General features: G+C 36.7%; 1 long non-coding RNA gene across 1 annotated transcript; it reads left to right on the top strand.

Moving 5' to 3' along the window:
* The first annotated feature begins 30,068 nt into the window (after positions 1-30,068).
* Positions 30,069-40,466, top strand: LOC116668078. The gene is made up of 2 exons (XR_004325158.1): positions 30,069-30,237; positions 40,066-40,466. It is a non-coding gene; the product is annotated as an uncharacterized LOC116668078 (long non-coding RNA).
* The last annotated feature ends 31,623 nt before the right edge of the window (positions 40,467-72,089 follow it).

The raw sequence follows: 72,089 nt of genomic DNA on the forward strand, positions 1-72,089 counted from the left end.
CTGATGCAGCTATTACCTAGTTGTGAAATAAAAGGGAAGAAATATTTTCAGTTGTAAACATTTAAAGTTCCCTTGTGCTCTGGAGCGGAGGACTGGTGTTTTTTAATCTCTTTTTTTATCAGGCAATTTTGTATAAGAATAATCATATTCTGAACTAGAAAAAGACATGAAAATCCAGCCCAGTAATCTCTTAGCAAAAGTAGAGAAAATGAGGCACTTTGCCTCTATTAAACACAGTGCATGTTTTGATACGTTTACTCACATGGCTTATGACTTTATACATTGAACAACCAAACCACAGTATCCCACACGGTTAAGGAAAATTTCCCTGTCCCTCATACTTCTCTCCATTTTGCCTGGCTTTCCCAGGTGACTAAAGAAAAAGCAGACAGTCTCTGCTGTCTTATATCCCAAGATAATTGAAATCTCTTCATTTACTTTATTAGGATAAAGTTCCTACATGTATGATTCCAATAAAATTTTAGTAATGATTTGAGTGGTGAATGGCAGATCATACTCAAGCCACTTAGCAATTTGCCACCAGTATATGCCACAAAAATATATTCCTAATGTGTAAAACCCTTGGTGGAGATGCTCTGCCCACCCTAAAATAAATTTTAGCCGCAATTATTCCCTGTAGCCAAAATGTTAAGGTGTTCTTACTATTAGATATAGTAGAATTAGTAGTGATCCATTTGAACAATACTGACTAAATGACTAAGTTATTTTTCCAAAAATAGAAATAAAGATGACAACTGTGATCATGAGATACTATCCATCCATCCATCTATCATTCAGTTCACTGTGTTCCTCGGCTCATTTCTAAAAAATGATTTAAGGATGTATTTTGTAAGTACGTATTTTGGGCTTCAAGTTATACTACTCAGTTTCAAATGAAGGCTTTGTTTTGATTCTGGGATTCACCTAACATTAGGATGCCAGATAGCAAGTACACGTGGAGATTTCTAAATTAGATTGAGTTTAAAAAAGTCTCTTTTATTCCATTAGCCAGAAGTAATGTAATATGTATTTGTAAAATAATGTACTTACTGCATTTTAAAAATGAAAATGAACTTTCTAATTAATTACTTTCCTCTAATTTTTGACTTCTAGGATATAGTGAGGAATATTTCTACTTAGCTAAAAATTCAGTTTAAAAATCAGTATCCAGTCCATAGAGTAGTGAAAGATTTTCATTTGTAAAAATATCCTCATAAAGTATTCTTAAAGATGTGTAGGTTCTGCGCATGTGGGAAGCCCAGTGGAAAGCAACTGGGGAGGTAGTGGGGTAAATATCCAGGATAACAGCAAGAGATCAAGAGATAGGAAAATGTTGGCATTTTGCCTAGAACTTATCCTGAGGTGTTTACAGAAAATGTAGCCGACTCGCATGATTGGTCATGGATTATGGAGTAATACCAAGAGGTTGGCTGGGGATTGTGTAGTGACCAGCACTTTGGTGACAATATCAGCTTCATATTTGGGGAAATCCAGAGTTTCCAAATGAATCGACTCATCTGGGGACTTGAGAACACCCAAGTAAATTCCACGTGGGTCTGGGCATTTGTGTTGGGGTCACTTTTCTAAACCTGGTTCAGAACTGCTCATAGTGTTGGCACAGATGAGAAGAATGTAGATAAGATTTAGTACTTCTCTTATTCCCTCCATGATTGTCATTTGACACTTTAAGCCATTCCAAATAAGCACCCCTCCCAAGTAAAACTAGTATCTTTGCCAAACAAACGTATCTTCAAGATGGTCCTTTAAACCTAAGTTTCTACAACAATTTCACTTTCTGGTATATCTGAAGGCAATAAAGTCAGTATCCTGAAGAGATAACTGCACCTCCGTGTTCATAGCAGCATTTTTACAATAACCCAGGCATGGAAGCAACCTAAGTTGACTGCAGAAAGAAAATGTGTTGTAAATGTAGACATACATGGAATACTATTCATCCATTAAAATAAAAGTAGGAAATCCTGCCATTTGCAGCAACATGGATGGACCTTGAGGGCATTATGCCAAGTGAAATATGTCAGACAGGGAAAGACAAATACTATATGATCTCACTTATATATGGAATCTACAAAAAATAGGCTCATGGAAACAGATCAGATGAGTGGTTGCCAGAGGTGGTGAGCAGTGTGGAAATTATGAAAACAGTCTAAAAGTACAAACTTCCAGTTATAAGATAAATAAGATCTGGGGATGTAATGTACAGCATGATGACTATAGTTAATAATACTGTGTTGTATATTTGAAAGTTGCTAACAGAGTAAATCTTAACCATTTTCATCACAAGGAAAAAATTTAACTATGTGAGGTGACAGATATTAACTGATTGTAGTAATCATATATATCTATAATAAAATTATATGTATAGATATATATATAAATCATTGTGTTGTATACCTTAAATGTTCACAGCATATGTCAATTATATCTCAGTAATCCTGGGGAAAAAATAAACCTATGTTGCTCCTTCATAGAAATTCTGAAGCTTTCAACAATGGTACAAAATAGGTGCTCAAGAAATATTTGTTGACCGAATAAAAGTGTTAATGAATGGGTGAAATGACTGTGGAGATACTGGGCCAAACTATAGGTCTCTAATTTACAATGATCCTCTTTTAAGTCTTAGAATTTTTCCTGGTGTTACGGTGAAAGTGTGAAGATAGAGCAGGAATGTGCTTATAAATGTTTTAACCAACAGCTGGCAAACCTGAGAGTTGATCAACCCAGCCATTTGAGCTGAATTCAGTTATGTGAGTCTTTTTTATATAGTGGTTAAGTTGATTTAGTCAACATAACATGCTTGACAATATTCAGAATTTGTTTTCAGGTGTCTAGCATCAGCAAAATTAAATCAGGAGTTTCCTAAAGAATTTCCAAAAGCTTTGAATAAGACCTTACATTGTTGCCTAAGAATAGATAAACAATGGCATTATTTCCTTCCTCAGGTACAGGAAAGAGAATTACTGAGTTTAGGATTAGAACAAGGGATACTGATATATAAAAATGGAAGGCAACACTACTTCATAGGAGGTAAGCCAAGTGACTGAGAAATCCTTAGTATTTCTGTTAATTGTAGTCTGCACAGCAAGAAGATTCGACAAGTATAATAGAGATTCTAGAACTAAGTCTTCCATAGATTCCACAAGCTTTGTAGTTGCTACTATAGCTCTTAAAATAGGAGAATATGCCTCATTTGTTAGACCATCAAAGCACCGTTAGTGTCTGATCAGAATATAAATGATCGAAAAGGAAAGGCTATGTGGTAATTAGGCAATCCTAAAGTTGGGCATTGCTGACCATTGAACTAATTTAACTTGTCCTTGCTAAAAGCTTCTCTCCCTTAAAAAAAGTTCAAGACCTGGAGATCAATTACATAAATGAGGTGAAATCTTAGAAAAATTTGACACACAATACCTTCAATAACCTTGCTAACTAATGATAAAAATTTCTGGAATTGATTTCAGAATTAAACTAGAAAAATTATAGACATGTACAATCCCTTAGAGGTTAGCAGTTTACCTTCTGGGGATATATTATATTCTCAATAGTGAGCTTTCGCTGGTAGAATTGCAATTTCTTTGAAGGCTTTATATCTCCTCTGAAGTAATGACTTAAATAAATAAATGCAAACAATTTTATAACTTTCTCTTTTGGGCTTCACCAAAGAACAGCCATATATTGCAAAAGAGGGAAGTCACAGGAAATTTTATAACCTTTAGGTCTTGATTGAGAGAAGCAGAAGAAGGCTTCTGTAAATCACTGATGTATAATAGACCCGGCACGTTGTTGATTTTCCCATGACAAGGCAGATAAATATTGACTGTTGTGATCTAGAGGGATAGTAGGGAGAAATAGCACAAGTATATAATGCTAAAGTAGATGTGTTTAGGTAGCACTGAGAATAAAATAATATTTGCTTTGGGGACCAGTGAGAAATAGATCACATTTTATTTACGGCACTAAGGTCTTGCACAAATCTATGTCCATGCATATTAGGTGTTTTTTTCTTTTTTTTCCCTACAAGCAATGTGGGAATATTACAAGCACTAGTATTAAGAGTGAAAGGGTCTCTTTGTGAGAAATATTCCATAACAGAACCAGTCCTTCCCTTGCTTTGGACTTCAATGGATATTGGGTACGATTGGGCAAAGGCTCGGATAAGTTATTTATTACTTGAATGGGATCAGCCTCTAATATTTTTAAGATATCAGTGACTCTTGGCCCAAGGGTACCAGGGTCCTCAAGTAATTCCTCAAGTCGGGATGGGTTAAGTACATAGGATTGAAGAACAGACATCCACTTGAACTATCAGTGTGTGTTGCATATAGAAGATGTCAGGTATTTCAGGAAACAGTCCACCTGAAAAACACTTGATTTGATAGTTTTAAAAAGAACCTCTCAGTAATAAATTTGTGTTCCTACAAAGAAGGAACGCAAGCTGGCTCACAAGAGGGCTGAGTTATTGTGGCACGATGGGTGAGGGGGAGAGTCTGAGTGGTATTTGAAAAATCTACGACTTCAGTAGTCTGAAGATTCTGAAGAGAGGTATAAAAATAGTCGTAGAATTTACAGTTGACAGAACAGCACCTGTGCCATTTAGAAAGTCTTGCTTCTGTCCTTCCATTTTGAGAGATGGTTCCCCTTGTTGGTTTAACAAGATCATTGGAAATTGGTGACTAGTCTCCCTTGGAGCCTCTTCCTGACCCTCGGGGACTGCTAGTTCTCTTCTGTTTTTTGTTAAGATGGAAAAAATTCATTATCCAAAGTCCCTTTTGTTTACAAAACTAGCAGAGGTCTTGTTAAACAGATGAGTTTTATTGTTTCTTAAGAGTGTGTCTTCTCTGTTCATCTGCTTATTTTTAAATTCATAAAAATTTTAGTTTGATTTTTTTTTTCCTATCTGAATATTCGTCAGTGCATTCTGCCAAAGGCTGAAGTTTGTGTAATGGAGTTGTCTGCCACCTAGTCTTTTCTTTACATACCAGATCAGCAATTTCTGGTTTTAAGCCATCTACAAAAATGTTGGAAAGGTAGTGGAAATGTCAGTATCCAAGCCTAATGCTGAACATTATCCAAAGGCACTAATTAATTTGTTTCTGAATTCTCCTATAGATTCACTATGCTGTTATTTGTGAGATTGGAAAAAAAAAATAAAAAAAGGTCTAATTTACTTTAGAAGCCCTGAGATATGGTTTCTAAAATACATTGTCCTAACTTATGTACCCTGAGTTATTCCATTTCAGTAAAGCTTGTTTCCTTATCTTCAAGTCCTTCTCAGATCCTGCATTTAGCCTTTTCCAAACAAGTTATTGTATTCCCTGGCCTTGTGAAAAGATGCAGTAGTTGACAGAGGTCAGGGAAGCCTCAAGTATATGTGCCCAAGATGACTCTGAATATTTTTAAAGAAATTTTTCCTTTTGTCCTGGGATACAGGAAGTCCTTAATAGTGTCACAGAGAGATGCACATGATTGGGGTTTGAATTTCATGTACCAGGAATCTCCTTCAGGGGTAGCTTAAATTTTTCATGGAATTTACAGGAAAAAGAGAGGAATTAAGATTAAAAAGTCCATGAGATTGAATTAAATTTGTGGTTGGAGGAGTTGGAGATACGGGAAAGGTGGGCTAGAAATAGGAAAGGTACAGCTGAATTTACCTCTTTTTTTGTCCCTTTCCAGGGACTCTTTCAGGGAAGCAATATCTCAGTTCAGGTCATATTTGAAAGCCTCCTCATACTGTGTAAGGAAGGCAGATGGCTGAATAGTCAGGATTGTATTCCTTTCTGTTCTAAGGCTCTTCTCAAATGAACATTTCTGTTCAATATTTAAGTTTCAAAAATTGTCCACTATAATTTGAAATTATCCCTCACCAAAGTGAAATTACTCCTACTTAGTGAGAGGGATGCACATATTGGCAAAACAGGACTCAGAGTAGTTCTAATGGACACAAAGACAAGATTGAGGAAAGATTCTTACGAGATCATGAAAAGATGAGACAAGGGCTAAGCTTGCCTGAAGTACAGCTGCCTCATGAGATCTGCTGAACTTGGAGCTGATTCTAGGGTGAACCTTACCGGTCTTGTGTTTGTTCTCTCACTACTGACTTTCTTTTATAGACAGACAAAACTTGAGACACTGTACAAGCAGATAGACAGTAGGAAGAGTGTTAAAAGTCAAATTTTACAAGGTAAAAATTATAATCTGAGCAGGATTCAAAATGGCAAGAAATCAAAAATAAACAAGTTATAGGGCTGAATGAAACATTAAGAGATCAGTTTTAGTACAAACCTATTTTGTATCTTAGACAATTTTGCCTTGAACAGGTGGAGTCTAAGGCAGTGTTCGACGTGCCCACTATTCTTGCGTTAGATGTCCTAGTCTTCAGCGACCGGTTCCTTAGCTGAATTTTGGTGGAATTTCCAGTTTTGTGGAAGCCCAACAGCCAAAGACTACCAGAATCACACTTGTATTCAAACAAAATCAGCTGCAGCAGGAGGGGATGCACCCCAGGAACCTTGGAAGCCTCTCAGGTTGGGGCAGGGAATAGCCTCATAACTTTGGGCTTGTATCGTGTTCTGAGTATTGTTCATGTTCTGTTGGAAATATTATCTGATTGTCAACAAGGGTAGTAGTCTTCACATGCTCCGATTGTCAGCAGGGGTATATTTTTTAATTCTCACACTAATGCAATCCTTCGAAGTATGCTGTGGAACTGTATGATAAGCGAAGGCAATGCTTTATCCAGCCCCAATTTTCATTAACATAAGCCCTTATGTAGCATCTGGTAGGAGTTCATGTAACAGCAAATTTCTTATTATTTTTTAACTCCTTTATTTATTCTTATGATGTGCCAAGCACTGTTCTAACCTTTAGACATATAATAGCGTTTAAAACAAACAAAAATTCTCGCTCTTTCTAATGGAACCTCTATTTTAGTGTTCTAGTGGAAGAGATAGAAAACAAGGAATTAATAGCTAAATATATTAGAGGCAATACTAAGTGTTATGGGGCAAATAAAGAAAGGTGATAGAGAGCTCCAGAGTGGGATTTGGTAGTGATGTGTTATTTTAAAGAATCAGCAGGATGGCTTCTGTGAAGTGGTGACTTGGAATAAATATCTGAGTGAAGGAAAGGAGTGAGCCTTTTGAAGATCTAAGGGAATAAGCAGTGTTGCAAGCAGAGAGAACAGAGTAGAGGCCAGTGTGGCTGCCGCAGAATAAGATGGAGAGTGTTATGAGATGAGGTCAGGGAGATAAGCAGTAACTAGATCACACGGGGTCTTGCAGAGTGTGATAAAGGGTTTGGATTTCCTCCTCAGTCATGAGAGATTAGGAAAGGTCATGGGAGTTTTTGAGCAGGAGATTGACATAATCTGATATTTTTTTGTAGTAATCTCGTGGCTGTGTATAAAATCGGCAGTGGGGGTTATGAGTGAAAGCCAGGGATAGAAGTCGGCTGGGACAAACATGAGAGATGGCAGTGACTTGACCAGGATGATGAGAGTTACCAGGTGTGCTTGTGGTCCGGGTATGACTTGAAGCCAGAGTCAAAAGTACTTGCAGGGGGCTTAGACATAGTGGTGATAGAGAAGAATAAAGACTGATCCCAAATAAACTCAGTGAATAGCAGAGCTGTTTCAGAATGGAGGAAACAGGGAGATGAATGGAGGGGTTGGGAGAGAAATCAAGAGTTATATGTTTCAGAAGTGCTATGCCTGACATGACTCTTGGGCATCCATAAGTCACTGTCAAATCGACTCAAGGTAGAGGAAGGAACTGGGGATGTGCTGGGAGCCATCAGTGTGTAGACAGGCATTAAAGCTGTGAACACAGGAGGTCAACTGGGGATAAGTGTAAACAGACGTAAAGAGGGGGCTGAGTTCTGGAACACTCCAAAATATAGAATTCAGGAAGTGGAAAATGTTCCAGCAAGAGACACAAAATGGAGCAGATAGTGAGGTAAAAGATAATCCAGGGTACATGATTACCTGAGAGGAAACTAAAGACAGTGGTTCCAACCAAGGGAATAATCAAATGAGACTCCAGTATGCTTTTCTGAGCTGTTGTAGGGCAGCTTGTAGAGGCTTTCAAAATAAGTCTCTCAGTGCAAGCAAAAGAATTCAGATTATATTACTGACTGATTTTATATGCATATATCATAAATATTCTTTTTCAAATCAATTCCCTTTGAATTTAATGACACAAAATTAAAAATATTTTATACTTTCTCACTATTAGAGATGTGGTAGGTAAATAAGATTGGTCAGTTAAGTTAGGGAATTATGCTTCAATATTAAGGAGAGCTCAAAAAGTGAGATCTGCTTAAATCTTCTCCATCTTATCCTTATCCATCCCTTAAAGACTAGCTCTATCATGCCAGGTAGATCGAGTTAAACAACTGAAATCTAAGTGTACACAGTACTAGCAAATTTTCAAAATACTATTTATAGTTTTCTGAAACCCTTTATTAAAAGAATATTTTTATTTAGGTTAATTCCAACACTTTGCTTCCTTTGCTTTTCCCAGTTAGTCCTAGATTTCTCCCTGAAGTGAAACAGAATAGGTTAAATTCTTATTTATTATACCAATCCTTCAAAAATTATACTCAAATTAAGTCTTCTATAAACAGTATGTGACATGCTTTTAAGTATTATGGTAACCAAACTTTGGTCGTCATCCATTTTCCCTAAATTTTTCTTCTAAACCTCACAACCAGAATGGACAGTCGAGGTAATTAGGACTAACATCTCCCCTCCCTTTTTTGACGTGATATACTTTTTTTTTTAATAATTCATTTCCCTTTTATTTTTTATTTTATTTTTTTAACGTTTTTTATTCATTTATAATCATTTTACAATGTTGTGTCAAATTCCAGTGTTCAGCACAATTTTTCAGTTATTCATGGACATATACACACTCATTGTCACATTTTTTTCTCTGTGAGTTACCATAACATTTTGTGTATATTTCCCTGTGCTATACAGTGTAGTCTATTCTACAATTTTGAAATCCCAGTCTATCCCTTCCCACCCTCCACCCCCCTGGTAACCACAAGTCTGTATTCTCTGTCTGTGAGTCTATTTCTGTCCTTTATTTACGCTTTGTTTTTGTTTGTTTGTTTGTTTTTGTTTTTGTTTTTTTAGATTCCACATATGAGCGATCTCATATGGTATTTTTCTTTCTCTTTCTGGCTTACTTCACTTAGAATGACATTCTCCAGGAGCATCCATGTTGCTGCAAATGGCATTATGTTGTCGGTTTTTATGGCTGAGTAGTATTCCATTGTATACATACAACCTCTTCTTTATCCAGTCACCTGTTGATGGACATTTAGGCTGTTTCCATGTTTTGGCTATTGTAAATAGTGCTGCTATGAACATTGGGGTGCAGGTGTCATCCTGAAGTAGATTTCCTTCTGGATACAAGCCCAGGAGTGGGATTCCTGGGTCATATGGTAAGTCTATTCCTAGTCTTTTGAGGAATCTCCACACTGTTTTCCATAGTGGCTGCACCAAACTGCATTCTCACCAGCAGTGTAGGAGGGTTCCTCTTTCTCCACAGCCTCTCCAGCATTTGTCATTTGTGGATTTTTGAATGACGGCCATTCTGACTGGTGTGAGGTGATACCTCATTGTAGTTTTGATTTGCATTTCTCTGATAATTAGTGATATTGAGCATTTTTTTCATGTGCTTTTTGATCATTTGTATGTCTTCCTTGGAGAATTGCTTGTTTAGGTCTTCTGCCCATTTTTGGATTGGGTTGTTTATTTTTTTCTCATTGAGTCGTACGAGCTGCTTATGTATTCTGGAGATCACGCCTTTGTCGGTTTCACTTGCAAAAATTTTCTCCCATTCCGTAGGTTTTCTTCTTGTTTTATTTCTGGTTTCCTTTGCTGTGCAGAAGCTTGTAAGTTTCATTAGGTCCCATTTGTTTATTCTTGCTTCTATTTCTTCTAGGAGAAAATTTTTTAAATGTATGTCAGATAATGTTTTGCCTATGTTTTCTTCTAGGAGGTTTATTGTATCTTGTCTTATGTTTAAGTCTTTAAACCATTTTGAGTTATTTTTGTATATGGTGTAAGGGAGTGCTCTAGCTTCATTGTTTTACATGCTGCTGTCCAGTTTTCCCAACACCATTTGCTGAAGAGACTGTCTTTATTCCAATGTATATTCTTGCCTCCTTTGTCGAAGATGAGTTGACCAAAAGTTTGTGGGTTCATTTCTGGGCTCTCTATTCTGTTCCATTGGTCTGTATGTCTGTTTTGGTACCAATACCATGCTGTCTTGATGACTGTAGCTCTATAGTATTGTCTGAAGTCTGGGAGAGTTATTCCTCCAGCCTCTTTCTTTCTCTTCAGTAATGCTTTGGCAATTCTAGGTCTTTGATGGTTCCATATAAATTTTATTATGATTTTTTCTAGTTCTGTGAAATATGTCCTGGGTAATTGGATAGGGATTGCATTAAATCTGTAGATTGCCTTGGGCAGTGTGACCATTTTAACAATATTGATTCTTCCAATCCAAGAGCATGGAATATCTTTCCATTTTTTAAAGTCTTCTTTAATTTCCTTCATCAATGGTTTATAGTTTTCTGTGTATAATTCTTTCACCTCCTTGGTTAGATTTATTCCCAGATATTTTATTTGGGTGCTATTTTAAAGGGGATTGTTTCTTTACTTTCTTCTTCTGTTGATTTACCGTTAGTGTAAAGAAATGCAACTGATTTTTGAACGTTAATTTTGTAACCTGCTACCTTGCTGAATTCTTCAATCAGGTCTAGTAGCTTTCGTGTGGACCTTTTAGGGTTTTCTATATATAGTAAAATGTCATCGGCATATAATGACACTTTTACCTCTTCTTTTCCAATTTGGATCCCTTTTATTTCTTTCACTTGCCTGACTGCTGTGGCTAGGACTTCCAGGACTATGTTGAATAGGAGTGGTGATAGTGGGCATCCTCGTCTTGTCCCAGATTTTAGTGGGAAGCTTTTGAGTTTTTCACCATTGAGTACTATGCTGGCTGTAGGTCTGTCATATATAGCTTTTATTATGTTGAGATATGTTCCCTCTATACCCACTTTGGCGAGAGTTTTTATCATAAATGGGTGTTGAATTTTATCAAATGCTTTTTCTGCATCGATTGAGATGATCATGTGGTTTTTGTCCTTTCTCTTGTTGATGTGATGTATTACACTGATTGATTTGCATATGTTGAACCAGCCTTGTGTCCCTGGGATGAACCCCACTTGGTCATGATGTATAATCTTTTTTATGTGTTGTTGGATTCTATTTGCTAAAATTTTGGTGAGGATTTTGGCGTCTATGTTCATCAGTGATATTGGCCTATAATTCTCTTTTTTTGCAGTGACTTTGCCTGGTTTCGGTATCAGGGTGATGGTGGCTTCATAGAATGAGTTTGGGAGTATTCCCTCCTTTTCAATCGTCTGGAAGAGTTTGAGAAGGACTGGTATGAATTCTTCTTTGTATATTTGGTAGAATTCCCCGGTGAAGCCATCCGGTCCTGGACTTTTATTTGTAGGGAGGTTTTTAATTGCTATTTCTATTTCCTTTCTAGTGATCGGATTGTTCAAGTGTTCAGATTCTTCTTGATTCAGTCTTGGTGGACAGTATGTTTCCAGAAACTTGTCCATCTCCTCTAGGTTATCCAGTTTGGTTCCATATAGTTTTTCATAATATTCTCGTATGATATTCTGTATTTCTATTTTGTTTGTTGTAATTTCTCCATTTTCCTTTCTTATTTTGCTAATTTGTGCTCTCTCTTTTTTCTTCTTTGTGAGTTTGGCCAGAGGTTTGTCGATTTTATTTACTTTTTCAAAAAACCAGCTTTTGGTTTGGTTGATTTTTTCTATGGTCTTGTTAATCTCTATTGTATTTAATTCCCCTCTGATCTTTATTATTTCCTTCCTTCTGCTGCTTTTTGGGGCTTTTTGTTCTTCTTTTTCTAATTCATTCAGGTGGTGGGTTAAATTGTTTATTTGAGATTGTTCTTCTTTTTTGAGGAAGGCCTGTATCGCTATAAACTTCCCTCTTAGCACTGCCTTTGCTGTGTCCCATAGGTTTTGAGTGGTTGTGCTTTCATTATCATTTGTCTCAAGGTATTTTTTAATTTCAGCTTTGATTTCCTCATTGATCCATTGTTTTTTCAATAACATATTGTTTAATCTCCATGCTTTCCTTTTTTTTCCCTTTGTTTCTCTGTTGTTGATTTCCAGTTTCATGGCATTGTGGTCAGTAAAGATGCTTGAGATAATTTCTATCTTCTTAAAATTGTTGAGGTTTCTTTTGTGCCCAAATACATGATCGATCCTGGAAAATGTTCCATGTGCACTTGAAAAGAATGTATATCCTATTTTTGGGGGGTGTAATGCTCTGAAAATATACACCAAATCTAGGTTTTCTATTGTAGTATTTAATTTCTCTGTTGCCTTGTTTATTTTCTGTCTGGAAGATCTGTCTAGTGATGTTAATGCAGTGTTAAAATCTCCAACTATGATTGTATTCCCATCAATATCCCCCTTTATCTCTGTTAGTAATTCTAGTATGTACTTAGGTGCTCCTATATTGGGTGCATATATATTAACGAGTGTAATATCCTCATCTTGTATCACTCCTTTAATCATTATAAAATGTCCTTCTTTATCTTTCTTTATGGCCTTTGTTTTAAAGTCTATTTTGTCTGAAATCAGTACTGCAACACCTGCTTTATTGGCTTTTCCATTTGCATGGAATATCCTTTTCCATCCTTTCACTCTCAATCTATATGTGTCCTTCTCCCTAAAGTGGGTCTCTTGTATGCAGCATATTGAAGGTTCTTGCTTTATTATCCAGTCTTCCACTCTGTGTCTTTTGACTGGCGCATTTAGTGCATTAACAGTTACAGTAATTAATGATAGATGTGTGTTTATTGCCATTTTGAACTTATCTTTGCAGTTGAATTGGTATATCCTCTTTGTTCCTTTCTTCTTCCTTTTGTGGTTTGGTAATTTTCCTTTGTATTATCATGGATTTTATTTAATTTTTGTGACTCCTTTGTAAATTTTTGGCTTGTGGTTACCCTTTTTTGTAAATCTATCAACCCATTACTATAACTGTTTTTATTAAACTGATAGTAACATGATCTCAAACCCATCCTACTGTTAAAAAAATTTAAAAAAGAAAGAAAAAAATATTCTATATTTCCCTGCCTCCCTCTCCCACTCTCAGTGATTTGTATGTCTTCTTTTATAATTTCATGTTTATTTTATTTGTAATTCATGAGTTATCACCTTTCCAGTTGTGTGTTTCTCATTTCTGTAGCATCCTGCTGTTTTTCTATTTAGAATAGCCCTTTCAATATTTCTTTTAGCATGGGTTTAGTGTTGCTAAACTCCTGCAGCTTTTTTTTGTCTGTGAAACTCTTTATTTCTCCTTCTATCCTCAAGGATAGCCTTGCTGGATAAAGGATCCTAGGCTGCATCTTTTTTTCATTCAGGGCTTTGAATATATCTTGTCACTCCCTTTTGGCCTGTAGTGTTTGTGTAGAGAACTCAGCTGAGAGCCTTATGGGGGTTCCCTTGTAACTTACTCTTTGCTTTTCTCTTGCTGCCTTTAGAATCATTTCTTTATCCTTGACTCTGGCCATCTTGATTATGATATGTCTTGGTGTGGGTCTATTTGGGTTCTTCCTGTTTGGGACCCTCTGAGCTTCCTGTACTTGGATATCTGATTCCTTCTTTAAGTTTGGGAAGTTTTCAGTCATGATTTCTTCAAAAACCTTTTCGATCCCCTTTGATCTTTCTTCTCCTTCTGGGACCCCTATTATGCGAAAGATTGGGACGCTTTATGTTATCCCATAGGTCCCTTATGCTATTTTCATTATTTTTTATTTGCTTCTCTTGTAGTTCTTCTGAATGGGTGCTTTCTATTGCCCTGTCTTCTAGATCACTAATTCGTTCCTCTGCATTATCTAGTCGGCTTTGCACAGCTATTAGATCATTCCTCATCTCTGTCAATGAGTTTACCCATTCTACTTGGCTCTTCTTTATAGCTTCAATTTCATTTTTGACATATTTTATATCTCTAAGCACTATCTCTTTTAATTCCTTCAGCAATTAGATCACTCCTTTTCTGAAATCTTGATCTAGTAGGCTATCGATGTCTATTTCATTGATCTTTCTTTCAGGGGATTTCTCTTGTTCTTTTAATTGGGAAAGGTTTTTCTGCTTCTTCATCTTGCTCATACCTCTTTGGCACTGTGGTTTATGGAGTATCAGTTGTTTATTTTGGTCCTTAAGGATTTTATCTATCTGATGCCTATTTAGGAATAGAACTTAGGAAAAAAAGAAAAAAAATAAGAGAGAGAGAAAGAATTTTAAAAGAAGGGAGAAAGAGGGTTTGAAAACAGTGTATAATGAATAATAGAAGAGTGAGTTGAAGCAGAGTATTAATCGGGTTGAGACGTCCTTTTAAAACCTTTACAAAAAAAAGGGGGGGGGGAGATGAATAGATGTATTTGAAACCTGTGTCTAATCAATAGCAGGACATCAAAACCCAAGAGAAATAGAAATGAATTAAGAAGTAAAGATTAAGAGAGTAATAGAAAATAGAACAGGTAAAAACAGATTTAAAAAAAAAAAAGGGGGGGGGTTGTCGGTGTTCTCCTGGAGTCTGTGTGCTTTTACTGTGAAGTCTTTCTGTCTTCGTCCTGTTTTGGAAGCTCAGCTTGCTGTTTTCAGAGGCCCTCCGTTGGCGCCCTCTTCTGTGCTGCTCCCAGCACCTGTCGGCAAGCAGATCGCGCCTCCTCCTAACACTGGGTCAGGTGCAGCTCTCTGCTGTGGGCGGGCGGGTCGCTGCCCCTCCGGTTGCCGCAGTCAGATGTTGCAGACTGGCCGGGGAGGAGGGCGGGTCGTGCCCCCCTCCCAGCACCTCGGTCAGGGGCTGTGTTCCTGCCCGAAAGGTGGGGGGGCCGCTCTCCCTCTACCTGCGCCGCCGGTAGTTCCTCTCTCTGTGCGGCTGCGCGCTCCGCCCTGGTCTGCGCTCTGCAGGTGCGCTCGGGGAAGACCCAGGGACAGCCCTGTCCCTGCTCCGAGCCAAAACCCAGCTCCTTGTTTGTCTTTGTGGAGCAAGTCCTCTGAGGGACCAGGATGGAAGGATCCTATCTGCCCCGGGCTGCAGGCCAGTCTCAGTCTGGCCTTTGAGGCTGCTAAGCCCTTCGGTGCGGATGCAGGTTTCGCCCCCGCCCCTGCCTGAGTGCTCAGCGCGGAGGATATGGCAGCTGTGCCTGAGCCCCGCCTCTCTTCCCCCGAAAACTTTCCGCGGGTTTTCAGAGATGGGGGTGTGCACCCTTCCCCCGAGAGCACATCAACCTTGCTGTTTTATGGAGGGCCCAGGTTGTTCTGCCCTGTGCACCCACAGCCAGGGCGCGCAGCCCCTTGCGTTCCCCTGGGGCTGCCTCCGTGGAGCCGCTTCCGTCCTCCGCCCGGCTTGTGCAGCCTGGCCCTGCCCGCCGCTGCCGGCCCGCGTCTCAGGCTGGGTGTCTGGGGGACGCTCTGTGCCCGTTTAACTTAGTTCTGTTAGTCAAGGGCTGCTCTGTACAGATCCGAGCCTCGGAGGCTCCCCCTCCGTCCCGCTGGCCTCTCAGTTGGAGAGGGGAGTCCCAGCGAGCGAGCGCCAGTCCTCCTTTGCCGCTCCCTCCCGTCCCGCGCTGCTTTGCCTTTTGTTCTTTCTTTTTTCCTTTTCTCCTACCAGATTTTTGGTGTCTTTATCTTTTGAAGAGGGCGATGTTCTGTCGGAGTTCCACAGGTGCTCTGGTTGGCTGAGTGGGTCTGTAGATGTGGGTCTCGGTGTATTTGTGGGAGAGGGTGACCTGTGAGCGTCCTTCTACTCCGCCATCTTCTCCCGGAAGCCGTGATATACTTCTATTAATGCTACCAATCACATTATTATTATTATCATCAATAACAACAGCTACTGCAGATGGAGTAGAGGTAGTTTTTGTTACTATTTTCTGATTTACTCTACTTCATTCTTTGTGCCTTTTTGAGCTTCCAAATATAAAACTCTTAAGTGTATGTTTCACTCCAAGCAGAGATTCCTGGATAGCCACATTCGTTCCCATGCTAGACTTGTGCTATTAGCTTTCTGTGTTTTCCTTGTAATTTCCAGAACTGGGATCCCTTAGTTTCACCTTTACATAAAATGGGAAGTGTAGCACAGTAGTTAGAAATACGTTCTTTCAGTATGCAGGTTCCTTAAAAAGCTGAAAATAGAGTTACCATATGATCCAGCAATCCCACTCCTGGTCATATATCTGGAGAAAACTCTAATTCGAAAAGATATGTGCACCCCTAATGCAGCACTGTTTACAATAGCCAAGACATGGAAACAACCTAAATGTCCATCAACAGATGACTGGATAAAGAAGATGTAAGAATGTGAGATGTAAGATAAATATATATATATATAGAATAGAATAGAACATATTCCATTGTAAAAAAGAATGAAATAATGTCATTTGCAGCAACATGGGTGAACCTAGAGATTATCATATTAAGTGAGGTAAGTCAGGCAAAGACAAATACCATATAATAGCACTTATATGTGGAATCTTAAAAGCAATGATACAAATGAAATTATTTAGAAACCAGAAAAAGACTCACAGACATAGAAACCAAATTTATGGTTACAAAAGGGGAAATGAGGAGGAGGGATAAATTAGGAGTTTGGGATTAACCGATACACACTCCTATGTATAAAATAGATAAACAACAAGGACCTACTGTACAGCACAGGGAACTATATTCAGTATCTTATACTAACCTATCATGGAAAAAATCTGAAAAAGAATATGTATATGTACATATGTATAACTCAGTCAGTTTGCTGTACACCTGAAACTAACATAAAATTATAAATCTACTGTACTTCAATAAGAAAAATGAAGTATGTTCTTTGGAATAGCCTGAAATCTTGGACCCAGTACTTACTATATAATTTTAGACAAGTCAATTACATTTCTGTACATTTCTTTACCCATAAAATTAACATAAGGATATAAAGCTTTGGCACCCCTTATATCACTGGAAGTCTATGTTTGTAAATCAGTTTTTCTGTTGTTTGCCCTGTAAGCATGATTGCAGTAACTGACCTTCTGCTGCATTCCCTTGCACTCAAGTCCCTGCTTCGATAGGGCAGATGATTTTCTTTTATACTTTTATTCTGAAAGCACTACTGTTGGATCTCTTTATCATAATTTACCCACATGGACAACTACCAGGCTGTGCCCTGCGTTTATCTGCCCTGACACTAGCAATTATATCAGTAAAAATTATGTATTAATTTTTGATATATACCATCCATGTAAGAAAATTTTATCATCCTATCATTTGATTTTTATAACTCAACAATTAGGACTATTAGTATTTTTTTAACTATAAAGAAAATGAGACTTGGGGAGGCTAATTCAATTGCCCCAAGTCATTATTAGCAAGTGATAAAACAGAATGTAAGTCAATGGCTGTGCAACCACAAATCTGAAGTCATTTCTACTGCCTCCGTAAAGGGGTATGGAACTTACACAGACTTAAACCATACACTTCTATGTTAATAGATTCCTGATTAGCTGCAATCAGTAGAAATCTCATGTTGACACATTTATTGCTTACACTAAAAATGCAACTCTCTAGTTGCTGGGTTTTTTTCCAGGTCCTGATCCTTCCACTTCCTGCTCCTCCCTTTTATGAGGTACCATTCTTTTGCCCTAGTTAAGTAGGTCTGAGTAGCTGGGTAACTGGCTATGTGACCAAGCAGGAGAGATCCACTGATTTGATCTCAGAAAGTAGTGTGATATTGTGTACCACTCACTTGCAACCCCAAAATAGAACCAGGGACTTGAAACTCATTTGAAACAGAAGAAATTTTTGTGGCAAGTAGTTTGTCACTGTTGAATGTAGGTTTATTTCCACTGTTCGTATTTTTCTTCTGTATCTATATTATACATAAGCTGAGAGATGCTTTTTCTAACAAAAATGTTTCATGTCAAATTCTCCTAGCACTATTTGAGAAAGTCACTGAATAAACTAATAGTAGGCTTCCAAGCCAAGAGTAATTATGTTACATTGCTCTTTTTTGGCAGGGAGCTATTTTTTCCTGTAAATGAGGCACTTTAACATAAGCATACTTTTATACTGCAGAGTGGAGGAGGATTTGATGCAGATGTCTTTCAGGTGAGATACAAGATCATATTTTTCTCGTTTCTAGATTAATGTAATGAAGTGATCAATCAATCAATCAATTACTCAATCATCTTATTTTTCCTGGTAATCACTGTAGCAGATAGTGATTAGAAATGGAAACATATACTTGTGAAAGTTAACTCTCTTCTTTATTGAAATAGAATTGACATACAATATTATGTCCGTTTCAAGTATACTACATAGTGATTTGTCATTTATATGCAGTATGAAATGATCACCAGGATAAGTCTAGTAACCATCTGTCCCCATGCAAAGTTATTACAATAGACAGCTGAATGTTATGTGATGTTTTATATTTAGAAAGCACTTTAAAATCATTCATATTAGTTTTTCCTTTAAGCCAAATTTTGAGAAGAGTTATTTCTATCATTGCCATTTTTAGAGGAGCAAATTGGTTCAGGAAGGTTAAATACGTTGCCCAAATATGGTTAGCAACTTGATGGCAAAAATGGAGCTAGCAATCACATTTGTAGCCCATCTATTTTAGCATAGGTCACTCTAACAGATGTGATAGCTTCATTTCTCATTTTCATCAGAAGAGAAAATTGAAGACATCACGGAAGTCTATGAGATTGACTTTACACATCATGAGGTTCAAGAAAAACCCATTTTATAAATTTATATTATTTTCATATTAATATATACAGTTACATTTATAGGGGGAAAGGACTAAGGGTTTAAATACATATTTCAAATACAGAAATCTTTTGAACAAAGAGTTTAGTTCGGAGTACATAAATTATCTTCAGGAAATAATACTAATTATGGCTATCGCCTATTGATAGTTTACAAGGAAGCATTCAGTATGCCAAGCACTTAAATGATCTCCTTTGAATCTCAGTAAACACTATTCGGCAAGTACTGTTATTCATATTTTAAAGTGAAAAAGTGAGAATAACTTATGCAATTTCCTCAAGGTCACAGATAACAAGGGTTGAAGACAGGGCAGAGAAAAAGGTCTATCTTTGGCTCTGAAGAACAAGTGCTTAAGCCCCATACGATATTGCATCCCGTTGCAGTCTACTCCTTTAGGTCAATAACACCCTCTGTCTATTAACTCTATTTCCAATCTGTAGTATGGGAGTATGTTCTATTACAATAATAGAACAAATGGTCCTACTTTCTTGTTAATCAATGAACAAATATTTCAGTACCCACTACGTTCCAGAAAACATGCTATATACTGATTCTAGATTTGTTTCTTACAGTTAGAAAATGCACTCGCCTGTATATGTATTATTATGGATATACAGCACATCACACTGTACATCACAGCTAAGGCCAAACTTAGACAAATGAATAATTTGTCAGGCCAAAAACATAGCACACCTTCAAACAGATGACAGTACAATATTTATTCAATATATAATCTGCACTGAGACTGAGTACTACACAGAATCAGTTAGGAAGGACTGCTTGGGGCAGTATTTGTTCTCTGTATTGCCCTGAGCAATTCAGTTCTGACCACAAATATGTGTTATCCCACAAGACAGAAAAGCATGCAATTAATCAGACCCACCATTCTTATAAAGACATTTTAAGAACTTTTACTCCTTATGCATACTGTCCAGAGCCTCCTGCCCACAACCTGCAGCCCCTAAGCAGCTTAAACATTTTTTTCCTTCCACTCATATAAGTACAATTCCTGAGAAGATAAAATTAATAAAATTCCACTGATGCATAGTATCTTTGTAGATTAACACTCAGGTCAGGCGCCTGCTTATTTCACATGGTTAAGTGTCCTTGGATAGCAGGGCCTGAGACTTCCCTCAGGTGGCACATGCATCAGTTAAGGTAGCACGAGTTGCTGTAACAACAAACACAAAATCTAGAATGACTGTACACAATAGACACCTATTTTTTTTAGCACCTGAAGCCTAGGTGGCATTTTGTCTTTGGTGGGTGTTTCACAGCCAAATGAGCACCTTTTCTTCTTGTGGCCTGGGAATTTCCCAGGAGCTCAGACCCTCTGAATCTAGCCTACAGATAGTGAAGAAAGATTGGGGGTGGGAGGCTTATTCAATTTTAATGACTTTGTCCATAAAATGACATTTCATTCTGCTCTTATTCCGTTGTGAATGAGATACAGTGCCTCACACAGATCCAAATGGGCCTGGGGAATGTGGAAGCTGAGTGGGCACCCTTCCTGGCAACAAGTCTACACTTAGGAAGAAGAACAGCATTTAAATATTTATCATCTCTGCCAAAGGATGCAGAGGTGGCCTGGGACTGAACCCAGTGAAGAGCAGAGGGAGGGCATTCCAGGGAGAGGGAACAGCGTGTTCAAAGACTGTGAAAGCATAATTATGCAATATTGTTACAAAAGTGGGAGCTCAGAAGAGGCAGTTACTAACGCCCACTGTGCTTCAATCAGGAAATATTGAGCGCTATACATGTGCTCAGCATTTTGTCCTAGAAGAGGGGAGTGTGGAGTTTAACAAAATGTACCCTTGCTATAAAGACATTTCTGATTCTTGTGGGAAAGGCAGGCAGTCAACCAACTATTTTTCCCAAGGTCTCATCTACTTTTGATTTCTAATTCATTATGAGTTACTAGAATCAATGTTAATTTCAACATTTCGAATTCTGGGAAGATTCTGAGCTAACTATTGCTTAATTGATTCGGTTCATCTATCCATAATGCACTTTCATAGAATGCTTACAAAATGCTGAATTATCTTATTGGTGCAAGTGATAAGTTGGTAAACACGACAGACAGTATCCCAGCTCACACAGTGAGTTCCCATCCTTGTGGAACTTTTATGAGCTGGGGATAATTTCTACACTGACTGAAAGCTGGTTTGAGTTTGAAGTAGGCATATTACTAGTAAAAACAGAAGTGGCATCTTATTATATGCGACACTTCACATGCAGCTTCTTATTATTTTACAGGTTTTAGGAAGATGATTTTCCAGTAAACAGTGTTTTGAAAAATAATATACAAAATCAAGATTCACATATAAAACTATTTTAAAGATACATTGTTTTCCTTTGTACCCTGGAATCTAAAATAAATATTAAAAAATGAGATTAGAATGAACTACTAGATGAATATTTTAAACAACTTTATTCTTGGAAGAAGGTATTTGATGATTAAATTAGAGATGGGATAGATATTTCTTTGAGAGACTTAATTTGATGCATCTGATTAGATCTAAATCTTCATAGATGTATAATTCAATATAATTTTAAAGGCAACTTTTCAGCCAACACCTGATTTCTGTTTGTTGATTCCAGTTGTTGAAATCTGAATTAGAATTCTTTCTATTTAAATGCAGATTCAGACTTTCCACCTGAGGGGGAAAAGAAGTCATTTCTTTTGACTGAAATATATATACAGGGAATATACATATAAGGAAGTTTCATTTTCATGAATATTCCTTCCCAACACAGGAAGTCTTTTTCTTCTGGTATCTAGAATATTTATTGCAATAATTTTATAACCTCTTTGTATTTACTTGATTGTTTATGCCACAATTTCATGTGCTAAATAATGAAGATAAATACAAATTAAACTTTCAGTGGTGATTGGAAAGTTGTATGGAATTTTAAAATGAGAAATGATGAATTAAACAGCACTGAGAGACTAAATCAAAATTGAAATAGAGGATGCTGAAAAGCTGGGCACATTAATACGTAACAGAGAAATAATATGTAGCTCCATTTCATGCCTTTTCTTTTCTTTTCTGTAATTCTTTAAGAATTGAATCCTGGTAAGAGTGTTTTGAAATATAAAGTCTTGGGTTATGTATGCCAACTCATTTAATGTATACCTGAAAAGCTGCTACACTAATCTCCTATGTGGAGATTTATAACATGGAGAAAATCAAAGAGTGGAGATAAATCATTGTAAAAGAGTTATATTAGCATCTTATTAAATGATTTCTTATTGTATCGCATAATTGTTAAAGAGATAGCTCCATTTTAGTGAGAAGACTTGATAATTTTTGCCAGTTCAAATGCTATGAGAACCTAAGTGCATATATATATATAAAGTAATAATCTTTTCTAAGATAATATTTACATGTGAACAAAATTTAAAGTTAGAAAACAATATTTATCTCACATATTTAATCAAAAATTTCAGTTATTTTTATAATGTATCTCCTTCCTCAGAAGATACTCAATCTGAAAGAATATTACTTGTGGCAAATAGTACAATTTGTAATTACCAAGGCTTCAACATTTTCATGCATTGATTAAAAAAATGTTGAATACATCTTATGTGCTAGGTACTGAAGATTTAGAGGTTAAACAACCTGTCTCTGAAACATGTAGCACAAAACCTAAGTAAAAAGCTACTTTTCAGCAGTGTGTTTTACTTTTATTGATTGATTGATTGAAGTATAGTCAGTTACAATGTGTCAATTTCTTGGTGGACAGTATAATGTCCCAGTCATGCATATATATACATTTGTTCATTTTAAAATTCTTTTTCATTAGAGGTTATTGTAAGATATTGAATATAGTTCCCTGTACTATACAGAAGAAATGTGTCCTTTCCCCCAGCAACCATAAGATTGTTTACTATGTCTGAGAGTCTGTTTCTATTTTGTAGATGAGTTCATTAGTGTCCTCTTTTTTTCTTTCTTTCTTTTTTGTTTTTAGATTCCACATATGAGTGATACAATATGGTATTTTTCTTTCTCTTTCTGGGTTACTTCACTTGGAATGACAATCTACAGATCCATCCATGTTGCTGCAAATGGCAAATTTTTATTCTTTTTTATGGTTGAGTAGTACTCCATTGTATAAATATACCACAATTTCTTTATCCAGTCATCTGTCGATGGACATTTAGGTTGCTTCCATGTCTTGGCTATTGTAAATAGCGCTGCTATGGTGTACATGTATCTTTTCAAATTAGAGTTCCCTCCGGATATATGCCCAGGAGTGGGATTGCTGGATCATATAGTAAGTCTATTTTTAGTTTTTTGAAGACTCTCTATACTGTTTTCCATAATGGCTGCACCAAACTACATTCCCATCAGCAGTGTAGGAGGGTTCCCTTTTCTCCACATCCTCTCTAGCATTTATCATTTGTGGACTTCTGAATGATGTACATTCTGACTGGTGTGAGGTGATACCTCATTATAGTTTTGATTTTCATTTCTCTGATAATTAGCAATACTGAACATTTTTTCATGTGCCTACTGGTCATTTGTATGTCTTCATTGGAGAATTGCTTGTTTAGGTCTTCTTCCCATTTTTGGACTGGGTTTTTTTTTGTTGTTTGTTTGTTTGTTTTTTGGTTGTTGTTATTAAGTTGTATGCACTGTGTATTTTAAAAGGTTTAATTTGGAACATCTCCATCTGAAACGCTATGACCTTGGTTTCCCTGACACCATCCTCATCTGGTTTTTGTGATGATTCTGGCAGTTCCTTCCAGTTTCCCTAGGGACTCGGTTTCCTTTGGGAGTATTCCATATCACTCTGAACTTTATGCTTTTGTTACACTATTCAGTCCTTGGGTGCTAATATCCCAGTACGCCCATTGCATCCATCATCTCTATCAGGGATTATCAGACTTCACTCATAAGAATCATCTAGGTGCTTGTGATAAAGTTTGATTTGGGAGGTCTGGCTGGACCCAGGGATTTTAACATGAACCCATTGGTAATTTTGATGCAGGTCATCTGAAACCACACTTTGAAGAACATTTATCTACGAAGTTAACAGTACCTCAATATATTGTTGAAGCCCAGGCCCCTCTTTTGGGTTTCACTGACATGCTATCAGTTATGACTAGAAATCTCCTCTTGGTTTTTGCAAATGCCCCTCTACACATCACAATGCCACTTCCTCCCCCCCCACCCCCCAGCATATTTTCATACTATATTCCCTGGCTTAGAGTATTCAACCTTAATATTCCTATATGACACATTAGCAATCTATGTACTCTCCCTAACTCTTCCCACTACCGTATTCTCCTCAGATGATCAATTACAAGATCCTATTGATACCTCTTCAATGAATCCTGAATTTGCTCACTCTCTCCTACTGCTTCCTATGCTCTTCCATTTGCTGCCACCTCTCCCATTTACACAATCACAATTTCCCAGGTATGTTGTCTATATTGACTCCAGAGGTTTCTCTGATCCTCCCAAATTAAACTTATACTGCATACTGGAAGCCAGGTGGTTTTCAAGAAAACAAATCAGAAGGAAGTTAAATATGGGTAAATTAAAATGTCCTTACCATAGTTGTTAGTCCACGCACGATAGAGCCCCAGCTAACTCTCCAGTCTCCTGTGTCGCCCTTCTCCTTGCTACCCTGCTGAACTTACTGTGGTCCTCCAAATGTGCTCTACTCTTCTTTACTTTCCGGTCTCCACATGTGCTGTTCCTTCTACCTACAATTCTCATTCATCATTTCTAACTCCTTCTCTACCTAGATGGCATATCCTTGGTAAAGGCTTCCTCCTATGGGAAGTTTAGCTTGCATCCGTTTTCCACATGTGCTAAGATTGCTTGATTTAGCCCATTCAGTACATCTCTCATACAATATTTGGGACATACTTATACTAAAAGAATATTCATTGCTTCTCTGAAATTAAAATTTCACTGGGGAGCTTGTATTCTTCTGGCAACCCTAACATGCCCCGTATAATTTATCATATCACAATTGCTCTTTGCCATTTGCTTGTATCCTTTAATAAACTGTAAATCCCTCATGGCAGAAACTATGTCTCCATTTTCCTACACTGTGTCACTACACTTTTAGGGTAGTGCCTGGCAGTTAAAAATATGTGATAAAAATGATGAAATAATGTACCCAGTATTCAAAACTTACTACTTCTGTTTTTCACTATACTCTAAATCGTAACAACAGGAAGTTTGTATTTAGTAAATAAGAATGCTCTAAATATAAAAACTGCTATTTCATTCTTAACAGAGACTAGGATTTTGTACTATAATAAGACCTATGAATCACTATACTTGGGGTATAATTTACCTCTGTGCAACAAATATTCAGGGAATCATTCTCTGAACCCAAAGCTCCAGGAGGCCAGTTTTATCAAAGACACACAAAACAGTGTTAAATAATGATGTGGACTGCCATTGTTAGAGCTCAGTTCAATGGGAAAGCAGACTTTTTATGAGAAAGCATTAGAAGGAAACTGAGTAGAATTTTTCCGGTTTGTACTCAACGTAAGTCCATGGTTCTCAGTTTTCAGATTTCCAAAACCTTAAAAAATGTTCTTTGAAAAGAGAGCCACGTAAACCTTTTTTTGAGATGAGATCCAGAGTTTTCTATGTATCTTGACTGAAAAGAATGATCTTGATATTCTGAGTAAATTCTAAAAATAGAACATACCAGTATCAATTATAGGTCCATTAAAACAAAGCTTTTCATAATTGACTTTAGTAGCAATTGATCTCCAAATGTCACAAAATGCCATGGGGCTTTTAGAATTGATGATGGATAGCAATTTTAGCAAAATCAGGCACAGCTATCACAAAGCAGAAACAGCATCTGCTCCATGATAAGGAGTTACTGGTGTATGAAAATAGCTGAAAAACAATATTTTGGAACTAGTTGGGAAAAATGTGCATTTTTCTCCTCCAATTGGTATTAAAAAGTAAAGGAATAAGTAGTCAAGAAATAGCAGATATTGGTAAATGTTTTTTATTCATTAAACAATTGCTTATTGAGGCCCGGCTGTGGGCCTGGCAGTATTCACTGCTTTGAGTGGGATATAGATAAATAGCCAACAAGAACTGAGCAATTAACCTTTGACTCAGCAATGCCAATTATTCCTCAGTCGAGAACTCGTAATTCCTAGATTTGAGGGCACTGGAAGTACTGATGGGCCCCAAGTTTCTGTTTTGTGTCCAGTGCTTTTGTAAATAAAGTGAATTGGTTTATCTCCACCCAAGAATATGTGGTACGGTCGTCATCAACCACAGTCCTCATGCTGCTGTTGGGTACCACAGCAACCTTACCTCCACCGTCTCTTATCCCATATTCTCTTCATCTGGCTCTTTCTTGCCATTTCTACTGCTGTCCCTTCTGGGGAGGCTGTCTTTTGTTTTATTTTTGGTTCTAATTTTCTGTCTCTTAGATTTCAAGTCACAGAGACAACTAATTTGACATCCTTGCTCCCAGTTGCAACTTCCAAAATATTTCACCCCCTTTAAGAAGTATATAGACATTATATTCAAAATAGTACTAGCAACAAAATTCTTATTTTTGAAGTTCATGTCATTTATCTAAGTTACCCACACTTCCTCTTTGCCCTTTTATTTCGATCTCTAATCCATTCTTCTCATTAACTGAAGAGTTTAATTTTAAAATTATAGTCTTTTTTCTGCATCCTTACTCCTGTCTCTGTGCTAATGACTTCAGTACTTGAGTAAGTGAAACACCCAAGTTCTTGTACTCTTGATTCCTGTACTTCCTTACCTCCAATGATCATTTCTTTTGCTTCATTTCAGTCATTCACTGCCTACGATGCAGACTATGTTCAGAACTTATCATTAGCAAAAACTGTACCACTTCTGAGTTCTCTATTTCAAATATTTCCCTCTCCACCACATGTTTCTATTCTTTTAGCTTACCTGTTTAATTACCTTTAACAACACAATTGTTTGGCTGCATTGACCTTGCCAATACATCAATCACATTTATCTCTCACCTTCTACAAGTCCCTTCTATCTTGACCTCCTGTATCCCAGTGATAATGATCAGTCCACTGCAAATACCATGAACTTGCTTGCATCCCTCTTTTTGTCAATTCCCCAGTCTTGAATGATCCATGCACCCGAAAAACTACATCATCTTGGAAAAAAAATTACATGATTATTTCAAGCTGACTGGTATCACTTTAAATTTAGCAAAATCATTGTGAAACAGGCTAGTGTTCTTCCATGTTGTTGTATTTATATATTCAACAGGTATGTATTGGTAATCCATGGACCAGGAGCTATTCTAGGTGCTAGAGATATGAGGGAAAATTCGAAGCAGATCTTGCTCTTACGTGGCTTATGTTCCACTGGGGTCCAGAAAGAAAGATGGACAAAACCTGAGTAAATAAATAAGCTTTCAGGAAATAGAAGATAGTACTAAAGGCTATTTGTTCACTGACAAAAAATATTGAGCACCTAATACCTGTCAGGCATACCATTTTATAAGTAACAAATTAGGGAAATAATATAGAAAGGCCTGGGGGAGGGGCTGCGTTATAAACTCCATACTCGTCCGAGGACAGCCTTCCTCTGGGGCACCTAGTCTTGTTATAATCATACCCTCTGATTCCCCTGCATTCGACATTGACCCCATACTCAAATTCCAGGAGGAAAGGCTATGCAGATGTCATGGTGGAAAATCTGTGCCTGTCTGTTGTATCATTAGCTTCCAGTTGAAGCATGGCCCTCTTACCTGACCAGCTCCAAGCTCTGTGATGGGGAAGTATTTTTGCTGAGACCTGAATTGTGGAGGTTGGCGGAAGAGCTTTTAATGAGGGGCAGATCAGTCTTCCAAACCCCTCTTTTGGGGAAAAACATATTCTGGCCAAAGACAGAAAAAAAATATAGGAGGAAAATTAGTGTGGCCGGAGCTTTGTGGCCCTGGGAAGGCATGATGTAAGGGGTGGGGCTCACTCGCTCACGCACTCTCTCTCTCTCTCTCTCTCTCTCTTTCTCATAACCGAGAACTCTGAGACTTTCTTTCTAGCATGAGTTGCCTGGCTGGTCAAGTAAGATCCTGTGTTCAAAAGTAAACCGTCCTAGTCATAGTATAAAGTAAATTTATATTATAATCAAGAGTATTATTCTCATCCCATTTTCCACAGTATAATAAATGCATGTATGTCTGTTGCATGTGTATGCATTATTCTTCAAGATGTTTTAAGAAAAAATTCATCTATATAAGATAATGTAAAGGCTGTGCTATGCATAAGTGACTGATACAATTTGTGTTTGTGTGGCTTTATGATCTTGAGCTCTCAGAGTTATGTACAGAAATGTCTCTTCCACAATTTTCTGTCACACTTCAACTCCTTTTTTTGTTGATCAGAAGGTGTCTTCTGTGGCATTCAACATAGAACTGGGGTTTCATAAAGCAATGCAACTCTGGAAGACAAAAAAAGAAAAAGAAAAGAAATAGAGCAAAATAATTGACAAATATTTTAAAGCAAGAACTTCTTATGTTCATGACATTTTAAATGACTGAAGTTTTTCAGAATATCTAAAATGCAAAGCAGATAATTTCTTTCAACATTTTGTTTTAGACTAAATAAATTTTCAAAGAAATCTCAGTATGTTTGTTTTTTAATGCCTCTCTCTCCATCAACTAATGCTATTTTTGTAGCCCAAAGCAGGCTTTTAAAAAGTGTAGTGCAGTAATTGCTTTATTCTGACAGGAACTTCCATATGCTGAAGATGTGAACATAATTCTTTGGTCTATTCAGATGTAAACATGCCCAGTGGTTAAATGAGTTCAGATTATTAATCATTTTCTGAATAGTTATATTTTTGTGAAATTGTTAATGAGATTTTACATTTTTTCTCCTTCTATCTGTCAGAAATAACTGGTCAACATGAGGGCACGTTTGAGAGGTTTGGTTGTGCTGTAAGATAAGGTGGCTTCCCGTTTTCTCTGCTGACAGCTCTGGTCAGCAGGGTTCTTTGTCAGGTTTCTGTACTATTTTAGTTCCTCCAGGCCCCTCACAACCGTGTGGTTTTCAAGAGTGTTCTTGGCTTTGCATGGTAGACTGCTCAGATCCCCAGGCATCAGAATCAAGCTAGTGTTTACATCTAAATGGCTCCCTTCATTAGTCTCCAACTTTGATCTTCAATATATTAAATTTGTGTGTTGTTCAAAGGAATAAAGTGATCTCAAGCATTTATTTAATTGGCTTTGTTTGTACAATTATTAAATTAAGATCATCACTGAGTGTTACTTCATCTGGAATGATGATTTCAAAGCTGTCATTTTATAAGCAGCATCAAAAGAATAACATAATTTTGAAGTCAATTTTAATGCATAGAAGTTTTTTTGAATTACTGTATGATACGGTAAAATGGAACCAAATAATTTAATTTGTAAGCAAAGCCAAATTAATTCACAAAATGTGTAAACTCAACATTTTTAAGAGATTAATACTAAATTTTAAAAATAGATTTTAAAGAGTTAATATCTTCTTAAATATATACTGTAACACAAGGCTAATAAATTGTTGCTAATTTAAGGTACTTCAGACTTACTTGACTGCATGCATTAAGAGCATTTGAACTAAGCACTTTTTCTGTTTATAAGTAAATGATAATTTTAAGCTGTCAGAAGGAAGTTTCTTAAGTAGGTTTTACATTTCAAATACTTTTTTCTTACATATTTAAGTTTACTAAGTAGGTATTTTATTCAAAAACAATGCAAAGATAAATTTGATCATGGATCCTAAACATTTTACAAAAGTTAAATTCCTATGCTTCAGTGTAGATTGGGATATCTCTATAAATAATACATTGATCATAAAAAGGAAATGGATTTCTTGGTAAAGATATTACAGCATGGTCATGTCTAAATGCCTATTTAAAGAGAACCTATTTCGGATGAAAGGGAATGAAATGTAGATAGATTCACCTTCCATTATCATATGCTGTGAGCAGAGGGATGACCTTCAGTGTCTTCCCAAACCTGAGATAAAACGGGTTTCTCTGGATACGAAAAAGCATAAAACAACACCAAACCATGGCTTCCATTGACTCTGCCAATTCATCTTCCGTAACCCGTCAGAAGTGGTCAGATTGGGATTATCAAGGTCTCATTTTAATCTTAGTTTCAATTTGTTTCTCCAGAACAGTTTTTGCCAGAGAAAACAGAAGTCGCAGCATTTCCTCTGACTTGCAACTTGCATCTTTTCCTCTTTCCTGACATCCAGATTAAGGACAAAACCTGGGAGACTTTGGAATTGTTTTCAGCCTCTTCACCATTTCATATTGAAATCAAGCAGGGCCTGCCAGGCCCTCCCAGGTACGAAAGCACCTCCATCTCCGCTGTTTCTTGTTTGTAGGGAAAATAAAGATCTTTTGTCTCCTAAGCCTTCCCAGAGTCCCAGAGAGTATGCTCAAGTAGTTTTGATTAGGACAGCAGAGTCACAGGACCCTTAGCTCCTCCTGAAGAGATATAGGTAACAATCTGAAGCATATCTTTGAGTTGTTCTACAGAAGCTAAGACCCCTACCCAGGTGGAGGCTGGTGACTACATGCTGACCACGAGCACCTAGATCCCAGACCGGCTGGAATCGGGAGATTCAGATTCCTTAAACATCACCCTGTTATCTCAACACCAACCCATCAGGAGAAGGTTCACAAGCTGATCATACATCCTAAGACCCTCTCCCTTAACACTATATTTAAAAACACTTGCCTGCAGGCCATCGGGAGTTCAGGTCTTTTGAGCAAAAGGCACGCATTCTCCTTGCTTGGTCCTCGCAATAAAACTTTCTCTGCTCCAAACTCTGGCTTCACTGGAGCACATGAACTTGGGTTCGACAGTACAATTTTCAGTATCTTCTAGATGTGAAAAGGAGAATGGAATCACTGATCCAAGACTTTTACAATGTCTATGGTTACATTTACTTTGAAAACATCACTTTTCTATTTCAAAAGCACCCCACATTCTGTGCATTGTAACAAAAATTATTAAAGCTAGAAGATGCCTCTTATATATCTGATTTTACATTAAAGATCAAATTTCTGATTTTTGCTTTAGAAATTTACACAACGTGCCATTTGGAAAAGGCCAGTATTTTGGTTCACTTGTCAATGATAATCAGTGTTTAATGAAGCAAAGTGTAGCCGTGTTGAGATTTTTATTGTGGCACTTGATCATACTTTCATTCGCAGACCCACAGATGGCCTTCTTTAATCCAGAAAATAGCTGGCTAACTACATTCTATTTTTGACCTACTTGTTGTTCACATATTGTTTGGAAACCTCTGCTGTCTTTGCTTTTTGCTACGGAAATTTTTATGCACTTCCTAGCTTTCTTGAACACCCTCCCCAATCTGCATGCCAACCTGTCTTTCCAAACTTTATTTCAATGTTCCCTTCATAAATGTCCTCTGCTTTAGCTAAACTGAACTGATCATCATCCATGTCACGTCACTGGAATTTTCCTGACCTCCAACAACCCAACCTAACCCTTCTCTCAAGCAGTGTACCACATGTCCAATCCTGCAACTCCGTAAGTGATGCACTTACTTCTTCTGCAGATTTTTTTTCCTTCCTTGCGCTCTGGAAGTATTGCCTTATTTCTTTGGATACTTTTTGTTTACAAACTGTAGGCTTCTTGTCACCTTTCTCCTTTCAAGAGTACTTATTCATGTACTCTCAGCTACTCTGCAGTCTAATCGCTGTCTGTCTTCCTTTCCTGACCCCTCCACTTTGTCACAATCTTTACAACTCTCCTTTCTCTTCATTGACTTGAACCTCATGGCACTCTTAATATTATTCATACCCCCTAGAGCTTCTGCCTTTATTTTAAGCCCAACCTTGGATGAATCAATAATATATCTTCCTGTGCCTTATCTTCTGCTTTGTGGAAAAAAAAAAAAAAAAAGTAGAAGCCACGAGAGAATGTCTCTGATCCAACCTGCATATTCACGAATCCCATCCTACTAGTAGAATTGTTCTGCATGCTCCTGTTTGAAGAAAATCCCCCTGCCTATCTGTGGCTCCCATCTACTGTACTCACAGACACTTTGTCCTTCTCTGACAACCCATCCTAATAAGCATAGTCAAATTTCTTTAAATAGTTAAACAGACAAACAAATAAAAACCCAAACTCCAGCTTTATTCTCCCTCTATTCCTCTCCAGTGACAGGCTCACCCCTCTTCCCTCTTTCATAGTCAGACGGTCAGAAAGTGACCAAACCGCGGTCTCGATTTCTTTTGCTCCTGCTACTGTCCTACTCACGCTAACATGGCTTCGGTCATCACCACTCCATGAAATAATTTTCACCAATATTGCCACTGACTTCATTTTTTCTAAAGATAATGGTTATTTCTAAAGTACTTACCGAATTTCTTATCTTCGTAGCAGTTGAGGCAATGAACCACTGTCTTAAAACACTTTCCCTACCTTCATTTTCGTGACATGATTTCGCTCGGTTTTCTCCCAGCCCTCTCTGGCTGCGTCTTCTCTGTCTCTTCCGTCATCGCACTCTCCTCCACCTAGCCCTTACATGTAGAGTTCCTCAAGACTCAAGCCAGAACCTTCTCCATTCTCACTTTGTAGTCTCTTCCTAGGTGATCCCTACCACACTCAGGGATTTAATCACCATCAATGCTCAGCTCTATCTCAGACTGTTCCCTTGAGTTAGACCTATTACTCTGACTCTTATCTAATCTATTTTCTACACAGTAGCTGGAGAGAGATTTAAACAAGAATTTGAAATTATCTTTCCAGGCCCTCCTCTCTAGATTCCCTACTCCTGCTTAAAATTCCTTAATAATTTCCCACTGGGATCCTCACACTCTAGGCTCTCTCCACATCAATCACCTCGGAGCTCATTTTTGTTCATAGTGATTATCATGGTGTCCCCAACTACAAGCAGTACATACATCCGTTGGTCCCTTTTTCCTAGATGCTCCCCTCTTCCCCCTTTAACTTAAGTACAACTCATCCTTCAGATGTCAGCTAATGTAAAACTTTGTCAAGGAGGATTGCCCTGACCTTTCCGACTAGCATACCCCTCACATGTATATGGCATATCTCTCCTTCACACCACTTGGCAGAATTGTCAATTTATCTTTGTTAGTGAGATTATTTAATTAATATCTCTCTTCCTTTCCAAGGGCAGTTACAGGGTCTTTCTTTTCTTGAAGATAAATCTCCAATATCTAGAACAGAGCCTAATACAGAATAGTAGCTCAATAAATATTTGGTCAATGAATAAATGCATGCATGATGAATTCTTATTTCAGTCCATGTTACTCATCAAAGCAAAACACCTTGTCCATAGTCTACACGTAGTTACTGAACTGTATTAAGTGGTATATCATATATATATATGTGTATATATATATATATGCTATTTGAAAGAAAATAGAGTAAAATCTGCAGGTTAGAACAACATATTTAACATATTTATATTCATCTTTGTTCATGATTATATCCATATTGTTTTCTGTGATATTTGAACAAGAGCCATGGCAACTGGTTTTCTTTTGGATTAAGAAATATGCAATATTGTCCTTCAACTCATTTATTAGAACATCTGATTAAGGTTGGCTACAGCAGGTTCTGTTTAAATTGAAATGTCACTTTGTTGTCCCTTTTAGACTGACATGAATTGACTAATCATTTACATTTTATGTTATATTAAACTCTGAGTTCTTCGGATGAAATAGCTAGTACTGTCACACTTTTGCAGTGTGGTTTTGATGACTATATTTTTCCCACTCTCTAGGGGGAAAAAATGGTTATAAAAGCTCAATATAATATTATTTGTTTTCCTGGCTTTGCCCACATCTTTTTATTTATTTATTTATTTTTTTGAGAGCATGCATAAAATGGTAACAAAAAAAGTTATTTTTCAAGAATGATTCATTTTAGCACATTTTGAAGTAATCATTAGTTTGTGACTCTCATTAATAGAGAAGATGCAAAAACCACAAGCAATAGCCACTAATCACTAATTAAAGTCACTGATGAGAGAAATTTGAAAACAACACTTTACATTTGCTATGGAAGAAATTCCAGAAGTATGGCAGGGCTCTGGTTAAGGTCACAAATTTTACTGAGTCCAACTATCTAATATCCAAATGCAGACTCTATATTACTCACCATTTCTAATTAAGATTTGAAAATATTGCTATTTTATTAAACTAAGATGAATGTTGGTTCTCACTAATTAAAAAGGAACTTATTATCACAGGATGGGGTTCCAGGAAATTCTAAAAAATTCGCCAGGTTGATTTTGTAATAAATATTTTTATACAAATATCAATGGAATTATATTAAACAATTAAAAATGAATGATGAGCAAGAAGCACTTTACTTCTTACCTAATTATAAAGTAACATTTAATCTCCTGACTGCTTTTGCTGCCTCTAGTCTGGCTGTATCTAAGCTCCACTCCTCTGTGCAGCCAGAGTGGTCTTTTTAAATGCTATTCAAGATTGTGTCTTTTTCTTTGTTCAAGTTCTTTGATTTCTCTCCTGGAATTCAAAATTAAGTCCAGTGTCTTCAATTAAAAACCCTGGCCCTTCATGGTATAGATAGACCCTGTCTCTCCTTCCAACTTTAGTTAAGGCCGTTTACAGAAACACACACACACAACCCCTCCCTCTGTGTTAGGAAAGCCTAACATTTCCCAAATGCCTTATACTATCCCTTTCTCTGGTCATTCACACATTCTGTTTGTACTGCACGAGAAAGCCTCTCCCTTTCTTCACCTAATTCCTGCTTATTTTTTAAAATATTTTCAGTTCAAATATCACCTCCTCCAGGATGCCAATTCCCGATGCTCTAGTTTCTTTCAGGACCTCAGAGTTCTTGGCAGGAAACTTCAGTCATACTGTAAGCATCGATTTACTTGTCTGCCTTGGGGCAAAACTGTATGTACTTTGAGGACTAACTCTTCTTTAATTTAATATCTGCTGGCCCCTGGCATACTGCATTCATTTGCTAAGTATTACCTATCTGATGAGTCAGTCCCTTAGGTTGGAGCTGCAGACACAGAGAAGTAAATGGGCCCCATCCCTGAGGAGTGGATCATTTGTAGACAGACAAACAGTAGAGACTCAACACTTAGTTGCTAATTGAATAAATAAACAAAGAAATTTTCATTTTGAAAACTATCAAAAAAAAAAAAGCTAAAAACCATAATCACAAAATGGTGATGAGAATGTCAAATTACAATTTATTGTAATAAATGATTAAATGCATACACTCAAAATCAGCAACTATGTTATACAACTTTAAGTTAACTGCATAAACCAAAGTTGAAATTCAGCTCCTGTTTTTCTTTGTCTTTTACTAATTCCTTTGATAAACAGCATATGAAGTTTTTTGTTTATTAGAATCTTTGGTTTCAAGGATTAGGCCCTAGCCAGCCTGCATGTTGATATCCCCTTCGCAATCTGGCAGTGTAAATGCTAAAGGCTAAGACCAAAGCATTAGCCTGATTTCTAACTCGGAAGCTTCATAGAGAATTTTAGGATTGGTGGTAGAGACTATGGTTGGTGTGGGGTGGGGACAAAAATAACTTTATGCTGTCCAGGCTAATGATGGACTCCAGAGGCAAATGAAACACTTGCTCCTGGCAAGTTTCCAAGCCTACCAGTAGTAGATATTTGTGACATTTCTTAATAGTTTCAACAACAAAGCTTTTGTCCCAGAGTGTGCTGGCAGCTGCTCTGTCAATGGAAGGATTACCATTCAAATACCAGCTTTCTATCAGGATACCCCCAGGTTGAGGATTTGTCTCCAGAACAACAGGAGTGCTATCTAGAGTACATCCAAAACAGCATGCAACATGCGTGTAAAGGAGAGGCAGTCTTGTTACTTAAGGTAACCTAGTGGGGAAAGTACTGTGGTTCCACTGTTGGTCCACTGTGGTCAATTTTCCAATAGTAACTGGAGAGGAGACATCTGATTCATTTCAGCCCAGAAGCATTCCCTAAAAGGTTACAGATGTGTTTAACATCACTCTTAAAGGAGACAAGCAATTCGCTTTATCTATTTCAAAATAATATTATTTTTACTGTGTGCAACCCAGGTAGCTCTATCATAGACGGTAAGTAGATATTTGAATGGGTTTCTTGATATAACTCAAGATTCAGATTTTGGTGAAACTGGTCAGCAGTAATCCCTTTGGTTGGTAAATTTTACAGAAATGCATGTGAATGCTTAAAAAATGAAATTATAATAGAAAAAAAGATTAACTGACATGAAGTATCTTATAAAAGGTATTTTAACTGGAACTTTGGGAATTTTTTTTTTTCTTTGTCCATTTTTGGGTGACAAGGACAGGATACTGGGCAGAATATTTTTCTGAGTTACTTTATCCACTCAGAGATACAAAAGAATCCTAATCAAAGTGCCTGTATGCTGTGTGGTAAGGGGTACTGTGAAGACACACAGGCAAGTAACTCCACAAATTGGATAGATCTTGAAATGAGGGAAACTCCATGATACCAAAACCTTATTAGAAAAAAAAAATCTGGCATTGTGCCTAGATCTCCTGGCTCTGTGCCACTTAATGAAACACTCATGATAGATGAGCAGCCTCCCTGTCATGCCTGTAAGGAAATGCTTGATGATTTTATTAACACAGGCAGTGCTGAAACCTCTCTTTGATGAACATTCTAATAAGGATGCCCTCTATGCTTGCAAAAGTTCAGGGAAATAACAAGGAAGAACAAACAGATGAAAGAAAACATCATAACATTGCCACATGTTACAGGTGTCTGACTTCAATCATCATGTGCTCTGAAACAGTATGCAATACATAAAATTAGACCAGAGAAAGAGAAATCTGATTTTCAACTTGAAACTGGCAATGGGACCAAAATATAATCCCCCTTATAAAGCAATATCTCTATTTTGAGAATTTGTGTTATTTAAATCATAACCTATATTGTTTATTATCATGTCTTATGGTAGTTGAGAATTTCTTCACTGGATTTAGGAAGCTAAACACAAAATGAGCTATTAAAAGTTTCACTTGCTCAAAGGGAAACCATCAAGCCAACAGCGGAGTCTGCAGAAATCACTGCAGGCCAGACATGGAAATTGTTGTCTACGGCCATCAATCTGTTTAGATGAAAACTTTAGACTTGCTGATTAGCTATCAATAGGAATATTCTGGAAATGAGGGAATTGTAAATGTGCAAATGACCTACTTATTTGTATTGGACCTGCCTTTTCCTTGCAGAACTATTAGTGTTACATGTTGACACCATTCCTGCCTACTTCAATAGCAACATTTGTTTTGCCCATTCCTGCCATTCCCTTACCATCTAGTTGAGAAGTCATACATTCTTGGAAGCCTCCTTTAAACCCCCCAACTGCCTCTCTCATATTCTCCTCTAACTTTATTTTCTTTACATCACTTCTTACATTGTATCTAAATTGCCCGTTCACTTTCTTGCCTCAACAAGATTATGACCTCCTGGAGCACAGAAATGTTGGCCTATTTGAAATTATAACCCAGAATTTATCACATAACATTTTTGAATAAGTACACTAGTGAAAGTATAAATGGATATCTGCATTCATCCTGTGGACCAGCCATTATTTATAAAGTCATATTTGAAATATATTCTGAAATAATACATGTATATTGGGGAATATCATAGAGTTGAGGTGGAACATTTACTTGACTGTAAAACAACTGATCATAATACATTCACTGGATGTAAAAATGCAAAAGGAACAGTCATTTGATCTTTCTGGGATACACAGATACATATTTGTTTGTGTAGGTTTTATATATATATTTTTCCATATCTCTCATATATCCTAAGAGACATGTACATAGATAGGTTATAGAGATATGGATATATCTTCATCAACATTTCTGCAACATTAGTATTTATTATACCTCCAAAGACTTATGATATATTTACGTTCTTGCACATGGGACATCCAGAAAAAATGTTATCTCAGCTTTATAAAGCTGAAATATATTGAACAATATTTTATTTTATCCTAAAACAAAACAACATCTGGAAAGAGACACATTTTAAGATATAATTCTTATTTGATTAAATCCAGGCAACTCTTTAAATTCAGCTGTAGCCATAATTAGAATAATTTAATTGCTTCTTTTGGAGAGGAGGATTGTTGTGTGCATATAAAAGTATTTACATATCATTCACTTCAGAGCTTACTTTTTTAGCAAAAGTTGTTAATTCAATTATAAAATATATAATATTTTGAAGAAATTACACTGGAAATACAAGTTTATGCTACAGTAAAAATTTGGTAAATATATATGATCTAAATGCATAAATTAGATTTCTGTGTTATACCATACATTTGTAATATATAATTTATAATACTGTCAATTACAAGAGTAAAACTGTTCCTCCTTGGCTAACAATTTATATGCATTGGCTTCTTTCTTTTCTTTTTAACTATCCCTTTGAATTGCTCTTGGAAAAGATTTACTTTACTTTCGGAGAATATATTAAAATATTTTCAGAATAAATATAAATCACAAACCCTGATAAGTTATATATTCAGTCTTGTTACATCATCAAAAATACCAATTTTACTCATAATTCAAATTATATATAAATAATCATACTATTTCAATTCATGGTTTCCAGTACTTATTTTATGAAGAAAGTATATTTCCCTCAGGATAGTAAGTCTATAATACCGAGGCTCTAAAAATATTTGAAATCAGATGTAACATTTTATAAACTTAGAAACACTCAATTATTAGGTCCGTAGCACAATTACTCTTTTAGTTGACTAACAAAGGTAATGTCTTTGTTAGTCAAATTGCTCTGCATTTATACAAAGGCTATATTTAAAATTTAAGTTAGAGGTAGTGGACACAAAAATATAGCAAGGTGGTTCTTTAAATTTGAAGAGTTCCTGCACTTTGCAATGCATCAAACAGTAATTTGTAATTGACAGTTTTCTTACCTAGAGTCCTTCTCAGTCAAGAGATTGTTCTCCAAAGACAGTCAGCTGGGTAAATGTCAGAAGCTCAAAAAGTAAATTGTAGTACAAACAGTGTTGATATTTCTATGAAATGGAAGAAAAGCATATTTATTTTTAAAATATAGAATTTTATTTAAAACAAGTGAAAACCTTTGTGACCTTTACAAGATTCCAAACAGTGACGAATTTGGTCATTACAAATAACCTTTTCCAGAAAGAGCTTTACCATTTGGGACTTTCATTTGGTAATATATGTGAATTAATTTCCTTTCTACAAAATAACTCATGATATTACATTTTTTATGAGATATTTTATCCCTAAGGTTACAGTTTTAAACAAACTTTAGAAGGGGAAAAAAGTAAGGGAGCAGCTATAGGGTAGCTGGTCATTTTAACTTGTGGGGGGGAATTATTCAGTGATATTTATCATTTCTACCTTCTGTACAGAATGATAGATGTATTTACGTGAGTTTTGTTGGGAATTATGTCTCACAACATTCTTAAAGAGCTGAGTAGAATACTGTTCAGAAGATTCACTCTAAAGCAGTTTCCAACTTAACAAATGGGTTGGATTCTCTGAGTACACTGTTAAGTCATTTGTTTGAAATCTGGTATTCCTTTTCATCATATAAATAATATTGTGTATGGTGGTTTAAAGTAGTTTCCCAAATTAGTCTTCACTATTTTTTTAACTCTTGGGGACCCAAAGAGAATGTGTGGGTGTGGTTATATATATATATACATATAGTTTTTTATATATATAGTTTTCTAGAATATATGAAGTTATATAAAATCATGAAAATAAATTAAAACTGGGCAAATATTATTACAATAAGCTCTAAGTAGCTTGCATAATAACATTTCTATTGGAATGTGGGTTCCAGTCCCCATCTAGAATTGTAGGACCACATCCTGACCCAGTGCACCTGACAAAATGCTCTTTTTCCTCAACCCCGTGTCTCTAAGACACTGAAAACCAAGAGGGCCATAGACCCGTTTCACTGATTGAGTTTTCTTGTATTGTGACAGGGCTTCTGAAAGGCAGAGGCAGGGAGTGCGTGGTAAGACATAAGGGATTAAGGTGCTCTGAAAGACCAGGTCTCTTTCCCTGGTTTAAAATCCTTGTCAAATAAGAACTGAGGTTTTTTCACCTTTCCATTTCTTTCTTTCCAGGAACACTGTCCCTGCCATCTTCTCCACTGTTAGCCAGCTGCTGAATTGCAAACTCTATGGACCACCGGGAAAACAGAATACATCAGATTGTCTATACAACCTGATAGGGAATGCTGATACATAATGAGGGGAGTGACATTAGCAAGTTTCAAAAAATCCTTAAGAATCATTATCAGAAATCACATTGGTATTTATTGGAAAGTAGAGACTAGATTTAGACCTTTCTACCCAGTTATATATGAAAAGCAATGAACTTCTCTGATCGCTGTATCTAAAATATTAGCCATAGATTCTACCCTCTTATTCTATGTTATGTTCCTTTGTAAGCTTTATTATTACTGATTTTTTTTTTTTGTTTGCTTTCTGCTTCTTGTACTGGAATAAAAGCTTCATCGATGCAAGTACGTTTGTTTTGTGTAAGTTTGTTTGGTATCCCCGGGTGTTAGAATAGTGACTAGCATATAGCAGGTACTGAATAAATACTGATTGAATGACTGACTGAATGAATGAATCAATGAATACTAATTCAAATACTTAGTTGCCTTGAAACATGACTCCTTTGGTAATACAGGTTTATATACATTTAATGTTACACACTGCAAACAAGAAAAAACTCTCTTAATTGGAAGAACATTTTAGACACCTGCTTAATGACTGCTTTGCAGTTAGATTTCTTGTCTGCATCATTTCTCCTAACCCAAGCCTCCTTCCATAGCAGTTCTTAGGCTTCCCTCTATCTCACCAGACCTGACTTCAAAGCCACAATTCAGATAGGCCACTTATTTTCTCTGCTTCACAAATCAGACACTACATGGTTCAAAGCTGCAAAGGAGGATAACAAAGTGGATGAGAGACAAAAAGGACAAAATCATGACTTGAAAAAAGAAAATTAGAAAATGTCCATAATCTACATAAATTGCACTGTATTGCAGAACGTGATTATTTGCTCACGTAGCCTCTTTGGATCCTGAGGAGCTGAAAGAATTCTACACACACTTGACCCATGAGTGTGTCAAAAGGACTATGGGAACCACAGAGGTGATAATACAGCCTACTATTATTAACGGTGCTGGCCAAGCCATTAAAACATATTTCCTGCTTCCTTTGTATCAGAGACAAATAGAAGAGTCATGCCTACAGAAAATATGTCTATTTCAACACAAAAGATGCTTAAAAACAAAATATTATGGATTTTGCAATGCTCTTATTTAACAGAGATATGGAAATTAAGCTTTACCTTAATGAATACTACCTGAAAGTTAATTTGTTTTGGGGATTAGTCTAATTCCACGTAGGATTTCAGGTATGCTAATGAAACACATGCACTAAAAATCACTGGTAAAGGGGTAATAATAAATCAGAATCAGGAAACTGAAAAGTGTATAAAGGCCAGAAGTTAAATATAAGTATCAAATTTGACTCAGTCTAGTCACAATTCCAACAAATGTTAGACACTAATTTTAATTAACCAATGCAAAATAGAAAGAGGGAATAAACATGATGGAACCAATGACTGCAATTCCATAAACCTGTTTTTTTAAGCATTTGGGATGTTCTAGGAACTACAAGAGGCACAGAGGATTCGAAGAAAACTACCACACTGAAACCTGACATAGGGCCCTCATGCCACTGCTAGTTTTGCTAGAATTCATTTTTACATGTTCCTCATTTAAATACTTTTATCTCATAGACATGTAATCACCTAATATAGTTAATATTATTGTGCTGGTTGAACATATCATATCAAAAGAATTGGGTATTTTATGAGATTTTAGATGAACCCTACTATGATTTGAAAACCATTTTCAGTTAAATGATGGACATATGTAATCTAAACAAGAAAAATTCAAAGAGAAGGTAATAAGCATATCTGTGAAAGACATATATTTTCAAGGTGCTGGACTGAAAATCCAGGACAATGGGGTTTAGATTGCAGCTTCAAACAATAGTTACTACAGAGTAGGAATCTATTTTATGGCAGGAGGTATTCTAGATGCTTTGGATACTCTGTTTCTAATAATGTCAAAAACAATCCTGGGAATTAGATATCATTTTTCTGATCTTATATAAGGTGAACTTAGGTTTGGGGATAGTAAGATTTGCTAGAAATCAGGTAAAACTAGAGCAGCTGTGGTTTCAATTCTCAAGGTTTCCTCAAGACTTCAAAGTCTTTGTACTAAAGAATGCTGACTCTCAATCCTTAATTGATTGAGCTAATCAAAAATGACACAACCAAATTACGTAGAAGTACCCCTTTAAAGGCCTCCTTAATAATGTTGATCCTACCAATCAAATGGAATCTTACCATTTAAAAGCTCCAGAACATTTTAGCATCTTTGCTTTTTAGAAATAGTTTGTCTTGTAGCATTTTTATTTACTTATCTGTTTTGGCTCTTTTACTAAATTATATTATGGGATACTGACATGAAGTTTAAAGATGTATTATGGTGAAAAATACAGATACTTATGCGAGGTTTTATCCCTTGGCTAACCCAGCATATAAAAAAGATATTTACATATTAGCTTATCACAGCAAAACTCAGTACTGATTATATAATCTTAAAAGTCTTTTTTCTAAGCCTGCCTGGATCACAGGCGTGCTCTAGCTCATGGCTCTCCTAATGACATGATGTGTACTTCTTCAAACAGAAAGGGGCAGTTCTAGTTGGTCTTATCTGTAAACTAGCAAATCCTCCCAGTCTGGGCAGGCTTCCTGTGTTCCTGTTACTGACCCATTCAGAGTTCAGCCCCAAGGGTCTTCTTACCTGGTGTCATTCGAGCCAGTAGAATGAGACCAAGTTCCGTTCAGAAGGAAAGAAAAACTTAATTCTTTGATTGAAGAATGGAGAGGCACGAGCTCCCGCAGAGCGCAGGGAAAGGCGGTGGGCGGGGCTGCTTCACAGGGCTCGTCTGCGCAGGTGCAGAGGTGGCGCGGGCGCGGCTGTGCGGCTCATGCTCCAATCACAGCGCATGCGGCCCGCAGCGGCTCTGCACACGGCCCGCCGCCGCCATCTTGCAGTGATGTTCCCGGGGCTTCCGCGCTGGGCCCACCGCGCTGAGCTGTCGGGCGCAGCCCTTAATCAGAAGCTCTTCTCTGCTGTGCCAGGGCAAGGCCTCTGCACCCTACAAGCAAGTGAAACTAGACTGAGCACAAAGGAACAGAAGAAAAAAGGTAAGACTTTATTTTATTACACAGATTCTGTTTGTATTTCCCAGGGATTCTTACTGGGCTTTGCCGGTGACAAATCCCCCCTCTGTCTTTTGGCCATTCTTGAGGGGCACTGAGGGGCGCGGGTCTGACTTCTGTTACTGCTCCCTGCTGATCTGAGGCATCATCGTAACCCCGGGTAGAGGAGCGTCTCCCGGCCGCCGTTAGGTGTGCGGCCTTGTACCTGGCTGCAGCCCTGATGGCTCGCGTCCCTGAGCGACTATGGTTTGTCTAACCTTTTGGAGACAAAGAACGCCAGATACTTTAAGATACACACCCCCAAATATTGGCAAGAGAATAATGGTCACATGAGAAGCTTTTTCCTAAAAGTGAAGGTATTTCTGTCTTTTGCCTGTAGGCAAATGTGCCCTGGTGTTGAGGCTCACTGCCATGGCCTGTCTCTGCTCACACTTATGCTGTTTTTTGAAGTGAAGCTTCAGGTTAGAGGTTGCATGGTCAAGGGGTCTGTTCCCCCAGGTTGTCCCTCCAGAGGCTGAGGCTCAGGGCCCTTCTTCACTTGAGTGTGACATCCCCACGGAGTCAACCCCTGCAAATTCAGAGCAGAGTGGGTGGTTAGGGTCTGTTCTGCTTGGGAGTGAGTCGGTCTTGCGGGCTGGTTTTCTAGGTGTTAGGTGCACCCAGTCTTCTGGCTGTAAGGGTGCAGGGGCAAGTCAGTGGGTTCGTGCAGCACCTGGCCACTATACTCTTGTGAGAGCTTTCATGGTTTCTCTACTTGGAGAAAATACCGAGTTGTTCCATTTCAAGAGGGGTAAGGTGTCCCTCCTCTTGGGCTTGGGGAATGGGTCTACCACACATGAGTTCAAATGCATTCAACTTTAACATATCCCTTGGGGCTAACTGTATGTGAACAGAGAGAACTGTATGGAATCAACTTAATCCAGTTTTCTTGAGTTTCCTGATATAACTTGGCTAAGACCCATTTCAGGTTCTTTTTGGATCTCTTCACTTTCCCCTGTGCTTGGGCTCTCCAGGCTGAGTCCGAGGTCCATTTTACACCCAGGGGACTTCTTCACTTGAGACACAAATGCTGGACCACTTTCATTTTGTGGGGATCCTGGCGGCCCAAACCTGGGCCTCATTTCCTTTAGTCCTGCCTTAGCCGCTCCAGCTGCCTTTTCAGCTCTAGCAGGGAATGCTTCTGTCCACCCAGAAAATGTCTCCTAGCACCAAGTAATACCTGAAATTGCCCAGTACTCTCATCATGACAGTGAAATCAATCTGCCAGTCTTCTCCAGGTTCTGTCCCTCTGGTCTGAATCGTTCTTATCTGGGGGCCTCTGAGAGGTCTGGTATTGGAGTTGTTCATTGTGCGGGTGGGGCAGGTCTCAAGTACATGACTGATTATACTTCTCCTGCCAGGAGTTACCACCAGTTACATACGGCTTCCCTCGCATAGTGAGTTCCTTGCTGAGCCTCTCTGATGGCTTGACAGGCCGCAGTTTGGGGAAAGCATTTCCCATCTTCGTTAACTAGCCACACATGGCCTCCTACATCTCTGTGGAAACCCCATTTTCAGGCCTTGTCTAATTCTTACTTTTTGTAGTTTGGGGAATACCCAAATAAGATTTCTGGTTTGGGAAATTTGAAACCATCACTAAATTGTTAATTGATTTTTCAGAAGACCAAAATAGGAGGCGTGCAAATGATGTGTCCTCCGACGTAACTGGTTGTAAGGGCCCGTGCTTGTTAGCCTCTCTTCAGCCAGAGTATCCCACAGGAGGTTAGATGGGACTGCCTCTGGGCCAGAGCAGCTTAACTTTGTTAGTTCTGACCAACTTGGTCCATTAGGGAGTGGCACAGCTGGTCCGTAGTAGGGGTCTTCTCTTTCTTCCTTTTGGCTGAAAAGGAGGAGTTTTCAGATTTCCCCTGAGTGAGAGCTAAATGCATAAGGGATTCCCATGGGGTATTTACCAGATTTCTGGGGCAGCTGGAATTTTGTGCTGACACTGGGAAGAGAGCGCATGGAACTTCAGTCGATAAATAATCACCCAAGATTTGCCTTACAAGCAGAAGGGGGAGGAGAGGTTGGTTGGTGGGAGTTTCCTGTTCTTGCCAGCAACTCACAGGGCTTCCTGACCTTGCAAGCAGCTCACAGGGCTCCCCACCCCACTTCAGAGAAACTAGTGCTGACTGGAAGGGGTCAGGTCACCAATTTAGTACCTACCTTGGGGCCCCTTCCAACTCGGGCATCCCCAGTGCCTTTTCCTGAATTTGGACTGAGCATCCTCATACCATCTTGTCAGGTGGTCCCTGATATCTGGGCCTTTTCCTGATCTCACCTCATGGCTCATGGGTCTGGCCACTTTGCTTTACCAAACCAAAAGTGACAATGGAGAATGCTGTTGACAAGGAGGGCAAAAAGCCCTGCTGTGGTCACTACTGCCTTGTACAGGGGTCAAGAGGATAGCACTACTGGTGAGATAGCAGGCAAGACTGCATGGCTCCCTCTTGCTCACAGGTTCCCATTGTCCCCAGGCGTCTGGTACCAAGGGATGGTCAGCCAGAGGCAGCGGGCAGACATGCGTGAGTTTCAGTCTCTGAGCCCCAGTGATGCCACAGTATGATTGTCTTGGTGGGTGTGGTCCAGAATACTCTGGGGGCTCAGCTGTGTGCACTACACCTGGGTATTAAGTTGCTGGATAGAGTTGCTTTGAAACTGGCTGAAGGCTCTGGCCAGTCTACCCTGTCAGACTGAACTCATAGACTAGAGTCAGTTACCCTCACGCTAACCTCCCAGAGCCTCCGCTGTCCTCCCACTGGAGCCTGGGCAAGCCTGGAGCCTAGTATGTAAGTGCAGTCCAAAAGGTTTGCCTCACAACCCATCTGGGTTGGCTAACCCAAAAACTTGTTACAGAACCCTTGGAATTGGGCCCCAACTCCTGCTTGGTGTCATTCAAGCCGATAGAATGAGACCAAGTTTGGTTCAGAAGCAAAGGAGAGCTTTATTCTTTGATCAAAGGCTAAAGAGGTGCAAGCTCTCCCTCCAGAGTACATGGTCTCCCAGAAAGGATGTGGGCTGGGCTACTTTATAGGGATAAACGGTCAGCAGGGAAGGGATGTGGAGTTCTCATCTGGCTGAGGTGTAGAGCACAGCAGTTCTGCACTGGGAGTTCTAAACTGATGTGTTAGGTGCAAGGTCTCTGTATGCGGCACCCTATGAGTAAGTGAAACTAGACTAAGCACAAAGGAAAAGAACAAAAAAAAGATCGGACTTTATTTTATTACCCAGATTCTATTTTTATTTCCTGGAAATTGTTAATGGGCTTTGCCGGTGACTGTTGGCAGAATAAAGATGCCCCTCCTCCCCAAAAACCTCTACTGCCCAATCCCCAAAATCTGTTTGGAATTCTGTTACATTATATGGCAAAGCAGAATTAAGGTTACAAACAGAATTAAGATGCTAATCAGCTGACTTTGGGGAGTTAATCCCGTCTTATCCAGGTGTGCCCCCATGTAATCATAAAAGGGATTCGGAAAGAGAGTTGTAACTATGGAAAATGTCAGAGTGAATGTGATAAAAGCTGGACCAGCAATTCTTGGCTTTGAAGATAGCAGAAGGGGAGCATGAGTCATGGAATACAGGTAGACTCTAGAAGCTGGAAGGGCAGGAAAATGGATTTTCCCCTAGAGCCTCTAGATAAGAATGTAGCCCATCCAGCACTTTGACTTTAGTGTACTGAGAAACTCATTTTGGACGTCTAAACTTTAGAAAAGGAAGGCTATAAATTTGTGTTTTAAGCCACTGCATTTTTGCTACTTGGTTCCAGCAGCCATAGAAAACACTCCTCCTTTGGCTAGTGGTTCTCAGACAAGAGTAATTTGGTAGGTATCAGCGTGGATGTGTCAAATTCAGACTTCCTTTTATTGTATGTTTTGGCTAGCTCTCCTCCATTGATAATTCCTTCTTTGGAAGACTAGTAAAGAGACATTTTCCCATGTTAAAGTTCTGTCCTTGTCCCATAGCCACAGGTCACAGGTACAAATCTTGATTATATTCTTTAAGATCCTCTTTCATTCTTCTCTGTTAATCTTGAACATGCTTTTTGAAAGAAAAAAAATTACTGAATGGATAAGCATAAAAGTAGCCTAATATTTATCCTCCTATTAGTGCAAATATGAATTTTTCTTCACTTGTTTTTGTCCAAAGGAATGAAAGGAGTTTCCTTAGCAATTTCTAAATTTCAATTATTTCAACCCTAAATTGCTCATGTTTCTCAATTTTAGAAGAAGTTCATAAATAAGAACATCAGAACAAGTTCTTCATCCAAACAACATTTAGAAGACACAATAAAAAATTCAACCTATGCACCTGTTATCCAAAATGCAACTGTATTCTCCAAACAAATTATATTTCCAAGCTATATCAGTATTGCTTTTATATTCCAGGAACAGATAAGTAGAGGCATATGGAGAAGAAAAGGGAAAAGAATGCATAAAAGGGAAAATTTTATTCTCCTCCCAGGATATTCTTCAGTTAGCACAGTGTCTATGGAAAACCTCTTAACTTCCCCCATCTGGAAAAAATCTACAATCAAAATTTTCATTTTAACAGAATGCTTTTATATTTTTAGAAAGCCATGGCATTTGAGACATGACTGCTTCCTTGGAAGTTCAGAGATGGGCCTCTGGTGTTTCACTGCCCTTTGGCATTTCCATTATCTTTTCGAGCCAACCCAGCTATGTTGTTAATACGTTTACTTGTTTTTTATGTTGGCCTCTTGTCTTCTCTACTACTAAACACTATTTTCTCCTTCTTTTCTTCCATACTTTGCTTCTTTGAACAGATGTATGTGTGTATCTTAGTATCCTCTTTTGAGTTACAAAGAGAGAGAAGATAAGAGGTAAGTCTGTGAGTTCCAAATACAAAAGTACCTATTGTTTATCCTATCTTGGAGATGGCTGATTTTTCCTCAATGGCTTTTTGAGCCTAGACTTCAAATATTTCCTAAAGGTCTATGAATAGGGCATGCAGATAAACCAGAGAGCAAATATAGACCAAACAACCTACTTTATCAATGACGAGTCAGCATTTCATTGCCCCTATATTAACTCATTCCACTCATTTTTCATTTAACAAACAATTCAGTTGTGTGGAAATAACATTTTTTTTTTGAAAATTCAGATACGATAAATCACATGAAAAAGTAGCAAAGCAGTTTAAGGAGAATGGAGAGTGATGGGTCCCGAAGGCAACTCTTACAGAAAGTGGTCAGAAAAGGTCTCTTTGTTACCTCCTGGACAGAGAAGTAAAGAATGTGAATACCTGGGTAATGACTGTCCAGACAGAGGAGTCATCTTTTCCATGTTGGTGAGCTAGCAAGGAATGAGAAAGGTGGGGAGAGTGACAGATAATGGTTTCAGAGAGAATGGAAGACCTAACTAGTAACACCCCAAAAAGCAAAGATCTTGAATAAAAACTGGACTAGAATCATATCGTCTACTTCCGCAATATGAACCTTGATATCTGTACTCTCATATGTTCCTTTGGAGCCTAAACAGCTTAAGAACAATTATTAGAAGCCCAGATATTTGGCTTATCTTGGTGAGTCATGGGCAGAGAGTGACACAGGAAGTAGCAATGACAGCAGGGCACTAGGGAACACTGATCTGCTCATTAGAAATGTGGCCCAGTAGCTAGAAAGCTTGGATCAGCCATATTCTTGGGAAAGAGTGAGTAACTGACAGAGAAAAAAGTTATGTACACTTCAAACCTTGGTTATCCCATCATGTAGAGAGCTGTGTGGAAATCTCAATAAAGAGTGAGTTTATGAAGGAAAATATTTCCTGCTAACCCATCATTAGCTAGTAACAGTGCAGCTCATCATTTTGAAAGTTATCTAACGTATGGTTGATGCCTTGGTACAAACCTTCTAAATAACACTTTTTAAATGATTTGCCAGTGATCCTTATTTTATTATGACAGCTTTGCTTTAGAGCTGTCCATAATAAGACTGCTGAAAGTCCATTAATTTTGAAATGTTAACATAACATTTTACATAATTTCAGACAGAAGTGTGACAGCTTATTGACTGTTACCATATTAAGAGTTATGTTTTGAATTAATTTTTTATAAATTTGATGAAAATAGTCTCAGGTGGAGGTAAGATCATAAGCCTTAAAGGAAATCAATATTGGGTCAGTTTTTTCTTACCTATTTTTAACTCTCTACTGAAAATGATTAATTGTAATAATATTAATCCCCATATTTCCAACAATAAGAACTCAGCTGTGTAGATACACTAGTCTTTTAACAAAGGTGAGAGATGACGTGGTAACATGACCACGTCTCTTCACACAAACTCCAACCCAGCTGTTTTAATGGATGCCGATTGTTTTAAAAGAATTGTAGTGGTCATCAAAAGTTGTTTTGATTTGACCATAGAAAAAAGATAGAAGAAAGATACCAATGAATGTCATAGAAATGACTGGGGGAAGTTAATTCTTTTCTCCCCCCAAGTAATAGTAGGTTTGCTTGCTCATAGTTATTGAGATAAATCACTTGTCCATAAAAATTCACACCAAATAGGTGAATACAGAAAAATATGCTTATAATAATACCACACTTAAAAATAATCATTGTTAATGATTCTGTGTATGTTCTTACAAATGTATTCTGTAGCAAATATGGCTTTTTAGAAAAAATGGAATAATAATGTACGTATCACTTTGAATAGTTTTTCCCACAATACAATATACTGTGGTCCTTTTTCCATGTTAATATATATAAACCTATGCCATCTTTATAAATTGCTTTATTCCTATAATGGGCATTCCAAATATAGGAATTTATATGTCAAATATATTCAACATATTTCAAAACGTGGACATTCCGTATTTTACTTAACCACATTATTATAAATAAAATTTTGTTAAATAACCATGCACAGTAACTTTTCCCAGACTTTTTTGGAGGGTGGGATGTGGATGTAGAAAATTATTATAAGAAAAATGTATTCACATCTTATAGTTTTTGGTACATATTGTTAAGTTTTCCTGTAGAAAATGTGAATTTTCTTTCCACTAAGTGTATGATAGTGCTTATTACAAGATTGTGCTGGAAAATATTCCTAATTTTTTCATCATAAAAGAAGGTATCACAGCTAAATTTTTTAAACAAAATAACTGGAAATGGAATTTTCTTAAAAATTAAATCTTATTAATATTCTAATTATAAAAAAAGATACTCCATTTCACTTTATATATTTTTAGTTGTGAATGAAGCTATGTATCTTCAAATTCTCACAAAATTACAAAAAAACTATACTTGTCTCTACCTATTTTTAAAAGGGGTTTTATATAATTTATTTATTATTATTCTTTATATATTATGGACATCAGTCTATGTTCATTATAGATAATTTTATGGTTTCTTTTACATTTTCACTTCTTAACTGTGTTGACTGATATTTTTCTTAAGCCATCATGCTGTATCTGAAATACACAAATCTATAATAATTCTCTTCATTATACCTACCAGTGTTGAGATCATATATTAACGTTTGTTTGTCATATTTTACTATGGATGAATCTCATCAAACACCTAAAGATTTCAATTGCCCTTATAAGTTAATCAATATTTTAGAGAAATGAGTCAGTCCAATATAGGCAATCTATATTTTCTTGGCTTACAAATATGTTCCCTCAAAAATAAATATAAAAAAGAAAAATAACAATACCAATTACCAATTTGCTGAATTCTATTATCCATTAAATTACTGATCTATTTTTATTAATTATTTATCAAGCTTTTCTAATATGTGATCTGTATTCTCTGAAATCCAGTGTCTGTTCCTCTCACTGGCTACCAGTGACCTACTTGGTGAAAACTTTCTGGGTTTCCTGTCTGTTTTTATCCCACTCAAGCAGACTGCCATGCAGGACTGTATTTTATAGACTTTTTTTTTTCCCTTGACAAGTATCTCTACCTCTATGATTTGCTCTTGGTTTACGTCCTATGCGATGTCCTTCAGTGACTTCTTTTTGTCCTCCCTTGGTGAAATCATGGTTTTATCCCTCTACTCACCTCTCTTTGCGGGATTATCTTAAAAGATGGCATATGCTCATGTGGGTTCAACTACTACCTCTGTGCAGTTGAATCTTGAATCGATAGCCTTGAGCTATGTCTTGACCTTTTTTGAGGCCCATTTAATAAATAATAAACTTAATGAGTGAATAAGTAAAAAGGAACACAACTTGGAATTAGAAAACCTTGGTTGGTTTGGGGTACTTCTATAGCATTATTAATTTAGCAACTACTAATTAAGCATTTACTATAATGAGGCAGTGTACTAAGGTTTGGGGTTAACGTGGTAAATAGCTAATATGCGAGTCCTAGGAAAAATCACTTCACTGCTTAGTTTACTCATTTGTAAAATAGGATTTATAATACTTTCTTATATTCAGAGTTTTTAAAATTTAATAATATATAATAAACATTAAAGCAATTTGCTTAATTATGCGTAAGGTATAGTTGAGAAAAACAAAAGGTGAAAAAGTGCACAGCTTTTCCTAAATAATTTGAGAGGAAGAATGAAGGATATATGGAATAAAATATTCAGAGCTGAGAGCTGTCAAGGAACCCATTTATTAAAATAGGCAGAGAGAAATGACGACTCTATTATTCTATGCAATTGCATTGCCTTAAGGCAAAATATTAGAATGTCTGTAATGTAATGTGGTCTGAATTCAGGACCAGCTAAAATCGGATCCTGTTTTGAAGTCTGAGAATGCTCTTATGTGAAAAGACATATATTACTTGGTAAAACCCCCATAATAAAATAAGTGTCACCAGGAGGTCCAAGAATGAAGTTCCCATGATAGTTAAATTAGATACCTGACATTCAGCCACCCAATTCAGGACCTATCATTATGCACGCACACCTATACATTTCCTCTGGAATGAAAATCGAGGGAGGAGAAACTGTTGTACCACTAAGTATACTGTAGGGGTAACCATAAGCCACCCTCTGAGCTTCACGTAGGTTAAAGATGAATTAGATGGGAAAACTTAGAGTCCACATGAGTGTTTTATACTCAGATAGACTAGAAAGTGACAGAAGAGTCACCAGAGTCCTCAACCTCTTGCACAGTGCGACTGTAGACTTGCATTATGACTTATGGGAAGACTTTTTCCCCAAGTTTCTCCACACATTAAACTAACAATGCTCATCTGCAAACCTCTATTCTTGGAATAAGGTAGAGAAGATCAGACAGCATCAGAGGCAGACAGTATGTGATTACTTTCTTTTGTGGAATTTTTGACTTTAAACCAGTCTTATTGCCACTAAAAATATCTCACTTAAAAAATAAACTATTTTTCTGATTACAAAAGAAATATCTATATTGATAATGAAAAATATAAGAAAGTTGCAGAGATTTTAAAGAGACAACCAAATGAGCTCACCACTAAAAGCCACCACAAAGAGAGACAGATCTTTCTAAAATTTTTTTCAAAATATTTTTTCTGGTTTTAGTAGTATGATATAAACTAGAATGATATAAACATTTCACCATATTTTGTAAACATTTAAAAGTATTCTTAATGGTGTATGATAGCCCATCCTTGAATGCATCTCAGTTTCTTAAATTGAACCATACGAAATTGCTTTTTATATGTGAAAAAAAAGTTAAATATCAGCATTTTCATACCATTTAACCTAATATATAACCGTTCTCTAGAGACTGTTTATTGAAATTGTTTCTAATGTTTTAATATCATATATTTTATTTTTATGTTATTGGGAAGCCAGTAATGGCCTAAATAACAAGAAATAACTGCGCAAATAAAGTTCACCCACAGGATGCTATAAAATATTTTTATTCTATTGACGTTTGTGCTATTCCTGACAATTACATTAAAAAATAGAAGTTAATACTATATTTTTAGCATAATCAAATTGATAGTAATATATAGTCGTAGGAAATAACTGAAATTGAAGTGTGTAGAATTTATGTTTCATCGTTTTATCTGACTCATGTTTCCTCTATAATTTGTTGAGTTTTCAAATGTTCTGTGGTAAAGATGAATTTTGTTCCTCTTTGTACAGATTGTTCTGAAAACATATTTCTGCTTCAAAAGTATTCCTGTTTTCACAGAATTGTATCATCTAATAGAATTTTATTTTAAATTTAGATTTGGTTTTGCAGATGCTATAAGACACAGGTACACAGGAAAACTATGTGGGAAGAGGGAAGACAAACCTGTAATTCCTGATTATATGCCAGATGCTTTCTTTCTATTTGTTTATGAAGTAATTTAATGCTCTCTCATGATCACATGCTGATCAGTAGGGAGTAGGATTGCATATTTAAGAAAAATAAAAATGAAACAGGAATGTCAAATTTGAATTTCAAATAGAAAATGAATGCCTTTTTTTAGTGTGAGCATGCCACAAGCAATATTGGGCATATAATTATACTAAAAGTAATCTTTGTTTACCTGAAATTCAGATTTAACTGGGATTCTTGTACTTTATGTAGCAATTTACATAGGAGAAAATTCAACAGTTTATACAGACTTTTCCAGGTGGAAATGTGATCCTAGGGCAGTCAGAGCTCTTAATTTTTCAATAGAATTGGGGAATTCACATTCCAACATAATTTCTCCTAGTTTTCATATGTCCCCAAATAATTAAAACATTTTAAAATACACGGTAAAGTGAATAACACATGTCTGTAGTGCCACACATGGCCTGTGGCCCACCTGTTGGTGGCTGCTGATAGATGATAATAATAGTTCAGTGCTTCTCACACTCCAGTGCATACCAGAGTTGCCTGAGGATTTTGTTAAAATTCAGATTCTAATTTACCAAGTCTTTGAGGAGCCTGAAATTCTGCATTAATAACAAACTTCCAAGTAGGGCCAATAGTTGCCTTCTGCTGGCCACACTTTTGGTGTTAAGAAATGTGGCAAGGAAGGACAAAAGAAAGTAGAAAAAATAGAGCAGATATCCAGCCTAGTAAAAGGAGACACTGGAAGAGTCAGAATGATTGAGGCAAAAGAGCTCATGCATCTACTATTGTTCTTCAACTCAAGAATCAGTCCTATAGCATAAAGCATAAAATCAGAACAAATGCAAATAAATCTGATATGAGATTCATTTATCATATAAAGCATTTTAATAACATAATCTTAATTCTTTGGAAGAAACTAAGTATAAAGAAAAATCAGCAAATTAACCAAAAATGCAGATAATGAGGTGGTAGCCACTTGCACACAGATGAATAAGCACACACATAAATATATTCTGAAAATATATCTATATGTAGATATATTTCCGCTGATTTGTACCATCTTGTAATTTAGGGGTCCCTTGGGAAATACACTAAAGATGGTTGTATAGAGGTAAATATCAAGGTAGAGTTCTAATTGCCTCTGTTGACTGACTGCCCCAATCATGAAGGTGTGATAAACCACTACACTTGTCAGATCCAGCTGTTGGTCAATAGGAAAGAAAAAGATGAGAACAGGATAATGAAAGAAAGCAGGAAAGTGGGAAGGCAGAGAATTAAAGAAATGTCTAGTCTAATTATCTGGGGGAGGCTGTTTGTCTTTCTTTTTGAGAAAGGAGTGAGTAGGATATTAAGAGAGATGAGAGAGGGAGAAAGACAAAAGAGGAAAGAAAGGATGTATCACTGAGATTTTAGATTGCAGGGGATGGTATAACGCATGTTACTTTCTACAATGTAGTGTGCTCTTTCTTCACCCTGACAGGTGTTCAGTAGCTTACTGGGATTGCTGAGAAGTCCACACAGAGACAAAGGTTCATAGCTGTGGGAACCTCTATCAAATCAATGAAATAATTACAGCCATGCAGCTAAAAATCCTGCTGATTCCAAACAGATATTTTGAGAAAGATCAGCCCGTAGTTAAAGCTATGTAATTTTTTTCTTGGCTTGAAATTATCCCACTTAAGAAAGTTACATTTTATTTTTTTCTATTAAAAGCAGCATTTTAATTTATGTAAACAGTATGGTAGAAATTTTCCTTTCAAAAATATCAATTCAGAATAGGATTGCATTTTATAAGGGCTATTCCTACTGAATTTGTAGCAGTATATGTTAATGCCCATTATCATGCGAAAATAAACAGACCATCCCAGATAAGAAAATTACTGATATTAAAGAAAAAGTAATTATGTCACTGTCACCTTTATCCAGGTAATTCCTTTGTCTGGCCCCCAAATTATCTCATATATATCTTTTATTTCTTTATGTATTATTATTCCTTTCAGTCTGACTTTTTTTTTTTTTTTTCTTTTGTACTCTAAATTCTGGAATAGAGTGAAGCTGGATTTGCTCAAGCCAGTGGTTCTCAAAGCGTGGTCAGGCACAGAAGCCTATTTCTCGGCAACTTGTTAGAAATGAAAATTACCGGGCTCCATCTGAGACCTACTGAAAAAGAAACCCTTGGGGGTGGGATCAAGAAATGTCTATTTAAAACCCTCCAGGGCATTCTCTTTCTCACTGTAGAACCACAGTCTCAAGCTATGATGGCTTCCCTTTGTAAGATTCTCTTTCAGCATGTTTCTGAAAACTCCTCACCTTGAGAATTCCCTAGAAACAGAGTGACTCTTACCATTAGGGTGAGCCAGATGACTACCTTAGGCAATCTATTTATAATTGTGAAGTTAATTTTGAATTCTGCAGCTTCTACTAGCATTCCTAAATACTAATGCCCTGGCTTCATGCTGACAAATACGGCTGTGGAAACCAAACTGCATTATGTGAATTTGTAGCTTTTTAAAAAAGTGGAACTTGTTTAGGGTTTGGGTCATTTTGTATGCAGAATTTTATATATAGCAACTCAAAAATGTATGTGTATGCATTATATAAAATATAAACCAGTTGCACTGTTACTTTATTGAAACTACAATTATTGCAACCTGTGCTATTGTAAATCTATATCCTTTAATTACACTCAGAACAATCAGATAATATATGAATTCCGTCAGTCAGAATTTTGCAGTGTCTTGATCACCTACAGTTAAGGGATGAAGTAATTTATTTTCAATTGCTATTAGGAGAATTACCTCACACAGTCATTGCGGCTCATAATAAGCAATTTGCATCCACTGCAAAAGTAAATCATCTTCAGTTGGTAATGAGACAGGAGGGAAGAGAGCAGGGCACAACCATTAAAAGAATGATGGCAGTTGAGGATAGGACATAAACTGGTTAGAACAAACTCATCCCAAGATGGCAGAGGATTCAACTTCCAGTAGACCTGGGCCTCATTATAGGCTCCCTGTAATACATTAGCACGCTAAATGACACACCTGCGTGCGCCATGACAGCTTCCAAGATGACCAAAAAAGGCCAAAAAGTGGGGGAGGGTCCCAATTCCTGGAAACCCCTGCCCCTTCCCCAAAATAGTTGGAATAATCCTCCCATTTTTAGTATATGAAATTACCCAGCCCATAAAAACTAACCACCCCCACACTTCGGGGTCGGTCTCATTCCAAGACCACCCCATCTCCTGAGGCTGCCTCTCTTGCCTTCTGAGACAGCCTGCACTCTGTGGAGTGTGTATCTCCCTGAATAACCTTACTTTCACTTTATTATGCCTTCCTCTTGAATTCTTTCCTGCACAGAGAAGAAAATATTCTCTAGCAACAGTAACAAGAATGCAGTTGCTAAAGTATCTGTGATTGTGCCTATGGGGCAAGAGATCAGTTGAATAAGGTTATGAAAAGTAAAAAAAGTAAGTGACTTCAAAAAAAATGCAGCTGGATTCAAGTCTTATTGTTACAGCCTCTTACATTAGAGACAAATTTAAAGAGGTCTTGGTCTAGGAATACATGAACATTTTTTTAACCCTTGTTTGGCTATACTACTGCTAGGCAACCAGGCCAAGGTTATTAAATTTTGCTCCTAGCTACTTTAAACACATCTTTCTAACCTGGCTCCAGTGCATATCAGGGATGATTAAAATACTCTTGGGGAAGTTCCAGTTGCTTTCAACCCCTCCAAAAAAGGAGCTGCTTTGTTTTGATAGATACACATTGAATATTTATTCAAAATCACACAATTATTTAAATTTGGTGCATGCCCTGATTTAGAACTATGTACTTACTAATTTGATGTAAAACGTATAAGATTTACAATATTCACATTTGTGGCATGTATTATCTTCTGCTAACGAACTCATAAATTGCTGATGTAAAGAGAAATGTATTCAATAAGGGAACTTCAGAATGTATTTTTGTTAATTAGGATAAAGTCACTTATTAAATTTCTATTATTTTTCAAACAATTTGGTGTAATTTAGTGATTAATTGAATGTGACAATGAGCTTGAGGGTTGCTCATCCACACCTACAGTTTTGATGCTGCTACATAAGGCCATATTTTTGTTTGTTTTATGTAGTGAATTTGGGAGGTTGCAGACCTGTCACTTAATTAAACTTGTAACAGAAATATGAAGTATTACACCTGCTAAATTGTTGTCAGTGATTATTCAAAGAGTGGAAATAATAAAGCAGGAATTGGATTATGGCTATTGATATAATTCAATGTTATAAATTAATCAAAGTAATTAATAAATTGCACCAGTTTTCCAGACATGAAGTGTGAAGCATTTTATAAAATTAGTATCTCAAAGATTCTGGTACTTGTTAGATTAAGAAAGCGTGACTGAACTTGCAGTCATAAAGTTGAAAATCCTAAAAGCCCAATTTTCAGGGTATGTCCCTTCCATAGATTTCAGAGCAAAGTCCTTAGATTATATTATCTCGCCTCTGGAATTATGAAAATCCTTAAAATACTACATTATTTAAGTTTGGGATCAATCTTTCATCTATGAAGTGTGATATGATGATGGATATATGTATAAGATGAACCATCAGGATTTCAGGATGGAAGATGAAATGGCAAGGAAATATGAAAGATATTGGTCATAAAGCATTGCCTTGAATTCACCCTGACTTTGAAATTAGCCCCAGAAAAATATGTCAATGGATAAGAAAAAATACAGCCACTTTTCATCTAGCCAAATAATGAGATTGACATCAAAGATAAAATGAGTCTGCGGACAGTTGCTAAACCATCTTTCTCTAAGCCTATGATTCTTCTCCCTGGAACTTATATAACTTTGGAAGATAAAATATTCTTCAGAAAAAAATAAAAATAATCATTTTTCCCTTCTTTTAGCACTGCCATTTTCCTGGTCTCTGAATCCGTATCTCTAGAGCTGGAATCACCTGGCCTGAGCATTCAGGCTCAGACCTGCCCCGTCTTACTGCCTGCCCTGATTCTTATTTGAAGGATATTTGGGGAGATACGCCAGCATTCATGGAAGAATATCAGGGTACCCTCACTGTGATTTGATTCTCAACTGGTACCCCATTCTGATAACTGCTTCTGCCTTTTCCCTGCCACTGAGTTCTTCTGCCCGTCTTTTGGCCTTTCTCTTCCAGTCATGATCCCTGTGCCTATGTCATTGTCTGTGTAATATACCTCATGTTTGCTTGTTTGCCTTTTTATGAATGAAATAATACTCTTTTCCTCTTCATGCTCCCCTTCTCCTCAACTCTCACCCACTTTTACTATTCAAATCCTAAACCGGAGGCTAAGTCACTGCCACCTCCCATGAGACCATCTCCATTCAAACTGCTTGCTTTGCTGTCCAGAATTTTGACGCTGTCACACTAGATCCCAAAACTGTGAGTCACCGACCTGTTGGGATACCTCACTCTCCAGGACAGATTGCCCTGCCTGGTCATTACTTCAAGTATGTGACAATCTGTAATATTCAGGCAAATGAGAAATGAAGGTGCTTGAAGGCAGGAAAACAAGAGAAGACACTGATATACACCTAGTGGCAGCCGTGCTCACTAACCAGGGCCTCATACAATTGCACCTGCCGTGTTAACTAAGGCACATTATTTTAATATCATCACATGACTAAATTACATGACATCAGAAATTGTAGAGAGATACAAAAAAATTTAGTGTCTACTTTTGAGGATGTATTCTAGCTATGGAGGCGGAGCAAAGTTGGAAATAAGAAAGTAAGGGTGCTTAAAGGAAAGTTTTAACAATAAGAATCTAATCGCCTCCAATTTTAAAAAGATGCACTAATGTTCTTGGCAGTTGAAGGATAGCAGTAGGAGTAGGGAGTGGAATAAAATGTTTGAAATATATCCAAACCTTTAATCATTTTAATTTCTTTCAACTGGTTGGTATTCCACATCCACTGCATGGTGGTAATACAGCTTAAATGGTAATACAGCTTTCTAAGTATGGATGATATATGTTGCTCAAAAAATATAACTATGTTGAGCTTTAAAGCCAACATCTGTAGAAGTAAAGGGAAGACCATCAGTATATGTCAACACTTAGCAACACCTTTCAGCAATCAGGTGCATTGATTAATAAGTACTTTGTAAGACAGCCACTACGTTTTCAAAAATGGGGAGGTACCCATATCCGAATGCTACAATGAAAAGAAGTATCAGAAAACAGGACGCAAAAAAAGCTAAGAATGATAAAATCATCAGGGAGAAAAGTTCAACCCATATTGCAGAGAAGCCTCTGGGATCACATAAATGAAAAGAAGAGAGACGGAAGAGCAAATCCCCTGGGAGCATCATTAACATAATTGAGCCCTTAAATGCGTAAGAAACAAATTGAGACCACTTAAGTAAATAAGGAGAAAAGCTACTGTAAAGACAGCATCAGGATGCTACAGTTGATCTGTAACTGCTACTGTCTCTGGAATTAAGTAAGGCTGACACCTCTAAGGATTAGTTCCCCAGCATTGAGCTGAACGGTTATGTGCCTGAGCTGCTGCAGAGACAGCTTGAATTTGAACCCGAGTACCAACACCTGGCAGACGTATCATCCTCAGCAAGGTTCTTGTCTTCTTCAAGACTCAGTTTCTTTAACTATAAATAACACAAAATAACATTTCATTATAGAGTATTGTGATTTTTAAAGGAGATAATTGTAGAACGTTTTTACCGTCGTGTGTGCCCATAATAAATAGAACTATTTTACTATTATTTCCTCCAGGCATGTAAGCTTAAAATACATACTTATGTAAGGACGTGCTAAAGAGTGGACTGGTAGTTAATAGAATTTTTTTTTTATATTGAAAATAAATCCCCTCACAAAGTAAATATTGAATGCAGACTATTTGGATCGCCATTAACATTGCTTTTTTATGCAAAATTAAAAGGGAATTGACAAATTTAGATGATATATCTTGCAATATATAACCAAGAAGAGAAAATTAAGAAGGTGAAATTTTATAAATTGTCCAATTTATGAACTGTAATTGACTACTTCAAAATATAACATTGATCTTGGTTAATATAGTGAGATATTTGGGCAAAATGATTGAATTGAATTTAACCATCTATAGAGTGGCTTGATCTAATTAAGGCAAGCAATTATAGATGCTTACACATGATATTTTTGTATTATGTCATTTATTAAATAATTTTGGTGAATTTTTTTTGGAGCAGAAAAAAATATATGTATAAAAAAGTCATAAATCTTAAGTTTGCAGGCTGATACTTTTTAATAAAGTGAACTCATCAGAGTAACTAGTGCCACGTTCTTGGTATAGAACATTACCAGTACCCCAGAAGCCTCTCCTGTGCTTGTTCCTTAGTCTTTACACACCCTCAAAGGTAGCCACTGTTCTGAACTCTATTACTGTAGATAAGTTTCAAGTTAATGGATACTTTTTACACATGAAATAATACAGTATATTTTGTGCTTGGGGTTCTTTTACTCAGCATGAGACTATGAGATTTATGTATATTATTGTTTAAAATAGTATTTTCTATTTCATTGCTGCATTGTATGAATATTTTATATATTTCCTGTTCTACGATTGATAGTGGTTATTTCCAGTTTTTAGAGATTGTGAATTGTGCTTAAGGAAAGTTCCTGTCCATGTCTATGCTGCATATGAATTACTTAGCCATAAAGTATGCAAACATATAGTCATAGAAGATACTGCCAATAGATTTACAAACGTGTACCAATTTGCAACACCACCAGACATGTATAAGAGCACTGTTGATTCATTTAAGTGCCCAAAATCAGTATTATGAGTTTCTATAAGGTGTAACCATTCTGGTGGGTATGTAGCAATATCTCATTGTGGTTTTAATTATTTTCCTGATGATTTATAACATTGGGGACTTTTTCAAGTTTATTAGCCATTTGGATATCCTCTTTTGTTAAAAGTCTGCTCAGGTTTATCTCTTCGTTTCTCTAAGGATGTTTGCTATTTTTCTCCTTAATTTGTAGGATTTATCAAATAGGAGTTCTTCTAAGGATATATGCATGACAGGTATTTTTCCTTTTTGGGGATTTGCCTTATGAATCTCTCAAAAGTATCTTTTAATTAAAAAAAAGTTTTCAAGTCTCATGAAATCCAGGATGCCAATTTTTTCCCTTCATGATCAGTAATTTTTTTGTCTGTTCTGTTTAAGAAATTTGTGCCAATCTCAAAATCATGAGGATTTTGTTATACAATAATTTCTGTAAGTTTTATTTTATTATTGTTACCTCAATTCTAGAATCCATTTCTGATTTCTTTTCTAGTGTGTTATTTCCAGTAAGGGTCAAGATTCACTTATTTTTTCAGATGCTTACCATTCTTAAAGACTTACTGAAGTCGTAATATCTAAGAGCAGTTTCTCTGCTACTCTTCTTTTAAGGATGCCATTGCAAATCCTTTTAAATTCTAACAACTCAAACATTTATCTGTGACAGCAACTCCCAATTGCTAGGGTAGTTAATATAATCTACCCTTGGTTTAATCTACTCTCTTTCAAAATAGCTTCTTTCAGGTTTACAGATGTAGCAGTGATTCAATTTGTTGCTTTGAATTTTTTCAATTCTAATAGCATCAAATTTATTGAATATGTACTTTAATAGTGATGGTGTAACAAACTCTTCTCCAGCAGAAGAGATATACTTATGGCCTCAGAAACTAATGCTTGCTTGTCTACCCCTCATTCTAAAGATCATGAAAATCTGCTTATTGTTCCAGTAATTTGTCATTGTATTTTAATTTTCATATTACGTATATACTGGCCTTAGGTAATGACTGTTTTGTGTTAGTTGAATGCATTAATGCAGTCATATGTTTTTCAACAAATATGTATAAAGTACAGGCTGAGTGTTAGGTTTTATGGATACAAAGGCATATAATATTAATATGTTTATATATTATACAATATAGAAAATATGTTTCTCTGCCCTCAGAAGCTTTCAGCCTAGCTATAGAGTTAAAAATTGAGTTATTTACCATACATAAAGCATATACTACCTTCTTGTTACTTTTTAACCATGCAAAGTATTGTCTTATAGTTTCATGTAAGTTTGAGAAATATGATAAATAATTAATGAACCATAACATACCAAATTGATTATTTTTCAAGTGAGTTTGAGAATTGTTTACTTTTAATAACCTCTCCTCTCAAAATTCAAGGAACATTTTAAAAGCATGCATCATTTCTGCTGTTATTTTATACGTATTTGAAACCCACAGTTTGTGAAAATACCACCGTGCGTTAAAGTGCCAAAATTCTTTAAGAAAAAATGGTTAAGTAATAAAGAATAAATTCAAGAATAAAGGAATTTGAGATTATTTCTAATTGTGATCTGAGTATGGCAAAATACGAAGTTTTAGCTTCTCACATGTAAATATGCAGAGCTATGGTCCAGTGATAATGCACCATATTAATGACAGATAAAAGCTGATTAAAAAAGAAAACTTATTCACAAAATAGAATATATAAAACCGAGAAAGAGAAAATAAAGCAATGTTTTAGTCTTAAAATCATACTGAAACGAAATAATTAAGTAGTTCAGTCTTAGCTTAATTATAGCTTAAACAATAATGCAGTAGTAGCTTGACTAAATAAAGTAGCCTGTTCAGAATTCTGGATTTAGATCTTACATCCATTGTTCATGCAACAAAAAAACCAAATCAAAACAAACAAATAAAAAAAACCCATGCTCTTGTTAACATAAACTACATGGCCATCATCAAATTGGAATATGAGCTACCCAACCAAATGAAGGCAAAAAGAATGGCATTTGATCAATTTGTCAAAAATAATTGTATACTAGTGTAGAAAACTATACTAAATAAGACCAATTCTGAACCTGATCTAGAATAATGTAACTGAAATAGAAATTCTGAAGACTAAAATGAGGAGATAATGGGGAAAATTTAAAGATATGTTTAGAAAATCAATGCAATTATTCTTGTGCAAAATCAAGCTGTTGAGATTACTTTGTGTGGAACAGAATAAGGAATTACTTGATCTTTTTAGAAAATTACAAGTTTAGGATAAAGAATTTTCTAAGTCTTCAACCACCCTCACCCTCTAATGAATATTCATTAAAACTTAGTATCAGTCTTTTCAATCTTTATATCCAATTCATCATCAAGCCCTAGACAGTTGATCTTTGGCACATTTTATTCAAACTGCCACAAATTAAATTTATTTTTATTTCACTTATGATTGGATTAAATACAAAGGATTTATGGTGCCCTTGCCTCTAGTCTCCTGTCCACCCCATTTAAACCACACAACATTGTTGGATTAAACTATTGTTTTATTATAACAATTTTCATTACAAAGATGCCATAATATCTAATTATATAAAGTATAATTCCTTATCTACTATTTTCTTGCTTCACTCTCCAACCATACTTCTGCCATTTGTCAATATATGATTTCTACTAGTAAAATGGCTTGAGAATTCTTACTGTTGCATCATTCATGGAAATGAATGAGTTATATATTAATCTGGTGCTTTTAGGTGAAACTTATTGGGCCCTTATCATTTTTTTATGAAAATGCAGTTTGAATTTTAAAAAAACCTATCTTTGCAGTAAAGTTTTTAAAAATAATCTTTGACAAATTCAGCACTGCAGATATTTCTTAACTTGTAATTTTTGTTTTATATGATACATTTTCATAAGTATCAGCTATCAGTTTATATATTTTGTCATTATTTATATTTTTCTGATTTGCCCTTTCTTTCATATCTTATTCTCTTCTTAAGTCTTTAAACATTTATAAACTCTAGTTTCCAGATTATTCATTTCATCCACTAACATGTGTTAAATATTAAAAATGAACCAGGCAGTATGTTAGACATTAGAAATTCGCTAGTGAACATCATAGATGTCCCCTCTGCAACCCATGGAGAAATTACACTCCAAGAAAAACACCTAAACATGTTTTAGTTTTCTATTTCTTCTTTGATGTATTATCACAAATTTATTTGCTTAAACACCCATTTATTACTTCACAGTTTTGTAGATAAGAGGTCCAGATGTGATGTGACTCAACTGAGTCTTCTTCCTGGGAACTCACAAGACCAAAATCAAATTATTGCTGGAAGCTGTGGTTAATATTCCATTTCCAAACTCATTCAGTTTGTTGACAGAATTCAGTTACTTGGAGTTATAGGACTAAGTCCCAATGTTTTTTTTTTTTTGCTACTTCATCTTCAAGCCAACAACAACACATCAAGTCCTTCTTGTACTTCGAATCCCTGACTTTCTCATCTGCTACCAACCGGAAGAAGATCTCTACTTTTAGGAGTCCATGTGGTTATGTTAGGCTCACCTGCATAATTCAGGATTTTCTTCCTAACTTAAGTTCAGCTGATTAGTAACCTTCATTACATTTGCAAAGCCCTTTTGCCATATAACATATTTATGGGAGTATCACCAAGGGGCAAAGGTCACAAAGGCCAAAATTCTGCCTAACACACATGTAGTCTAGAAAATATGTCAAAGTATCTTCAAGGTATCTTTGTGACAAGAACAAAAAACTGAAAAAAACCCGAATATGTATCCAAGGGAAAATGCACAAATGAATTGTGGTTATGTTCACACACCAAATATTATCCGGAATTTAACATTAATGAGCAATAGCAATAAACTATAGAATGGATATATTTAACAATATAAAATTGATGAATAAAATAAAGATCGAGTTAAATTAAGATCAAATTTAAAGTAAAACAATGTATAAATTTAAAAAATGATAAACATGATTTAGAATAATACTTGTCTCTAGAGGGCAATTTAAAGGAAAACTGGAGTAAGAATTTAGAAATAGATTTCAGGTAATTTAAAAGGATTCAGTCTAAAAAGAAAATAAAGATTTACTCTAGTATCTGGTAGGGGACTCATGGGTGTTTTCTGTCTCATAAATAGGTACATACATACCCAAGAAAGAGTCATTTGTGTGCCACATTTTTAAGTGTGTCATGAATAAAGAACTATGATTAATCAAAATTTATATATTTGTGACTATGTGTATATAGCATTGCCAAATATTAAAAGTTATATAAGGGAAAATACAGGGTGCCTTGAGAAAGTGTAACATGGGTCCTGGCTAAGGATAAGGAAGCACAGACCTTTCTTCGGAAGCCGTATTTAAGCTGAGATATGAAGGACTACAGTTATAGGGAATTGAGTGAGAATGCGGGCAAAAGCAGGTATGTCACTCTCAAAATCTGTGTGAAGTCCTTGAGTGTAGAAAATGAGTCGGAAAGAAGTCTGTTGTGTACCTGGAGCATGGAGAATAGCACAAGACAGGCTGGAAGGGCAGGGGCCAGATGTTGCTGCAGGATGCAGAGAAGTGACATGATCAGGCCTTTTCAAAAGATGACCTTGTCGACTATGAGACTTGTAGCTGGACAATAATGAACGATAGAAGTTTACGTCTGAGACAGAGAGACTCCTATGGAGGATACATACTTCTGAAAATGAGAACGTCATTAATAAAAGTAAAGTATCTAGGGAAAACCACCACCATGATTCTATGGTGTTTGACCTGAATACAAGGAAGAATGGTGTCACCATTTACAAAGGCAGGAAATACTGAGGGGAGAGTAAATTTGAAAGGTCATTAAAAATTCAGAATTGAATTTAAGTTTGAGAAGCTTATTACACATTCAAAGGGAAGTGTCTAGTAGGAAATTGTGTATCTCAATGTGGACTTCAGGGAAGTGTCAGAAATATAAATGTAAATTTGGGAATTATCAGAATATATGAAGCATTTAAAAGCCAAGATATTGGCTGAGAATACGTAAGGAGCCATTGTAAACTAAGTGTAAACTGAATCCTAGGACTCCCTGAGATGGATAAGTCTTAAAAAAAAGTGAAGTTTCAGTCAAGTTAATCAATTTTTACAGAATATGTATAATAATACACAATAGATGAAAAATCTCATGGCATATAAAAAACCATGTGTTTGTGGGTGTATGAGTGTGTGGCAGTGTGTAACGCAAATAGAAAACATATGGACAGAAAGTGATATCCAAAAATGTTAGGATAATGGATGTCTCTGAGAAGAGTGGGGAAAAATGAGAATGGGAAAAGTATACACATGGCTTTCAATTTAGTCATTAAAATTTTATTTCTAAGAAAAACAATTTGAAACGAAAATTGATTAAATGGTCAATAAGAGATTAGACAAAAATGATATAGTTTGTTTAGAGAATTATACTTAGAAGTTTGTCTTGTGGAATAAATGGAGTAGAGAGATAGGGCCATAAATGAGGAAGGGTGTGGCTTTAGAGGTTTTTCCTTTTTGCTATTATTATGAGCTTGTTTATTTTTGTAAGGCGTGGTAAGAACTCGCATGTTTCAGTGCTGGTAGAGACATCTTTTGTTAGGAAACAGATAATTTCATCATTATAATTGAAGAAGGAAAAAAAGAGAAGATACTGGCCAATGCAATTAAATTGATATAGTTTTGGAAAAATTAGAGTCCCTATGTTTTCACTTTTGTCTAAAGTAAAAGGCAGAGCCAAAAGCTGAGAGTTAAAGCAATGAAGACTGGAAATTTGAGGGACATGGGGATGTGAAATAGTAATTCCAGACAATGGAAAAGCAAAATTATTATAGAAATAGTTAAAAATTTCTCTGATTTTTAGAGCCTGGTCAAGTTTGAGGATGTTGATAACAATTGACAACCATTGTATGTATTTTTTTCTCAGATTCTTGTCTGCAGTTACAAGGTGTAGATTGTTGGGCTGATCTAGATATGTGATATTTCTAGTAGGGGGACAAAAGATAAAAGAGTTTTTTTAAAATTTTATTTTATTGAGTTATAGTCAGTTTACAATGTTGTGTCAATTTCCAGTGCAGAGCACAATTTTTCAGTTATACATGAACATACATATATTCATTGTCACATTTTTTCGCTGTTAGCTACCACCAGATCTTGTATATATTTCCCTTTGTTATACAGTATAATCTTGTTTATCTATTCTACATATGCCTGTCAATATCTACAAATTTTGAACTCCCAAACTGTCCCTTCCAACTCCTCTCCCCACTGGCAACCACAAGTTTGTATTCTATGTCTGTGAGTCTGTTTCTATTTTGTATTTACGTTCATTTGTCTTTTTCTTTTCTTTCTTTCTTTCTTTTTTTTTTTTTATTAAGATTCCACATATGAGTGATCTCATATGGTATTTTTAAAAGAGGTTGTTGTCTGAAAGAACAAAAAGAAGCCCCAGCTGATGCCTTGGTTATTTTAGTGAGCCATTTACAGTTGAGCAATATCCTGAGCCTGACTGTTTGCAAGAGCTGTGTAGGCACTAGATGACAGTACATTGCTTTCAGGGAATGTTCACGTCCAGTTAGATGAGGACTGAACTCTAGACTATTCTCTGGAAAACTGGTAAGTGAATGTGGAATTCTGATGGCTTGCCCTCTGGTTCTTTTTGGCCAAAATTTGTCCTCTTTCCAAACCACAGTGTTTCAGCTTCCAAAGTAGGATTGATATAATGAGAATTAAGGAATTAGGTGGAATTCAGTGTTTGCAGTTTCACCATTTAACATAAACCTTGATTCAGTATATTAAAGTTTATCCTATTTCATGGCAATATATTTATGAAGAGGGCTGTTCTAACTGCTGGATCAAGTTGAAGCAGTTTGTCACTCATCATATGCCTTTAAATCCAATAATTAAATCTACTTCCACTTTAGACTGTTGCAGGAACATGGAACATGGTTAATTAAGATGAATGATTACTGTGTCCTTGATCTTCATTTATTGTCCAGTAAGCCATATGTTTGAAGGAAAGGTTTTGAGGCTTGTCATAGTTTGTCCAGTGACACAGTTCACAAATGTCATCATTATTTTATTTGGAACTACCTCTTCTTAAAAAAATAGTTTTAATGTCCTCACCTTTATAAACCATGTATTAGTCCAAGACTATTTGCCGAAACCTACTCCAACTAGTTTAAGTAAGAAAGGTATGTATGAGCTCACTTCATGTAGGGAGTTCAGAAAAGAGTCAAGTTTTATACATGTGGTCAAGTGATGTTTTTAAGAATCTTTTTTTTTTCTATCATTATTTCTCACCTCTTGACTTTGCTTGGGCTGCCATAAGAAAATATCATAGATGGGGTGGTTTATACAACAGGAATTTATTTATCATAATTTTGGAGACTGGGGAGTCCAGTATCAAGGTGGCAGCTGATACGGTTCCGGCTGAGGTCCCTCTTCCTGGGTTGCAGATGGCTGTGTCCTCACACAGAGGAGAGAGGAAGATCCAGTGTCTCTTCCTATTCTTATAAGGGCACTAATCCCATCATGGGGGCTCAACCCTCATGAGCTCATCTAAACCTAATTACCTCCCCAAAGCTCCACCTCCTCTAACACCATCACATTGGCAATTAGGACTTTACCATATGAATTTGCAGGAAATACACTCTCAATCCATAACTTGCTTGCTTCCAACCCATCTCTCCTTGCTTTCTTCTCTCAGAATCCTGTTGTAGACAGGCTTCCTTAATGTGGCAGGGCATGACGACCAATGCCCTGTGTGTATGAGTTTATAATTTTTTAACTGTCCTGTACAGATGACGCTGACACATACTTTGCTGATATCAGGTAGTGTAAATCCAGTGTAAATATAATATAGGGCTTATTAGAAAATTATAAATATAATATACCCAGCCCCCTTAACTTTCATTATACCGAGCATATCTGAGAATAAGACAGATCCCACCTCCTGAATCACTCCACATATTTATAAGGAAAGGAAGGCAGGACATATCGAGTTGAATGTATTAACTGGGAACTTACTAGTCAAGGAAAACCTCTGGAACTGAGAAGCTGAAATGAATCTGCTCCTCCTTTGAGATGGCTGAGACTTATGAAGAGACAGCTTCTTCTTGATTAACTTTCAGATTAATTTTATCTCATAATCCAAGAGCTATATCTCCATGCCAGTTGTTTAGTTCTTGACTCTTGGCAGTTCCAACCTTACCCTTCTGTATTCTGCTTTGTGATTCTGAGGCTGAGGATCTGCAAACCACATTTTTGCTTTGTCATTTGGCTCCCTGTTAAGCTCTGCGAATCATGAGTGTTAGAGACACACAGTAGTACTGGATGAAGAAAGGACTAACTCTTTTCTGTTTGTTCCTTGTGGGCTCCTGGACTGCTTCCTGTTCCTGTAAGCATCACTGCCAACAACACTTGCCCATTGCAGCAGCTGAATCCAGTGTGCAGTTTTGCCAACACTTGCAACCCAGCTTTATCACCTGCCTCTCATAAACATCGATACCATCTGCTAGTGCCCCTTCTACAGAGGTCCCATCCTAGACCTAAGACCAAGCTCAGATACCCCAGCACCAGTGGAGCAAAGCCTCCTTTTCAGTAGTCTAAGTTTTGACTCTTGAGGCTCCTCCTCTGAATTTCTATGTTTTAATAATTCCAGTCTCTTCCTTTTGTTCCTTTGGCCCTAAGGATGGTATATTCTATATACACACGATTAATTCTGTTTCTGGAGAGCCCTAATACAGAAATGTTAATAAACTCAGATTACTCTCCTGGAATAAAGATCTTGGTTAATAGGAAGTGGGGTGGATGTTTCACCTTTGTGGTCTACATCAGCAAATGTGTCAGTCCTCTTGTTTCCTTGAGTTTGGCCCCACAGGCGTTTTTCTTTATCCCTTGCTCAGGGTAGATCAGCATATTTGGGGCATGTTCAACAGAAGGATGAAGTGTCACTTACAGTATTTGTTAGGCTCCCTTAATCTCTACAAGCTAATATTTTAGATACCTTCTAACTTGGCTTAGAGCTAGGTGAGCATGAACACAGAGATGCCCAAAAGTACCCCCCTCACACACGCTCCTCCTGACCATTTCCTGGCAGAAAGTGGGAATGTTGAGGAGGTTTCTGGTGATAGCATGTCTGGTTATGCTCCCTTTTAGTAAACCCTAAGATAGTGTTCGCCTCTAACCGTTTGCAGTTTTTATTAGAAAGTGAGGTATTTTGTATCTCTCTGAGCCCAGTAGGCTACAGGAAAAGTTTCCATCCTCACCTCCTATTACCCACAACTGTTTTTGTCTTGCATTCTTGTAGAGAGTAATTTCATTTTACTGGAATATCTTACCATTACAATGATATTTTTATTGTCTGCTCTTCCCCATTTGGATATCACACCTCTCACAATGGCTAGCTGAATTCCTGCCAGTGGAAACCTGCTTGCATTTTCCTCATTGTGAAGGCAGAGCAGGGAAATGTGGGTAGCCTCCTGGCTAGAGCACTGGCTTGGCCTTTGATACAGGAGCAAATGTTAGCAGGATTATTGGCTTCAGTGTGTCTCCGGGGGAAACTCAACCTGTATAATTTCTTCCTTTCCTGTGGGGGCAACCACGAGGAAACACGAAGATTGGCACAATGACTGATGCAGGCCACAAGGGTAAGGAGAGACAATGCAGATACTTTAGAAATACAAATTCTTCCATAGTTTTTTTTTTTTTTTCCAGCAGATTTCTGCATTTGGACAACATACATATACAACCCTTAATTTACAGCTGTTAGAGAGTTGGGGAATCTATTCAGTGTTGTATTTCTTAATGTCCTTAACCAGTACGTACTTTTCTTTAACAGACTTACATACCAGAATAGCTCAAATGGCCTTCTTTGATGTTTTTAATCATATCTACATTAAAAAGTGTTGATAAAGTAATAAGGACATTTTGGAATAGCAAAATTGATCATGTTCTTCATGGTTTGGCAAATAGGTTGTGTGGTGTTCATAAGATAACTTCAAAATTATGTCCTGTAAGAAGTTAGATAAGCACATAAAATTTGTGAATTATGAAAAATTCAGTAAAACAGGTATAATGGTGGAAAGTGAATTAAAATTATTCCTAGCGTTGAAAAAAAATAGAAATGTGTATATTATCATCATTAAAAAGTAGGAGTGCATTTGGAACTCTTATCCTTAAATGCCAAATGACATAAAACAAGATTTGTTAATGCCAAAGAGTCTAACAGGAAAGAAAGCCTGCAGCAACTCTCCATACCCTTCCTGTTAATGTTGTGAGAGTTGTGAAAATGAAGCACTGCTCTCAAAACTTGTTTCTTTCAAAATTGTATTTTCTTCTGAAAAAAAAAAAGTACAAAGAAAAATAATCTCAAAATAAACATCTGGAGTCATGAATTTTGAGGATATTTACTTTAAGGATCCAGCTTCCTGTTACTACTATATTACATTGAAGAGGACCTATTTTAGAACATTTTAATTGTTGGCATAATCAAATTAGGTAACTGGGTAAGGTGTCCTATAGAATACTTTAAAAATGCAAAGATTACCAATAGGGAAAATATCTGGTCAGTGACTCAATTCCATTGAACTTATCAGTAGTACATGAGTTAATTGACGTTGGGTTTTAACAGGAAACTGAGATGGGTATTCAAATATAGATGCTGATAAACATAATTGTATTTTGCATTACTATTTGACAGTGTAAATTTTTAGTTTCAATTAAA

This window comes from Camelus ferus, chromosome 13 (genome assembly GCF_009834535.1).
Source record: "Camelus ferus isolate YT-003-E chromosome 13, BCGSAC_Cfer_1.0, whole genome shotgun sequence".
Lineage (NCBI taxonomy): Eukaryota > Metazoa > Chordata > Mammalia > Artiodactyla > Camelidae > Camelus > Camelus ferus.